Below are 72,089 nucleotides of genomic sequence, written 5' to 3'. Positions count from 1 at the left end.
TTCATTGTCTTCAGTGTGTCTTCGGTGGTAAGAGCGGTCCAGCTGTCAAGTGTTGGCTGTGTGGTGTAGGGAGTGGGAGGTGTGGGTTCCGCGTGATGGTTTCGTCATCGAAGTTGCCGTGGATGGTCTTGATTTTGTGGTGGAAGTAGGAGCTGAATTTGTTGCAGAGGTCCTGGGAGGGGGGATGTCAATAGTCTCACTGTTGAGTTGTGCGAATTCTTTGATGATGATGAAACATTCCTTGATGTTGTGTGCGTGGGTGGAGATTCTGTCTTGGAGTGCTTTCTTCCTTGTGTTTCTGATAAGCTGGTGATGGGCGGTGGTGGCTGCTTTGAAGTTGTCATGTGCTACTGTTGTTTTCGAGTTTCTCCAGATCTTTTTGAAGCGTCTGCAGGTTCGTCTGGATTTGCAGAGTTTAGTGGAGAACCAGCTAGCTCTCTTAGCGTGTGTGTTGGTGGTGTTCTAGAGGGGGGAAATGGTGTTGGTGCAGTGGGTGATCCATCTGTGCAGGGTTCGGGCTGCGGTATTGGGTCGCAGTCCGTGATGGTTGGAGTGGAGCTATTGAGGGAGGTGGAGAGCTGGTTGTCGGAGATCTTGTTCAGTTTCTGCATGGGAGCTGCTGTGGAGGTTTTTTGGCTGATGTTTTTTTTAAGGTGAAGTGGATGCAACAATGGTCTGTCCATGGGAGTTCGGAGGTGTGGCTGAAGTTGATGGAGTTTCCCGCTGTGAAGATGGGGTCGAGGATGTGTCATGCTTAGTGTGTGAGTTCTGGTACGATCAGTTTCAGTCCGATGTTGAGGCGGTTGTCCAGGAGGGAGTAGGAGTTGAGGTCTTGAAGGATATAGAGGTTGAAGTTGAGGTCTCCCAGCAAGGTGTAGTCGGTGGAGGTGATGGCTTGCGCGGTGATGATGTCAGTGATGGAGTCGGTTAAAGGTGCGCAGGGTCCGGGGGTCTGTAGATGAGGGTGCCCCGGAGGGAGGTAGTCGGGTTGTCTTAAAACAGCTGTGTTGAGAGGTTTAAAGTGCACATAGGTAACAGGCGGTCACAAGATGGCTGCTTAAAAAGAAATGCAATCTTTAAACAGTGCATTTAACAAATCACCCACCTCCCTGCTGCTGTCACTCAGCAGAGCCCCCGCCCCTGTCCTGACGCTTTGTTTGGGACGGGAAATGAAAAATAAAATGCTAATCAATTACCATTTTATTTTTCATCTCTCGGGCTTTGGGAGTGACTTAAGTGGGGCGATGCTCTTCTGCTCCAACAGAGGAGCCGCCCCTGCCAACCTATCCGACAGTTTAGCTCATGGTTGGACAGGGACAGATGTTGTTGCTTCTTTTGACTGATGCACAAACCTGTGCCTTACAATAGGGAATCATAAGAGAATCAACTAGTTTGTAAATGAGACCACCTGCAAGCATTTCAAGCAGTTTATTTCCTCCATGTTCACTACTTCAACATCATACTAACAGGTGTCTCCAGCATGTCATAGAAAGAGGTCTGCACAAAGCGCAACTTTCTGATCCTTTGGCTCCCTATGCTAAAAAAACTAAGTGCACTTTAACCGAGCTGTCTATAGACTCATAACTACTTAATATTTTAATTGGATTTTTGTAAAAAAAGAAATATATAGTAATTTTTAAATGTAGTTTCAAAACATTTTGTTTTTTAAAACATTTATGATAAGCAGTGATACCTCTTTGATTTGCATCGTACTTTGAGTTTCTTCAGAAGACAATGCGTCAGAAGTTCAGAAGTGATTGTTTACACATTTGTCTTTTCTATATAGTGCATGGAGATCCGGCTATGGCGCTGTTCTTCTGCAGGTCTCTGATATTCATCATTGTGTGAATCAGGTTGGTCGTGACTCTCTTTATGTTGCTGCAGGAGAGGCACCTGTCTACAAACTGAAGTGGTATATAGCACTGGTAGTATTTATTGCTACAGGTGTTTTGTGGAAGTGAGGCGTTTTGGCACAATTGTTGTGAATGCGCGCACAAATTGTTTCAGAAGATTGAAAAAAGTAGGGAATGGCATTCCATGAAGATGCTCTGTTGTATTTTGAACTCACCACAAAGTCACAGGAGTAATCACAACCAGAAGTGTACAAGTTGTGTTTGCTAGTGGTTTATATAAAAATGTTTTGTTTAGAAAAATGAAAAACTATATTTTTTAAAGAAATAGTCAAAAAATTTAAATGGGAAACGCTCTACTTTGTATCAAATCATTTTAATAATTTTATCTAAATTTGAGACATTTTCCACCTGCTCTGGGCAGAAGGTAAATTTCAGTAATAATTCATCATGAGGGAAAACTTTATTCACAACTCCTAACAGCATTTTTCCTCTTTCCGGGCAATTTTACCGCATGATAACATCATGCGAGAAAAAATTGTGTATGGAAGTCGTGTTATAAAAACAGAGCGAAATGAACGCATAAACCTATGCAGTAGTTTTGTTCCATCAGAGCCTTAGAAGGGACTTCTTAAGAATTTTAGGGGCCCAGGCCAAACGTATTTTGGGGACCCCTATTCGGAACACCTTTGAATTTATGATTTAATTACAGCTCTTTCATGCCCTCTTTGGCCAGGTCACTGGCACTGCACAGGCAGACTTATTCCAATTCTGAAGAGCTTTCCTTCTAATATTCAGAAATTGTATTGTATTGTAATTGCATTTATATATTGCTTATATATGAGGTGTCAAAGTGCTACTCCAGAGCCCATAAAGGATTAGTGGTGAGTTAGTATAGTGAAATATGAAATTACTTTGAGCTGTGGATATGTTACTCTGTTATTTGGATTGAGAAGGATAGGGGAGGGATAGAAGAGGGAAAAGGTTTGCATTTATATAGCGCTTGCTACCCCTGATGAGGTGTTCAAGCTCTTTTAGGCAAGTAGCATGTTACTCTAGAACCAAAACTGGATTAGTGATGAATTAGTCTGGAGAAATATGAAATTAATTAAAGCGGTGGACATGTTAGTCTGTTATTTGGATTGAAAAGGATAGTGGAAGGATGGAAGAGGGAACTGATTTAGGAGTACAAATACGTTTTAAATGAGGAAACTGAGTTAAAATGCTGGTGAGGAGGCTTGTCTTACCATGTAAATAAGTCAAATTAATGCACTCTTAAAAAACAAGAAATGTACTTTTTAAGAAAATGAATGTATGTCAGAAAATGAAAAGGCTAAAACGCCACAATATTCTTCTTACCATATCTAGCTCCATTGTAATTTTTTGATCCCATTACTAGTTACACAGTTGTGTCGAGTTTCAACACAGCTCAGAATTCATTCAAAAAGGGAGTGATGTGTGTTTTCAATATTGTACTGAAGTTGCAGCTCACTAATGTTATTGCAAATACCTTCTCCCATTTCATATGCGTGACGTCCTGTGTCGATCTAAAAGAAACTTTTTCATGGATGTTGCAGAGTGTTAAAAAACATAAAGACAACATTTATTTGAAAAATGACTGTGATTGACTCGCTTTGCCCATATTAGAAATAAATTAAAGAACAGTATTTAAAATCATCCACCTGTGTTTAAGTATCATTCAAGTTCATCAGGGAAGGTCTGTCTGCAGAACAGAGTCGGCTCTATCAGGGAGGCCATCTATCAGGGGCCCCCTGAAAGACAGGGTGTGAAATTTAAGAAGGTTCTCAAGTCAGATTGGGTAATCTTCAATGTAAGTTTATTGAAGTAAAGGACCTCATCCAACCATGTTTACAGCAACTGGCAACTGACAAATGCCCAAGCCCAAATATGACATAATGAAGCTCCAGAATTAACAAGATACAGTACCATAGAGTAATACCTAATAAAGTGCCATAGAGAACTATAATGAGAATATCACACATCTCCCTTCCTAATAATAAAAAACATGAATAATATAACAACAAAAACTAGATACATTTCTATATAGGAATACCACTGTAAAATAACATATATCAAACAAATTCCATCAAGTGACCTGGACGTCTCGTTGGTCTAGACAATCTTCTCGGTTCCTTTAAACCCCCATCCAACACATTAAACTTTTCATTTACCTCAATACGGATGTTATGATCTCTGAGTACTTTCATATCTTCTTTTTTTTTGACTAACACAACTCTATTAAGATGCCAAACTCGATGGTCTTGAGTTTTATTTGCATTCGAAAAAATCTTAATCACAGTCATGGGATCCAAGTATTTAGATGTTCCACCAGAGATGATACCAGAACGCCTGATAGCAACAAGATCACCTACTCTTACCAAAGTGGTTTTAACAGCATTTCTTTTATCAAAATATTTTTTTCTCTGTATTGCTTTTATTTTTTCCTTCCCCACAACTTCCTCGTAATCATATTTTTCTTCCTTCCCTTTAGCAAGAGAGTATTCATGTACCCAAAAAGGTTCCAGAAGAGTATTTGGTATTCTACCCCTAAACAACAGAAAAGGTGTTTTGCCAGTAGTCGAGTGCGGAGTTAACCTATATTCTTCAATCTTTTTGATCACTGCACTCTTCCAATCCAAAGCACGAGATTTAGCTATACTTATGGATTATTTAATTACTCTGTTGAATCTCTCTACCATTCCGTTTCCCTCAGGATGATAGAGGGAGCTTTTCTTATGAATAATACCACATGAACTAAAGAAATCATCCATCTCCTTTGAAATTAATTGTACGCCATTATCAGATAAAATTGTTTTTGGGACTCCTTCACTTGCAAATAATGTTCTAAGGCATTTAATAATACTTTTAGAATCTATAACAGATAAAAAGAAAACCTCAGGCCAACGAGAAAACATATCAATGACAACCAAGATAAATGTTTGAGAGTCTTTAAAATGTAAAGGACCTACAATATCGAGTGCAACATCCTCCCTGGGGTGATTCGGTCGATGTCTTATTAAAATTGGTTGTACTCTCCTAATTCTAGCTTTGTCAGACATATTACAGGCATCACATTCCCTTATAACTCTCTCAACCATTTTATCCATTCCTGGCCACCAATACGAAGAGCGTACTCTCTCTTTAGTTTTACAAATACCAGGATGACTCTGATGAGCTAAATGAATGTTATCCTTTCTGATATTAAGAGGAGACACAAGTTTAGTACCCCTAAATAAAATGTTTTCATCAACACTCAATTCGTCTCTCACACACCAAAAAGGTGTGGTATTTTCTGAACCTTTCTTAAAATGTTCCCTTTTTTATTATCAAATCCATCACTTCTTTGATAGTGTGGTCAGACTCAACTTCCTCAATCCACTTCTGCTTACATATATGATCAAAATCAATAGCACAGACCCATTCATACTCCTCCTCGCTCTCGTCTATAACCTCACAATCTGGAGAAATTAAGCGAGATAAAGTGTCAGCAATCTTATTGTTCACACCAGGAATGTATTTAAGTTTGAAGGAAAATTCCTGCAGACTAATAATCCATTTAGTGATTCGACTAGAGATTAAATCCAGACCCTTCTTTTCAAAAATCTCAACTAAAGGTTTATGATCTGTCCTGATTTCAAAATCAAAACCCCACAAAAATGTTTTACGTTTTTTAACAGCCCAATAAACAGCTAGAGACTCACGCTCCACCACTGAATAACGACTTTCCGTATCTTTCAAACTCCTTGACAAAAACATTACAGTTATTTCTCCATCTGGACCAACTTGTTGTAAAACAGCCCCCAAACCTTTTTCACTCGCATCAGTGGTTAAGATAGATTTCCATGTAGGATCAAAACTTTTTAAACATGGTGCACAACTAAGTTTCTCCTTAATCACTAAAAATTCCTCTTGACACTCCTTTGACCACACAAAGCTTTTCCCTTTTTTCAATAATGATCTCAAATTAGAAGACATACCTGCAAAACCTTTTACACATTTGGCATATTATTCAACCATGCCTAAAAAACTCATAAGTTCTTTACATGTAGGAGAAGACATATTGTTAATGGCCTCTATCAAATCTTCCTTTGGCCTAATACCATTGCCTGTAATATTATGACCCAAATAAATGAGTGAATCAGTTTCAAACTTGCATTTTTCCATCTTGATAGTCAAACTCTGTTGTTGCCATAGTGTGTGGATCGTGCATGCGTGCCCTGTGACCCCAACGGCCCTAACATGTTGTGGACGCCGAACGCTGGAGCTGAAAACCGGAGCGGGAGCAGAGCTTCGTGAAAAGTGAAAAGCGGAGAGCCAACGGGCTAAACTAAGTAAGGAAGCGCAACGCGCAACACTAAGGACAACTGAGGGTGTGTTGCTGGAAGCGAGTAAGTGAACAGCGGGGACGAGTGGGTGACGAGCCGAGAGGCTCACTCTGTGTGAGAAACGGCGCCGGGGTAAAAAGGAGCTTGGGGCCTGGGTACCCGCTGGAGTGCGCATAACAATAGAATCGTTCCAGACACCCTCCACCGGTCTGCTGTGGCTTGCTAGTGTCTTGGAAATTCACAGAAACGGACAGGTAGAACCTCGTCTAAAAATCAAAGAATCAAGCAAAAGCTCCCACGCCTCTGCCCGAGCCCATTTGGGTTACGGAAAGGTAGGGGGGGGGGTAAGGAAGTTGGAGCTTAGTCTTGGGTGAGTCTTTGGAGTGACTTTGCAGCCTCAAACATAACCCTAAATAAGTAAAGTGTTGAGTGGAGAGAGAAGCTATAACCCTACAAAGAGAGAAACGGAAAAGGGCACGGGCAAGAGTGCAAGCACAAGAAGAAGGCACAACAGAGGTAAGTGAAATATTAGTTTATTTTAATTTAACATTTTACGAAATTCGACTCTGTCTGAAGCGTTGAGTGAAACACAGAGGGAGTAAAATGGCGCCACGGAAAAATAAAAGCACATTAGGGAATACAAAGAAGGCAGAACTGAATGGGGGTAACCAACAGGTTGCCCAGGAGAGCCCTTCTCCCGGGAGGGTAAAGGTAAAATCAAAATGCCCCCCAAAATTAAAAGGAAAAACTCCCAAGGCTCCCAAGGAAGTGTAACATGGAGGAAGCAAGGGGAGCATAGCATCTAGTACAATTAAGGAGTTCGTGGGAAAGCACTTTAAACGGGTTTTTTCTCCTGCAAAGACTATAGAAACGGAAGAAGTGGAGGAAACATGGAAAGAGGGATCCTCCCTAATATTCGATGGACATTTGGTAGACTCCATAGATCTGATTAACCGATCAGTCCTGTCCTTGATAGGGCAGAAGGGGATAATGATGTCACCGAGACTTTCTTCCTCCCCAAGATTAATTCAACAGGCATCGGAAGAGGAAGACAGTCTGGCCTTTAACCACAGTGACGATTCTGCCCAGAACCCAGACGGTTGTCCAGTTGGAAGTGTAAAGAAGGTCTTGGGGGAAGTCATTGTCCAGGAAGGCCTGAACAAAAGCAGTGACATAAATGCTGAAAACCGGTCACTGGATATAAACTTGGAAGTATCAGAATTCCCGGCAGTTTCAATGTTAGATATGATGTTAATGCTGCAAAAATCACTACAAGGATTGTTAGAAATAACAATGCTAAACCACGATGTCCTGAAAAGTCAAAAAACGTACCTCTCAAAACTTGAGGGAGAATTACAGGGCATTAGAGGTCAAATGCCTTCAGGTTGATACCTGTCTTAGACCCGGTGGTTACGGGTCAAGGGAGGGAGGGGGATGATAGATTAGCTGATGTCCCAATTGTAAGCCAGGTTGATGAAGCTCACATTGATGGCCATAAAGTTTATGTGTCAAGATGGCCAATGTTGGTAAAAAGGAGAGGCAAATATATGCATTATGACCATTCTAAACGATTAAGAAGCACAGGTAGTGATGCACAAAGAAAGTTTAATCAAAGAGTGACGAAAAAAGAAAGGGGAGGAAGGTGTCATTAGAAGAGGTAACATATAAGCTTAAGTCTCAAACGAAGAAAACAACGAGGGATCAGAAAGGTATAGACTCTGAGAAATGGGTCAGCTACCCAGCGAAAAAAGAGAAGTACAATAGGAAGCAAACCCTACAGGATAATGAGAGTCACGTAGCCTCAAAACTAGCAACGATACAGGCTCGGAAGCCCCCCATCAAAAACAAAAGTAATGTAACCCGGGAAAGTAGCCCGAAAGTGATACCTAGATTAAACGTACAACACTACCAAGGGGTTACAAAGTCAGAAGAAGTGGTTGAAAGAGAGAATAAGTGGCTTTATTTTGAACACGTAAAATTGGGAAGGGGTGGCAAAAAATTCAAAAAGAGTGGGTATTTAAACAGAGCACACCTACTCAATGTTTTTGCCGATTGCCCAAATCTAAATGGAATAGGTACTCGAGATCTAAGACAGGTGGGATTCCAAAAAATTGGGGATGGCAAGGAGGTCACCAAGGTACAGCTTTATTCAGACTTGGTGATGTCCGCAATAGAAAACGCAGAGTAAGAAATCCGTAAAGAGGGGATTCGTCTAGTGCCCAAAGAAGAGTTAGCGCTAGTGCTTAAGGTGCCCCAGCAGAAACCTTTCCTAAGGTATCATGCGGGGCTAAGCAAGAGGCAGGTGAAGTTCCCAGAGAAGGAAATAGAGGAAGGGAGAGAAAATTTTAATATAGTAATAAACAATACAGATATGCTGGAGGCATGGAAGAATTGGAGTAACAACTCCAGGTTAGCAGGACCCTCATATAGTTACAGGGAGGATTCCGCAGTGAATGGGCCTTTAAGTGATGTAGAATAGGCAAGGGGGCAGCCACAGAGCACACAATTGGTCTCTTGGAACATAAATGGACTGGGAACACATTTAAAATATGAAGCAGTGAAAGAACTTGCAAAAAATAACGAAATAATTTGTATACAGGAGACCTGGCTCTGTGGTGTACCCCTAGTAGTTGAAGGGTTTCGACAAGTCCACCGTGCAGCTGTAAAATGGAACTCTGAGCGCCCTGCAGGTGGCTTGTTGACAATGATATCAACAACTTTTACAACTAAAACCATTTTGATACCTGTAACGTGTAAGTGGCTTTTAGCCTGCAGAATCCAAACCACATTCGCGGATAAGAAATATAAATTTATGCTGATCCTAAATGTGTATATGCAATGGAACTCAACGAAAGAATATGGGGTCGAATTGTTACATTTTAAGAATGATATGGATGCACTTTGTGATAAGTATGGAAATGACCTGATTGTGTTAATGGGAGATTTTAACCATAAACTAAATCCAAAATTGTCTGATCAATGGTACTCAGAAATTCTAGAGGCATATGATATAAAAAGTGCAGAGTTTATGGAAACAAAAACCTTTACAAATGCGGTGGAATTGGGTAACTACTTATCAAATAAAAGTTTCTTTTGTCTAAATGGAAGGATAGTCCAAGACCGTCCGGCAAAGAAAACTTTTAAATATGGGGCACATAATTGCCCAATAGACTATGTGTTTATGCCGGCATGGAATTTCGAGTTAGTGAAAGATTTTAGCCTTAATCCCATGGAATGTAGTGATCATAATTTAATAAAGTTAGAATTGGGAATAGCACAACATATGGTTTTTGACAGAGTTATCTGGCAAGAGACAGAGTATCCGAAGCGGATGACCACTAGGTTATCTGAAAAATCTATCGAGAAGTTAGCAAGCCTGCAACACAAGATTCAGTTAGGCAGTTTGAAGGGCCAAGACCTATTCTAGTTTGTGGAAAAAATAAAACAAGTAGTGGAAAGCATAAGTATAGAATTAAGGCCCCTGCAAATGACCAGAACAAGAAAGGAAATACCCAAAGTAAGAAAGGAACATGGTTCAATCAGGATTGTTTAATGAAAAAAAGAGAAATTAGGAGAGAAGAGCGTAGCCTACGTAAAAAATTTACATGAGCAAAGGCGGAAAACTTAGTAAAAATAAAAAGAGAATATAATATGTTAATCCGCAATGTAAAAAGGATCCATAAAGAATTATGCTGGGGCAAATTATTGGAAACCATCGAAACTAAGAACCTACGGCAATTCTGGAAGCTAATACAGTCAGCTAGGGAACCTCTGATTGCCCCAATGACCTGTGTAGTGGATGAAGATGCATGGGCTGAGTACATTCAGAAACTGTATGCCCCGGGGAGGTTGTCTGATAATTTGGTACCAAAGCGGTGGAGAAATCTAGTAGAGGATCTCAAACATGATTGCTCAGTAATAAATGTCCTTAGGATAATTAGGACTTTAAATTTAACAAGAGCGGCGGCCCGGATTATATGCCTGCCCTGATATTAAATTCAAACCAGCTCTGGTGGGCGCAATTCTTCTCAAAAATGTTTACGTTAATACTAGAGCAAGGAGTAGTACCTGCAAACTGGAAGGGTGCAATAATAAGGCCACTGCATAAGAAAGGGGATGTATATGCCGCTAAGAACTACAGGCTAATTAACCTACTAGATATAGGAGAAATGATACTCGGTAAGCTAAAAGCGTGGGCGGAACTTTGGTCAATCGTGCCAGTGGAACAGGGTGGGTTTAAAGAAGGCCACTCCACGATTGATCATTGTTTTGCCCTGTGGGCTTTAGCCAGGAAGTCGATGGAACAAAACGGCAAATTATGTTGCTGTTTCGTCGATTTCCGAGCGGCCTTTGATTCAGTAGATAGAAGTAGCCTTTGGGAAGTGCTAGAAAACTACGCATTGCCGGAGGGTATACTAAATATTCTAAAAGAATTACATAGCGACAATTGGGCCCAGGTCATTAGAGATTCAAAGGGCTCATTAACGCAGAAAATTCCTGTAAAGAATGGCTTGAGACAAGGGTGCGTCTTGGCACCCTTGCTCTTTTCAATCTTTCTAGCAGATCTTCCCATGGTTTTGGAAGTTGATAAGAGTGCGAGCCCGCGCATGAATAGTAATAAAGGTGCATGCCTTTTATATGCTGATGATCTAGTGATCGTGGACCAAACCGAAATGGGCCTCCAAAGGAAATTAAACGCTTTTAAAACATATTGTGATAAAAAGTTTCTAACGGTGAATATGGAGAAAACAAAGATCCTATGTTTTGGGAAGAGGGTAAAAAAATGTAAATGGTTTTTAGGTTCAGACAAATTAGAGGTAGTAAGTGAATATAAAAATCTAGGCCTTTGGTTTGACAGTGCATTAAAGTGGAATACCCACGTGGCGGCACAAACCTCAAAGGCGTCCTCATCGGTCTGTGGATTAAAAAAATGTAATAAGGACTATGGTGACATGTCACACAGACCGTTACTAAAAGCATATGAAGCTATGATACCCCCACAAGTTCTCTATGGCGCTGAAGTGCTCTATCTGAGTGGTAAAAGGGCGTGGGACCGGGAGGAAGGAAAGATAATTAAAATGTTGTTGTCCCTACCTAACGGTTCCATGTTGAAAGCCATTAGATTGGAGGTAGGCTTGATAGCATGGGAGGTAAAGGCACAAATGTCATTGCTAAGATTTTGGAACCGCCAGATGCCCGGTGATGAACAGAAGGTGTCAATTTGGTGCAGAAGGGAAATACAAGCAAGTAGCTTATATTGGGCACGGGAAGTGAGGAAAACCCTTCAGCTAGTAACTGCGCAATTAAAGTTGACCCTCGAACAACCATCATTGGATTTAGTTTTTACTAAGAAAATGCTTAGTGACCGAGGGCACGAACATTCCAGATCACAAGACCTGGAGTACCTGAAGCTAAAAAAATCAGTGAACTGGGTAAGGAATGAATGGGAAAAGGAGGTCCGGTTTCCATGTTTGGATGTGTTACCCAGTAAATGGTTAAGGTACGAAATCATGAAGGTTCGGGTAGGCTTAAACCCATGGAAGATCGATAGTAAATTAAAAGTAGCCCTGATCCAACCTGATGGTATTTGTAAATGTGGCCTAGGTGTAAAGAATGACATTTTACATATACTATTGGACTGTACATTGATTTTAACAGTGCGTAAAATGTTTTTACGTCCAATATTTTTAAAATACAAGGTGAACTCACGATCGGAGGCGGTTGCTCTCCTTACATAAATGTCGTTTTTAGATATCACAATTGCGTTGGGGAAATTTTTGAAAGCAACAAGTGAAGCTGTAACGGAGGCATCCAAGGAAGTTGGGAAATTTTAAGACATTAAGATTTTAAAATACAGAGAATGTCAATTTAGTGTTTTTATCGTTTTAAATGTGTATAGAATGTTAAAATGAATTATGATGTAAAATTTCTATTGCTAAGTGGATCCATGGTCTTGTGTATGGTTTATAGACTATTGTCTAAATAAAGTTTGTTTTTTACTACTACTAGTCAAATTGCTATCACTCAATCTCTCTAAAACAGATCTGAGGCGATCACTGTGTTGATTAACATAATTTCCATATATGAGCACATCGTCTTGATAAATGTATACACCTTCCAAGCCCTTCAAAACACCTTCCAAAACACGCTGGAAAACTGATGATGCGTATATTAAACCAAACGGCATTCTTTTAAATCTGTATGTTCCAAATGGAGTAATAAACGCTGTGAAATCCCTACATGATGCTTCTAATTAGACCTGATGGTAAGCCGAAGTTAAATCTATGGTGCTAAATACTCTTGCTCCACCCAGTAATGTCAGCAATTCATTAATGTTGGGTAAGGGATACCTATCCACAACCACACATTTATTTAACAGGCGCAAATCTATGCATAGACGAAGGTCACCGTTAGGTTTGCGTGCAGCGACCACCGGAGCAAGCCATTCCGTGCCTTCTACCTCCTCTATGATCCCAATGTCTTTCAACTTAATAATTTCCCTTTTCATGTCTTCCCTCACCGCAATTGGTGCACGTCTCACCTTGCAAGTTACCGGAATGGAATTATCCTTAAGCCTTATCTTGTGTTGATCTCCTTTAAGACACACACGATCTTCTCTAAAAACCTTAAGAAATTAATTCTTAAGAGAACTGACTAATTCAATATTCATGACCCTTTCCACTCTATGACTTACATCTCTTAACAAAATTTGGGGATCTGAATTCAGATCTAAGTATATCCCCATCTCTCCTTGATGGATCCAGCTTATAATGCTTTCACCCTTTTTAGAAACATAAACCTTTCCTGAAATCATCCTATCTTCATAATTTATCAAACCCTGAAAATAACCATGTAGTTTGATGGGCTCACCACCGCAATCCAAAGGAATGATATCAGGTTTAAACAATTTTACCTTATCTTTCAATTTGTTGACATAAAAATCATTTGAAATGATGGTTATCTTCACACCAGAATCAAATAAAACACGTGTGTTTTAACCATTAACTTTGATCTCATCCACAAGACAGGATTTTTTTGAAACTCCACTGCTTACTACAGATACTATTTGTTTGCATTCATATTCGTCATGACTAGAATTGCTATCATCATCATTAAAAACTTCAATCCTTTTGACCCTCGGGTTCAATTTGGTTCTACAAACAGATGAGAAGTGTCCTTTCTTTTTGCATTTACTACAGGTGTTGCCAAGAGCAGGGCATTTCTTATCATTAGCTAAATGCCCAACCTTGTCACATCTGAAACATTTCAAAACCACATACTCACTATTACGCTTATCCTTTTTTGCAGCATCACTAACATAAACCTTCCTTTTAACGTCATTGAACTTCCCCATACTGTTAGTTTGCTCTTTCACATTGCCTTTTTGGACAAAATTCTTATTTCCATTATTTTTCCTAATAATGGCAACACATTTCAAAGAATGTTCAATCCTTTTTGCAACAGATATCACCTCATCAAGATTTGGCTCATCACGTCACCAAAGTTCTTCCCTTACCTTATCCATATTACACCCCAACATGAATTGGTCATGAATATGTTGGTCAGTTGAACCTTGAAACTTGCATGAGGACGCTAGCTTTCTCAAATCAGTTAAATACGTTTCTATGGATTCATCTTCTTTCTGTACCCTTTTCCCAAAGTTGTATCTTTCTAGAATAGTACTAATCTTGGGAAGATAATGTAAGTCTAATTTGCGTATACTAATTTCATATTCATTTAGACCATTGGACTCAGACGTGGGAAAATCTGGGAGATGATCAAATACATCTTGCCCTTCGGAGCCAAGACAATGTAGTAACAAAGCAGTTTTCCTTTCTGCGCTCAAAGATGTACCATATACTTTGGCATAACGTTCAAATACACTTTTCCATTTTTTTTACTTAATAGGTGGATCCCCTGGATTTTCTAAGAAAAACGGTGCTGCAGTAACATTCTGCATGATTTCACACACGTACTCTCTAGAACTTTAAATCATAAAGATTTACCTACGCACTGATAAAGTTCAAAAGGGGAAAAGAAATCATGTGTTATGTGTACTAAAATATCCTTAAACTTTCTGCTATGCAAACAACTTAACACCTGTGAACTTATTTAAGCATGTATGAAATTACAAATTGCAATAAAGAAGTTATCATAAAAATCATTTGAAATGGAGAGATATAGTTCGAAAAAACACAGTGAGCAAATCCGAACAACTTGATGAAAATTGTTCAGCTCACATTTATAAAGAATCCCAGTCTTCTGACTTGCAGAGAACAGAATAATGGATTTAAAAGTTTAATAAATATCATGCAAGATGCTGTATTGATGTGTAAATTCGACTCGCAATTAATATGAAGTAGCGTGCGAATCGCTGTAAATAAATAAAGCTCCAACTCTTAAAATGATCATAAAATAGCGTGCGAGTCGCTGTTATTCAATAACGGTCCAACTTGCAATGAACTGCAAACTCAACTCGCAGTCAATATGAAAGAGCATGCGAATCGCTGTAAATAAACAAATCTCCAACTCGCTGATTAAACGTTACCTCAAAGTTCTCTGAGCGTGCAACTCGCTGTGCTGAAACAACAAATCCCGACATAAAACTCTCCGAACATCCGTAAACAGAAATCTTGAGGGCCAAGATGGCCGTTCCATAATGACGCTCTGATTTCACACGTATTTACGTCGTGAAGCTTGGACTCATGTGACACGTTGGGAAGAGACACGTCACATGTGTGCGTCACGAAGATGCAGCCACTTGTTCCTGGAAAGACGAGATTCTAACACAATGCGGTGAGAAGAATGTTTACTTTTAAGTAGTGAGCAGTGCTGATTCAACGGTTGAATAAAATTCAAATCGCGCAGAACTTATTTCATCCGACGACATGTAAAAATATATATACGGGCCAATATGCTTAAATTCAGTTCGAAAATAAAAGCACAAGGCGAGGGCGGATTTTCTTTCAAAGTGAGATATTACAAAGCATGCACATCGATAAGCTCCCAATCATGTAAATATAGTCTATAAATAAGCAAAATAAATATAGCGCTTTGAGAAAATTGCACTGATGAGCATGTGCCGAACTTGCTTTAACTCACATAAAATACAGTTTGGAAAACAAATGATGAATAATAAAAATAAGAAATCTTCCTCACCGCAAGTAGAAATAAAGTCACAAGGTGTTGAGGTCCTCTTGCAGAAACTGCCGACTACACCAGTGTGAAATTTAAGAAGGTTCTCAAGTCAGATTTGGTAATCTTCAATGTAAGTTTATCGAAGTAAACCTCATCCAACCATGTTCACAGCAACTGGCAACTGACAAATGCCCTAGCCCAAGTATGACATAATGAAGCTCTAGAATTAACAAGATACAGTACCATAGAGTAATACCTAGTAAAGTGCCATAGAGAACTATAAAGAGAATATCACACTGGGGCCTAGGGCCAGCGCCCACTTTGCTCATGTCTTAACACAGCCTCAGATGTGAGAGGAGCTGCTAGACTGCCAACTGACAGCTTAGGCGCCTCTATTTATATGGCCGCTGCGAAACCTGTGCTACCTATACATGAGCATATGACAATCACGTGTCTCCTTCCGTGTGGTCACGATAAACTTCCTAATGACGTGCCTTTTAACGTGAGCAGGATCATTATGCAGTCCTCCACATCTGTGTCTAGAAACAACACCCAGTTATATAGCATATGTGGGCAGAACATGAACATGAATCCAAGACAAAGATTCATAACATATTCACCAGAAGAGGTTTGCGCGGAAATAATAAAATTTTCATACAGTGGGTATTTTTGCAGAGCTGTTTTTTGACAAGGGAGAGGGGGCGTCAATCGAGACAGACTCGATTTGAGAGCTTGAATTTCTTATAATGCGAGAGATTTCTCCGTTGGTCCCTTGGAATAGGGAGCGACGAGAATATTTGAATCAGTAGCAAACGTTAACACTTAAACGCCAAGGCCATCTGCCCATGCCGAAAAACAGCCAGAACGTGAGGAAATAGTTATTTTTTATTTGGGGTCCATAATGCAAGAGTAGAAAGGATGTGTTTATGTTCCATGATACAACATTATAATAATGGATGTTTCTCTCCAGGCCTGTCCAGTGTATTATATTGTAATTTAAAAAACACATGAGTATGATATAGCGAGAACTGGCCCAAGGATATCAGAGTGCTTTACGTGAGCACCAGTCGCGTTATCGACAGACGCATTCATTTTTGATAGGCACAAGGAGATTAAGGGGCCGATTATGATGTGGTTCGATAGGCTTTGACCGTCGAGCTGCATCGTAATGTGCAGGTCGGATTCCTTTCCGAACGCCTCATTTTGATTGAGGTGGTAGGAAAGGATGGGCTCAGAGAGCCCGTCCACCAGTCAGAATGCGGCAAGTAATCTCAAGGCCGAGCCCTTCCGCCCTTGAGATTACGATGACAATTTCCAACTTGGTTTCCATGCCGGTCTGTCCGACATGGAAACCATGATGGAGAGCGTCTTTGGGGACCCCCAGCAGGGCCCACTTTGGTGCACGGCCTCTGGTTGGAGGTTGAGGGGGCCTTGTTGATCCCTGCACCTTGTGCCAGGCACCTTCAAGTGCCTGCCACAGGGTGCAGAGATGAGAGAATGCATTCTGGGTGGTTTACTGCCATGGACCGTGGGCACCTATAGGATGACCTATGGTGCCCGCTTACATATCCCTGCACCATGTGGCAGGCACTGCATAGTGCCTGCCACAGAGTACTGGGATATGCAGGATGTGTATTTTTTGTACTGCGGTGTGTGCCCTTAGCACACACCGTAATACAAAAAACACGCTTTTGCGGTCGCATTGTAATTTCCATGGCGGGCCGCCAACAGCAATTCTGGCAGTCCCATTCCCGATATGACGGCGGTCGGACTTTCGTCATCATAATGAGGCCTAGTATTCAGTCACATCCTAATGGGACGGTCTGGAACGCCAACCGGGTGTCAGTCGGTCCCATGACAGATGCAGTGTTTCGTAATGAGCCCCTATGTGATTTGCCCAGAATCACAGAATTACCCTGCCGAGACACAAACCATGTTTCCAGCTTTGAGGTCAACCGGCCTAGCCATTCGGCCACATCCAGTCCATTTGGACTTCTGTTTGTGTAAGTGCTTAATTTAAGTCAGTGGTTTCCGGTGCTCCGCTCAGGCACTTAATTGTCAACACAGTTTCTTGTGGCAGTCTGGCAAATTCTAGAGGAGATGACAACAACAGCAGTTAATTATCAATTCAATATACATTACAAATTACGGTTACCTGTTGCCTACGCCATTCTTATAGCTTTGGGGGCCTGGAATAGTCCGAATCATCACACTTATAGGAGTGTGATGATTAGTAATTGTGTTGTTACTATAATTGGCTGCATGGCAGGGGCAATGTGAGGTGCAAATTACACTGGCCTCCTGACCAGAGCCCTGGCACTTATTTCTTTACAAATTAAGCACTGTGTGCGTTTGTGTGGTGCTGGACTGTGCTTGGTTGGAAAGGTACATGCTCCTGGAGCATTATTAGCATGAAAGGGCAGGCAGAGACGTAGTTTGTGTAGGGGAAGGGAATGGTGCGCATAATATAATTCATGAAACATCTAACAGAGAGTCCAGAAACAACAGTAGAGCAATCCTGTACATATAATCCCATTAACTTCTACCTTTTCCCACCTAACTTCTTGTACCTTCAACACCACCCTCAGGAATATATCAGCACAGGTCCTTTTATCCTGTACACTGATGATACTCATATATACTTCGAGGTAAATCCCGACTTGTCTAGCCTAATAGAAAATTGGTGAAACCTGTCTCAATAACATCTAGACAAGCAGAGCATTAAGAAAAACCATGCAAAAAGGTATTTGGGTATACCTAAAAAGAAATCCAAAAGGAACAAATGATGGACGGAATGCTGAACAATGCAAACATTAACCCCAAGTTACAAAGGTCTTGGCTTAATCCATCATTGTTTTGCTCACCCCGCCACCCCAGTTTGGACTCAGCCGTATGCAAATCAGTCTTGACCCTGTGCCTCATGGGAACATTCCAGCCCGAACTGCCAAGCCAGGTCATCCCCGGACCAGAAACAAGCATCCAGACATGTCCCATTTACCAGAAAATAGGACAATTTGTATCCCTGAAGTAATTTGCAGTTGACAAGTTGCAAATGTTTTTTACTGGTTCCAGCTGTGCCATGGCTTTTTGGACAGTGGACTGTATACGTATAGCTAAATCAAGTAAAATTAAATTGGTTAAATATAACACCAGATACTGGCTACGCGTTTTAAGATGCAGTTAAAATCAACTGGAGTGTTTCCTTAGCTTTTCATTTAAGATCCAAAAATGCAATTGAATGCAACTTTTTTTAATAAACCATGAGTGTGGTCCACCTGTGCTGAATACCATCCACAAATTAATAATAGCATGAATTCAATTTCACTTCTGATCTCTAATGCAAGTGACTGAGTAACTGTAGTACACTATAATATTTAATGCACCAGTTTTAAGAAAAAATATACTAATTAATGTAAAACAGCAAATATTTAAAAAAACAGAAGCAGGAAGCCTTCTGTCTAGGATAGAAATCCCTGCATGAAAAATGCAAGCTTTGCAACTCCTGGGTTTCGCTTCTAAGGGCCTAGAGAGATTCGATTCCCTAATCGTAATCTTAAAAGAATGAGGAAGGACAACGTGTAAAATTCCTTCCATATCATAACATACGTGTTTAGAAGAGTATTAAAGTTATAGCTTTTCATCTTGGCTTATAAAGGATATTTCAGCAGTTGAGGATACAGTTGTCACAAGGGATAAGTAGGCCGGGGCATATGCATAGAACAGGACAACTTGTACACCTGTATATATGTTTATACAAGAACATGGATGAATGGTTTGGGGTTATGCACACTTAGGTGAAAGAAGTGGGCTAGTTGGGGAGGTCGGGTTTGATGCAGAAAAATACACAAGTTAAGAAATTGTACGGAAACTTCTTGTCAAAATGTGAATGTTCTCAATAAGTTGTTGAAAAAAACCTTCAGAAGCCACATTGCTTCCGAATATTCATGAGACTACACAAAAGGCCAGAGCACATTCTACTTTCCTACACAGCCATAGTGAGCTTGTTGTTCCATGAGGCTTGAGTAAATGATACTGGGGCCACACTTTATGCGCACTAGGGTGTATGCCTGCATAAATGAGCCCCCAAATGAGCTTAATCACACACAGACCTACCGGCTTCCATGAACACGTTGATAAGGTGGCTGCAGCTTATGTTTTTCTTGGTTTTATTTTGTAGTTGGGTTTAAGTAATCCTTTGTAGTTTCATTACACCATTATCTGTCCGTGGAAAACACATTCTTACCAATACTTTAACACATGCCTAGAGTCTTTGTGTCTGCCCCTTGCTCCTGATTCAATGGCTTTCTTCTCTATCTCTACTCCCTGCTCCTGAATCAATATTTTCCTACCTAATCTTGTGTTTGTCATACATCTGGAATAGTTTGATTTGACTCTTTTCATTGGATACGTTGTATCCTTCTAGTGCTGACTTCAGGTACCTATTTTTCCTTTTTCTATAGCAAATGACTCTAAGCTCTCGGCAGGAGTGCATGTCTTTTTATCTTTCCCTTCATGTTTCTGCATCTGGTTGCTCCCTCCTGTAGGAAAGTGGAGTACTATGTGGTGTGGTGGGTTAGACCTCACCATGTAATACTATCAAGATACCCCAAAGATGGTCCTTGGATTCATACTAATAAATCCTTAGCTCAGTCCTGGTAGTGTGGCAAAGAGCTGACATGCTTTACTAGAGGAACATGTGTTAAACATTTCAGAATCCCAAGATGGACAGTAAATAATTGACACAAATTGAGAGAAATCTAACATCAATTAAAAAAAATAGAGTGTATTTTTTAATTTAGGCACCAAAATAAACAGAATAGTAGCCATAAAACTGGAGTTATAGATTGTTGATGCAATATAAAATCAGTGCAAAATAATATAGTGAAACTTTATCACTAGTGACAATTGATCACTTGCAAGTGGAGTTGCATTGTACCCTTGCAGGCTAAAAGTGATGCGGGTCCCAGGACCCAGCCACGACAGTCAGTTCAATCCTGGTCCATGGAGCCTGGGTGCAGAGTTCTGGATGCCCATGGTGCTGAACGTGAACCACGGGAGAGCTCCTTTACAGCTGAAATGGTGCTGCGAGGGGAAAAGAAGCAAAAACACAACAACGGGGTGGTTGTTTACGTCGGTTGAAGGTCGCATGGAGTTCCCTCTAGGATAGCGTCAAGTAAATGGGTCGGTGGCTGTGACTGGCAACCAACTAGCCTTGGCAGCAGTAAGTTGAGCATAAAGTAACTTCGACGTCCGGTGGTCCCGGGGCACGCAGTAGCTGCCTGTACCGACGTGGAAGGCAGGACTACAGTTCCCAAAATGCACTATACCATTTGGAATTGGGCAATCCCTCTGAGGACCCAATGGCTAGCGATTCTTTGGATCTGGAGTATTGTTTCATCTGCAGTGTGCAGGGATACTAGTGCCACTAGGCCAGGGGTGTCTGAATCTGCTTCAGGCTTCCATATTAGTCCCTGTGTCTGCGGGAACTGAGAGATAGCCTAGGACGAGTCTCAATCAGGCAGTTCCAGGACTGTTGGCGCAGGTGGAGTGTATCCTTTTTTGATTTCTGCAAGTCATATTTTCACAGAAACGGGTTTCTTCTTCTGTTCTCTTTAATGCAGGTTGTTCAGAGCTGAGGAACTTGTGTTGGGGGTCCCTTAAATCCCAGATTTAGAGGACTAAGGGATGTGGGAGCAAGTCGTCAATGGGCTGCTAGTCCCTAGAACTAGTCCGTCCCTGAAGTGACTACATCCGGGGGTGTGGGTCTCCTTTTCTACCTAGTACCTTCTATTCTGCCACTCCTAAAGATGGCAGAAATCTAGTTTCAGAGTACAGATCAGGATACCCATCATTCTTGATGAACTAATTTACCACCTGTCTAGGTGCAAATGTGCCTGGGCAAGGAGGAGGGCTATTTCCTTATCTGGGAGTCAGCCCTGATGCATATCAGAGGTGCTGCACTTTTGAGATGGCCCATTATTGATGTTACACTTTCTTTGTCAGCGCTCTGTTGGACTCGCGCTTACCTGCCGCCTGTTGCCCTGAAGGGAGAAGCTCGCCGCACCCGCTCCGCGGGTGCCGCTTCGTTGCTGCACTAACTCAGCCTGTTGTTGTGGGGGCACTCTACACCGGACGGAGGGACCAGCAAGGCTACAGGGCTGCGAGCGTGCAGGGACTACCTAACCCAGGTGTCCCTGCGAGACCGAGTCCACCTTCCGGTCCGCTCTCCCTGTAGCCCCGCCCTCTGTTAACCGGTGTGCTGTTAAAACACCTGCAGCACCCTCTGACCCTTGGGACACTTTCTTTGTCAGCGCTCTGTTGGACTCGCGCTTACCTGCCGCCTGTTGCCCTGAAGGGAGAAGCTCGCCGCACCCGCTCCGCGGGTGCCGCTTCGTTGCTGCACTAACTCAGCCTGTTGTTGTGGGGGCACTCTACACCGGACGGAGGGACCAGCAAGGCTACAGGGCTGCGAGCGTGCAGGGACTACCTAACCCAGGTGTCCCTGCGAGACCGAGTCCACCTTCCAGTCCGCTCTCCCTGTAGCCCCGCCCTCTGTTAACCGGTGTGCTGTTAAAACACCTGCAGCAGCCTCTGACCCTTGGGACACTTTCTTTGTCAGCGCTCTGTTGGACTCGCGCTTACCTGCCGCCTGTTGCCCTGAAGGGAGAAGCTCGGCGCACCCGCTCCGCGGGTGCCGCTTCGTTGCTGCACTAACTCAGCCTGTTGTTGTGGGGGCACTCTACACCGGACGGAGGGACCAGCAAGGCTACAGGGCTGCGAGCGTGCAGGGACTACCTAACCCAGGTGTCCCTGCGAGACCGAGTCCACCTTCCGGTCCGCTCTCCCTGTAGCCCCGCCCTCTGTTAACCGGTGTGCTGTTAAAACACCTGCAGCAGCCTCTGACCCTTGGGACACTTTCTTTGTCAGCGCTCTGTTGGACTCGCGCTTACCTGCCGCCTGTTGCCCTGAAGGGAGAAGCTCGCCGCACCCGCTCCGCGGGTGCCGCTTCGTTGCTGCACTAACTCAGCCTGTTGTTGTGGGGGCACTCTACACCGGACGGAGGGACCAGCAAGGCTACAGGGCTGCGAGCGTGCAGGGACTACCTAACCCAGGTGTCCCTGCGAGACCGAGTCCACCTTCCGGTCCGCTCTCCCTGTAGCCCCGCCCTCTGTTAACCGGTGTGCTGTTAAAACACCTGCAGCAGCCTCTGACCCTTGGGACACTTTCTTTGTCAGCGCTCTGTTGGACTCGCGCTTACCTGCCGCCTGTTGCCCTGAAGGGAGAAGCTCGCCGCACCCGCTCCGCGGGTGCCGCTTCGTTGCTGCACTAACTCAGCCTGTTGTTGTGGGGGCACTCTACACCGGACGGAGGGACCAGCAAGGCTACAGGGCTGCGAGCGTGCAGGGACTACCTAACCCAGGTGTCCCTGCGAGACCGAGTCCACCTTCCGGTCCGCTCTCCCTGTAGCCCCGCCCTCTGTTAACCGGTGTGCTGTTAAAACACCTGCAGCAGCCTCTGACCCTTGGGACACTTTCTTTGTCAGCGCTCTGTTGGACTCACGCTTACCTGCCGCCTGTTGCCCTGAAGGGAGAAGCTCGCCGCACCCGCTCCGCGGGTGCCGCTTCGTTGCTGCACTAACTCAGCCTGTTGTTGTGGGGGCACTCTACACCGGACGGAGGGACCAGCAAGGCTACAGGGCTGCGAGCATGCAGGGACTTCCTAACCCAGGTGTCCCTGCGAGACCGAGTCCACCTTCCGGTCCGCTCTCCCTGTAGCCCCGCCCTCTGTTAACCGGTGTGCTGTTAAAACACCTGCAGCAGCCTCTGACCCTTGGGACACTTTCTTTGTCAGCGCTCTGTTGGACTCGCGCTTACCTGCCGCCTGTTGCCCTGAAGGGAGAAGCTCGCCGCACCTGCTCCGCGGGTGCCGCCTCGTTGCTGCACTAACTCAGCCTGTTGTTGTGGGGGCACTCTACACCGGACGGAGGGACCAGCAAGGCTACAGGGCTGCGAGCGTGCAGGGATTACCTAACCCAGGTGTCCCTGCGAGACCGAGTCCACCTTCCGGTCCGCTCTCCCTGTAGCCCCGCCCTCTGTTAACCGGTGTGCTGTTAAAACACCTGCAGCAGCCTCTGACCCTTGGGACACTTTCTTTGTCAGCGCTCTGTTGGACTCGCGCTTACCTGCCGCCTGTTGCCCTGAAGGGAGAAGCTCGCCGCACCCGCTCCGCGGGTGCCGCTTCGTTGCTGCACTAACTCAGCCTGTTGTTGTGGGGGCACTCTACACCGGATGGAGGGACCAGCAAGGCTACAGGGCTGCGAGCGTGCAGGGACTACCTAACCCAGGTGTCCCTGCGAGACCGAGTCCACCTTCCGGTCCGCTCTCCCTGTAGCCCCGCCCTCTGTTAACCGGTGTGCTGTTAAAACACCTGCAGCAGCCTCTGACCCTTGGGACACTTTCTTTGTCAGCGCTCTGTTGGACTCGCGCTTACCTGCCGCCTGTTACCCTGAAGGGAGATGCTCGCCGCACCCGCTCCGCGGGTGCCGCTTCGTTGCTGCACTAACTCAGCCTGTTGTTGTGGGGGCACTCTACACCGGACGGAGGGACCAGCAAGGCTACAGGGCTGCGAGCGTGCAGGGACTACCTAACCCAGGTGTCCCTGCGAGACCGAGTCCACCTTCCGGTCCGCTCTCCCTGTAGCCCCGCCCTCCTCCCTTCCTTAAATCCTTAATTACTATAAACAGTGTTTGTCTCCCGCAGCGCGGGACGCAGCGCCGGGGCGAAGACCGGGCTAAGAGCGGGCCGTTTGAGGCCGTTCGAGGTCTTTGAGGTCAGGGCAGGGCCATCCCCCTTAGGCTCACTACACCACTCTAACTGTTAATTGTGTTAACTTCATTTTGTACTCCTGTTTACTGTTGTGTCAACGATGTGTTCATGGGGTAGTCGGAGTAAAACTGCCATGGGTCTTAAAAAACCTAGTGGGACTTTGGATGATTTTCTTACGAAGACTAATCTGTCCATTGACGCTGAAATAAATAAAATGCAGCATAGGGTCTCCCTTGAATTAGATGCTGCGCGTAAATTGTCTATGGACATTGCTTCCTCTAAGAAATCGTCCCTAGGTAAGCTGGCCTTAGCACTAACTCCCGAGCGCACATCTGGTCCTCGCCCTTTGATTACAATAGCTGATATGCATCACCCGCCACCCACATCTCCTCTTAAGCAAGTTAAGGTTTTCACTCCAACTGTTTTAGATGTCCCTGTACCGTCTATTTTTGTGGCAGGGAAAAGATCACCAGGTAAAATTGTTATGCCCAAGACCGCTGCTATCGTTAGAAAGGCTGCCCTTCAGAGGAAAAAAATTCTGGCAAGGTCTATCTTTGCTCGCAAGAAGGCAAGGATTGCCCGTTCCCAATTTTTTAATAACCGACGACCATTGGGTATACCAGGGACCGGGGATGTAAAAGATAAAGTTGTCTCAACACCACCGAGCAGTGATATAAGTCTTGCCACAAGTGAAGTTGTGTTTGAATCCTTAGTAGAAAATTCCCAGGACAACCATAAATCAGTACCAAATAAGTGTAGATTGAGTGAGGTTGAGGGGGACAGAAAGAGGGACGAGGAATTTTTACAAACAGTTTGGGATACACTCAAAAAGTTACTTAATCCCCTAGAACTGAGACTCTCCCGTATGGAAAACCATTTGCTAGAAATGGATAAAACTATAGTTACATTGGCCAGCCTTAGTCTTAAGCAAATGGAAGCTAGGGTTACACAGGATGAGAGCTTGACATTACAGCCATCAGTGTTAGACCCCCCGGCCCCCCCTACCACAAACTCCAAACCTGTACCAAAACCTCGTACAATAGTTGGAGATAGTGCTATCAACTCTTCCAATCTTAGCCTTTGTTCCCTGCCCCAGGACCGAATACCACCCAAACCCATGCAACAAGCTCGCCCTGCCAAAACTATAATACCAACAAAGGCGAGGGCTCATACTAGCTCACTACAGAACACAACATGTCCTAAACCTAGGCTACAGCCAGTTGCACAACGCTCTAATCACTTGATCAATAAGAATCGGCCCCCATTAGAATCCAGTCGACCAAATTTTCGTGGTGGCTATATTGATTTACCTCCAGAGGCCAGTTCATATGTCATCATATTAACTGGTGTACCTACTCTTGACCAACAAACAAAAGAGGACCCTTGGTCTCTTAAAAATAAGGTCATTCACTGGCTAAACAAGAATAGACAGCTACCTAGTCACCTAAGAAGCCAGGTCTTAATGGTGCGAAGAGTACCATGGGTTGGACGTACTCATAAAAACATTACTGGTGACTGCATAGTGGTGTCATTTGCTGATTCCAACACAGCACAGCACCTTTGTTCATGGGCCTCTTGCGAAGGTGATCAGTCAATTGTTGCTAGACCCCTCACCTTTTTTTATCCCCCTCAACGGCAATTTGACATGGGAGGGTCTTGGACGACAATCCAAAAGTCCAGGCATAGGGGGTATGGATATGGTGAGCCCACACAGAATACTGGGTGGCAAGGTGTGCCTACTTTCAACATGTTTGGCTGTTTGGATGAGGTCGACTGACATGGGGGGGGGGGTTGCTCTAAAACAGCCAGCTGATCTCACCTTGCCCTCCCGGGTACCACCTAGTATAGATTGTTCCATGGTGCAATCGGGTTTACCAGCTTCAGTGGATATTGTTGGTGATCGAATTCTGATTGAGTCAGGAGTTCCGGGACATACTGAGACCTTTAGCGTTAGTAATTCAGCTAATGTAATTAAAATGGCCTCCTGGAACATAGCGGGTTTAAGGGGACGCCTGGATAACGATGATTGGGTCGATTTCATCACCACTCACGATATCATCGTTTTCCAGGAAACCTGGTCAGTCGATCCCCTGTTTAGAGTAGGTTATTTAAACTTTTATACACCTGCTTTGCAGGGTCTCAGGGGTAGGCCATCAGGTGGGTTAACCATATGGATAAAAAAATCACTTGGCTTCAGTGTGAGGGAACTCCAGGTGAAGAACCCCGATCTCCTTTGTTTAGTATTAAGTAAGGAGAATTGCAAGGATATTCTTTTAATTAATATCTATGCCCGGGGTTGTCAGGGTGGTAAAAAACAACCCATCCTTAATGACCTGGAAGCACTCCTAAATGAGCAGAAAAGTGACTAGCTCGTTTTAGTGGCTGGCGACTTGAACTGCACATTCGAACCCATCATGAATCTTGTTGAGGATATAGGGTTGGAGGATGATATTGTCTGGAACATTCCCCCGCTGGCTATAACTAAGGGAGCTAGGGGTACGGAGGCTGCCTTCCACTGGCTTGGACTCTGTCTGGAATGGGGGTTCCGGGCGGTGAATGGGCGTTGCTTATCTGATAAGGTGGGCAACCCAACTTTTAACAATGGGCTTGGTGTGAGTCGTATCGACTATATATTGGTCAATATTGATTCCTGGGACACAGTAGTGGACATGTCAATCGAAACAAGGCCAGAGAGTGACCATGATCCGCTCTTATTTGTATTCAAGGTGCCGGGCTTAGTGCCCCTTCAGGTAGAAACAGCTTGCATTACATCAGACCTAGTTTTGAGAGACAGTAGAAGACGGGTCCAATGGCCGAGGGTCATTGTCGATCAGGAGCTTGTCAGTCAAATAGAAAATCTTGTCCTCAAAACCAGAGATAAGATGGTTGCACTTTCACCTGATGACAGGGTTAAGCCCACTATTGTTGACCTTCACGAGGCATGTTTTGTGGCCATTAAAGAACTGCTTACTAGGCCTTATAGAAAACAGAAAGTGAAGCAATCTAAAGGTTGGTACAACAAAAATTGTAGAGAAGCCCACAGTATCCTAATCGCTGCTGTTAAATCCAGAAACACCTTAGAAATTAGGACAGCGCGACAGGCTTATAAACATATTATTTGGGAAGCCAAAAGGGAATGGGACGATTCATATTGGCTGGAACTTCTCAAAGCCTGTGAATCGTCTAACCAGATTAAGTTTTGGGAGTTGGTTAGGTGGGGTCGGGGTTCTGACTCACTTATTCCGGAAAATTATGTTTCTTCTGCTGATTGGGTGGAATTTTTTTCCTCTCAATTTAAAGACCCTAACATTGTTCATTTAGCTGGCGAGTCCGTAGTGGGGACTTCACCAGTAGTTTATGGGGATGGCCTTAACTTCTGTACCTCAGATACTGAACATGCTTTGCGCTTAGTCCAGTCCGGGAAAGCCCCAGGCATTGATGCTGTTCCTGCAGATCTTTTTAAATTAAACTTAGAACTATGGGTCCCCTATATAACAATTTTAGCAAATTCCATTGCAGCGGGAGCTAGGGTGCCACAATCCTGGAAAGGGGCCGAAATACTTCCTGTACACAAGAAAGGGGATCGATCTTCTCCGAAAAATTACCGCCCCATCAGCTTGATTGATACTATTCAGAAGGTGGTTTCAAGAATGACCCTAGCTAGAATTCAGGGGTGGATTGAGCAGAATAATATACTCTCCCCCATGCAAGCAGGGTTTAGATCAGGCACTAGCACCCTAGATCAGGTGTTTCGCCTTACCATGTTATATTGGAAGGTGGTCCTCTTGGGCGGAGGTGTTATGTACGCCGCCTTTGTTGATCTCAGGTCGGCTTTCGACCTGGTTCCGAGGGCCAAGCTATGGGATGCCCTTAGACTCATGGGTTTTCCACCTGAACTTTTAGAGCTGGTTAGGCGTCTACACGAGGATAATTTTGCCCGTGTAAGATGGGGGAAGCAGGGCCAGGTAACCGCTAACTTCCCTGTCGAACGTGGGGTTCGGCAGGGTTGTGTGTTGGCACCCACGTTGTTCCTCCTGTTCATTAATCGGGTGGTTGCTTTCTTTAACGAAACACAAACTGATGCACCCACCCTGGGGGGGGCCAAGTACCCCATGCTAATATTTGCCGATGATACCTTGCTCCTTTCTAGGACTCGGAGTGGCCTTCAGGCAGCTTTAAATAGATTTGCAGAATTTTGCACCGAAAATGACCTTCAGATTAACGCTGATAAAACCAAATTTATGGTTTTTAATAAAAATAAACAAATTTCAAGTTCATTTTTATTAGGAGGTGTCCCTATTGAACAGGTCAAAGTCATGACCTATTTAGGCGTGACTCTTGACCATCAACTAAATTGGAATCCACAGCTGGAGGTTTTAATCTTAAAATTTGTCCGCCTTACTGGCTGCTTGTTAAAGGAACAAAAAAAAACCTTGACAAAACGCATTACACCAGCGTTAAAAATCTATGAGGCCAAGGTTAACGCAGCCACTTTGTATGGTGCGGACATTTGGGGCTACAAAAGCTTGACAGCATTGACCACAGCACAGAATAGGTTCCTTCGGAGTCTAGTTGGGCTTCCGCAATCTACACCAATAAAACCACTGCTTTTGGATTTAGGCTGTAGACCCCTGGATGAGATGGCACAGTATCGGCTTGTCGCTTTTTGGCGACGACTCTGGACGACTCAAGAGCTTAGCCTCTTTGCCCACGAATTGTGCGAAATTAGATCATTGTGGGGTGCCATGAAAATCCCTTGGTTGCGGGAGGTCAAACAGATTCTATATTCCATGGGCCTTTCTGAATTATGGTTACATCCGGAAAATGCTAGGTTCCCCTCCAAAGTGGAATTTAAAGAGCTATTTTGGGCTGTAAAGAAATCTGCACTGGTTTTACTCTCATCAGAAAATAGCCTAACGGGATTGTTCCTAACACATAAGACTACACCATCCCTTGAGCCTTTTTGGGATTTGATATGCAAAGCCATTGATCGTAAGCTATACTTTCAGTTTCGGGTGGGAACGTTGCCGATCAATTCTTTTACTGCAAAATGGACAAAGTCTTCTACCTCCAAGTGTCCTTTTTGCATTGATCAGGTGGAAAGTATTGGCCACATATTTTTTGCTTGCCCAGCATATCGATTGCCCCGATTAAAATGGCTACAACCAATTTGTAAAACTTTAAATTGTGTGGAGAATCGCACTGCCCTGTTGAAATTACGCGACATGCGCACTGAAAAATCTGTGATTTGTGTTGCTAAATTTCTGGGGTGGATGTGGCTGATACGCGCAAAGAACGTGTAACCCTGTCTTGATAAACTTGCTTTTTAACCTGTTTTAATTTTTGTATGTTGCCCACGGGCAATTTATCTTTTATATTGGGGTTCCTTGAAATATGTAAAAATGTTGATACTTTGTAATGTTTTTATTCTGTGGTCTTTTATGAATTTTATTCGAAATAAAGACTTATGAACTTGACTTGACTTGATGTTACACATATAGACAAGCTTTGTTCTAGCCATCTTTTCAAACCGGTGTGAAATCTTACACATGCGGTGGTATGGGAACTGTTGTTCCCCGAAATATTCAACTTGAGATGGTTGTGAATTGTCCTACCATATGATTGAACATTGTTTTATTAAATTCATTTGAACCTTTTATGCTACAAATCGTTTTTCTTTTGGTTGCTCTCAACGTGCTTTTATGTGTCCTGATGATGACCTAATAAATTATAATGGTTGAAATGCTGTCAACGCCCCCCTGTCAAATAGGGAAGAAGCATTTATTGCATTATGTTCCTGTTATAATACAGACAAACCTTATTGAATTGCCATCCCTCTGCCATTGTGTTATTTGTTTACACAGTATATTTTTTCCATAGGTCTGATTAGTGTAACATTGTGAGCACAAATTATTTGTTAGTTTATGGATTGGTTGCTGTACCTTATCGTTATTTATGTAAAAAATGTTTTCATTTACAAAACTTTTTGCTTTGATATTTTTTTCCTGTGGGTAGGAACCTTCTTCTCTTTTATTTCTTTTGTTTAAACAGTATATGTTGTCTATTAAATAATTTGTTCTCGAACCATTGTGGTTTCGACATTCTTTAATACTAAAGGGCACTATGGGGGCATAAGAGCTTGCACTTACATGTCCACACCTTTAATATAATCCACCCTGCCTCTCTGGCTTTAGGAGACCTTCCTTAGGGTTGAACGTGACAGCATATATTGGAGATAATGCATTGACTTTGCCAAACACATGGCAAGGGCAAATTTGATTTCAAGCAGTTTTCACAGCTCCTGAAGGCTATAGTAGCAGACCTGCATTCAGTAGTTATATGTGACACTCACAATGGCACAACCAGTGCTGCAAGCCCTGGGGACCTGGGTGTCCTGGGTACCATATACTAGGGACTTGTAAGGGGGTAAAGTGCTTGCCAATTGGGGTTAGCAATTCACACATATCAGTTTTGGGGAAAGAGCACTGGCACTGGGGCCTGCTTAGCAGGCTCCATTGCACTGTCAGAGTCGAAAACCTTGCATCTAGTAGTCTAATTTGGGGCAAAAAGCGGGGGACATCTGCAAAATTTCATGATTTCTTACACCTCCTACCTCCCTCTTCCACTGTGTGTCAGCTTTTTGCACTCTCTCTTTTTCATTTGGTCTCCACAGCTGGTCCTATCCTCTCTTTTCCCCCTGCCTCTCCAGCTCATGCCAAACTGCCTCCTTTCCCCTGTGTGATCACCGTTCAGCTTGCTTGTGTTAATCTCAGTACCTTGTGTAATGTTGTGCTTTAAGTAACTTACATCTTTTTCCCTCTAGGTTCTAGCTTCCCTGTTCAGAACACCTCTTAGAATAAGAATGCTTATTGGTTCTTAGAATAAGAATGTACTGTGTATTCTTGGTCAGTTACGACCATGGGCTGTTGGTGGATGAGGCAATTAAACTGCACTCGTAAACTTCTCTTTGTTTCCTGCTTAATTCATTTCGGAAACACCACATTATTATTGGCGACGATCCTACCTCGAAGCCTCAACACGCGGCCGTTCCTGAATCGATCTTCCTCCCCAGCGGCTGACCTGTTTGGAAAGGAAGCGTTGTCTTCCCAGCGGCAGTTAAAAGAAAAGAAAGTGACGTATGAAGACTAAATTGTGCGGTGAGGAGCACAGCAGGAGGAAATTTAAATTAGAAGGGGACTTTAGAAGTGAAAAAAAAATAACGTGGCACGCGATAGAAGACAGTTAAATTGCTCGCGCTGCTCGCATAATAGAACTCGCGTAGATTCAAAAAACGCTGTGCGTTCCAAGAGAAGTCTCTCTGCGTCTCAGTGACGTGTTGCACACGCATGCGCATCAGTAACGTAAGACGCTTCGCAGTGCGTTCCAAGAGAAGACTCTCTGCGGGTCAGTGACGTGTTACACACGCATGCGCATCAATAACGTAAGACGCTGGTATTCAACCTCGTCCTCTGCGTTTCAATGACGCACATAATAAAGCGTTCTCTTTTGAAATTCTAAAAAGAATGAAGCATTGTTCAAGGGAATAAGGAAAATAAAACAATCTCTCTACATTCTTTTGCCTGTATTTATATTATGACATTGTTGGAAATGGGATCCCTGGCTGGCCAGGGCTTTCGCCAAAGTCAGTCAGAGACCACCACACCCAAGTCAGGGCAAGGGAGTTACACGCCAAGATAACCCCTACTCACCCTCTAGGTAACGTGGCGCGAGCAGCAAGGCTAAACTTGGAGGCGATGTAGGTTAAGTATTTGCGCACGCACCCAGCAACAACAACTAAAGGCCCACCACAAAGGAAAACTCCACACAAGGTTATATAAAAATAGCCTTTGTATTATAATAAATAAACATCAGATAAAACACACATCTTGTTACACTGTGCCAACAGGCACGGGCGGAATTTACAAGGGATATTTGTACAGGACAGGGCCACTTGAACCACTGTCAAGGGTATCAACACTTTTAGCAGCAATACTTTCAGTAATAAAGCAATACCTTCAGTAATAAAGCAATACTTTCAGTAATAGCACTTTAGCAATACCTTCAGTAATAAAGCAATACTTTCAGTAATAAAGCAATACTTTCAGTAATAGCATACAACCAGTAATTACTGGTAACAGGGCCTCACTAGCACCACCTGTACTAGGGAGAAAACAACCACCTACACGTCACACTACCTGTAGGGGTGCAAAAGCAACACACATGATGTCGTAACATTCAGAGGTGTAAAAGGACAAAGAGAACACATGATGAATAATCTACCCATTCAGAGGTGTAGGGAAATAAAACACATGATGCATCAACAATACATTCAGAGGTGTAAGGCACATGACGCATAAAAACACATTCAGAGGTGCAGAACAATAACAATGGCGCCAACTCACAAGTCACCACCTGTGACTGTCTCTGTGTCCAAATGTCAGGGCCTAAACGTGGCAGCTGCCCACAAAGTGCTGGGCAGCTGAATCATCAATAATGGGCCAACGCTGGAGCCTCGCAGGCTCTGCCCAACTGACTGTCTCTCAAGAGCCTCACTGGGCTCTGAACATCAATTATGCCCCTGAGCCTCTCAGGGCTCGTGAAACAACATCTGGGCGGGGGAGCCTCTCAGGGCTCAAGAGCAACGGTGGGGCCAATGTGGGAGCCTCGCTGGGCTCTAGAGAAATTACTGTGGCACCCCAGAGCCTCTCTGGCTCTCAAAACGAATATGCCCCTTCGTTGGAGCCCCCCTCCTGGGGACTCGAAATACGCAGATTGCCCCAAGGAGCCTCTCTGGGCTCTTAACAAATGACTGGCCCCTTTGAGCCTCCTGGCTCGGAAAGAAGATGCCTCCTCTGAGCCTCTCAGGGCTCAACACAAAAATGCGCCGTCTCCAGAGCCTCTCCGGGCTCAACAACACCGGTGCCCCCGGGGCCCCCGTGGGCCTCGTACCACAACTAGGGCGCCTCGAGCCTCTCGTGGGCTCAGACAACAATGGGGGCGCTCTCGAGCCTCTCGTGGGCTCAGACAACAATCTTGGGCGGGGAGCCTCGCAAGGCTCAACAAATCTGCCCCCCAGGAGCCTCGGGCTCCAAAACACGCAATGCCCCTCTCGTCGGGGCGGCCCCCTAGCAACCGGGGCCGCTCTGGGGAGAAGGCACCACTGCTCCCGCACTCACCGGCTGTCTGGCGGCGGCTCTGGTGCCGCGGGCGGGCTCCTCTCCCTCTCCGGGGCTTCTTCCGATGCGGGGCTCTCTTCTTCTTCGGCGCGGGGCTCCCTTTCACTCTGGGAGCCTCGAGGACAGAGCCGGCTGCTTCCTTCCTCGCTGCTCGGCTCCGGGGGGCGGGACTTCCGGATCGCCTCTCCCGGGCCGCGCAGCGATTGGCTGACGGTTCCAGCACTTCCGGGTCGTCGCGGGCAGCGCGGCGGCCCGTTCCAGGTAGGCAGGCGGGCTCCCAGTACCCGAGGAGTGGGCTCCCTCGAGGTATTTACAAAATCCAATAACGGGGCAATGCCGGGTGGGCACCGGCGCTCAAAATAAAAAGTAAAGCGAGGTGGCACTCGCTAATGCCAAAAAGCGGCAAAAGCGCTCCACAGCGCTATAATAGAAATAAAGCGCACCCAGCGCTTAGGGGCTAAAGAAAAGCGCTCCTAGCGCTCGAGATATCAGCAAAGCGCTATTGAGCGCTGGGGCACCAGGAAAGCGCTATAAATCAAATAAGAGCGCCTCCAGGCACTCTAAGCAAAAGCAAAAGCTCCAGCAGGGACTGGAGGCAGGCAGAGGGGCAGGGCAGGGCCAGAGCCAGCACACTGGGTCTCCAGGCAGGGAGACAAGCCAAGTGGCGGTCCTCTTGGCCCCAGCAGCAGCAACAGCCCCCTCTGGCATGGATCCAAAAGTAGAACAACTTCAGTGGGGACACAGCCCCATTTTTATACAGTATTTCCCTTTGTCTGAGATGCAGGGTGGGGGGAAAACCAGTTTCAGCTGGCTTTGGAGCACTCTTGATGGCCCAACCACCCATTTCTTTCACTGGGGAGGCTAGGGTCGTTAGACACACCACAGGGGGGCGGAGCCAGCATTGTGTGGGGAAAACCCAGCCCATCCAGGACACAGGTACACTCCTCCCACACATCACTCATGCTAATCTCCCCCTCACCACCGGGCAAACCCATCCAGACTTCCTGGAGCCTGGCATGCCAGCCAGCTCCAGCCAATCACGCTCCATCACCCTCACAGCACATGCACACATATCTCAATGTCCAGAAGTAACACTTCCCTTCTAGACACATACATGCCGCAGACACCATCTCGCAGCATTCACTCTCACGAGTTTACACATACTAAACTCGAGCCTGCACTCCCCACGCATCAGGAACTACCAGGGACACACACATTCCCCATGCATTCCTATGGGAGGGCAGGCCAGCCATACTACACGCACGCACTTTCACTCTGGGACCCAGGGGAAAGTGCGCAGAGACCCAAAAATCACTGACACAGGGTCACACATAAGGCAAAAAGTTTAGGGGCGAACCTGCCCTGCGGGCCAAGTCCAACACAACCCCCTTCCAGCCAAAACGCAGGGGAGAACAATCACCACCGTGATGGACTTCCCTGCTTGGGGCGATAGAACACGGACGCAGGCCCGCCACTGCCGGGACACCCTCCTGTTCTATGCCACGGTGAACCCCTAGGGTTCCTTCTAAAGCTACCGTAAGGACCAGCTGGGCTACCCCACTGGTACTCCTCAGCTGTTTGCGGCCAGGACCAGGCCCTAGGCCACCCAGGTGCCACTGGTTCCTGCCTACTCACGAAGTGGGGGGTAGTAACCCCAGGCCCATAGTAGCCATTCTCCACTCCTCCTGTCTGCAAGACAGGGCTAGACTGCCACTGGTTCTCCAGCCTAGGGTCTACAACCTCAGGTGGACCAGGAGTCTCAGGGAAGGCGCTCCTCCCCTTTCCTCTTCTTTTAGGGCTCCTCCTCCCCGTGCGAGGGGGATACCTAGAACGCCATTCCAACCCAGGGTTTAACCCCTCAGGTTGCATCGGGGTCAGAGGTGGGCTCTCCCACCCTCTGCACCCCCTTCCAGAGGTCTGCCCTCTCCCACCTGGAGAAGTTCCTCTGGAAGAAGAACCGGTCAGGACACTGGTTACAGTCGTCCTACCCTTCAGGTCAGGCTGATCCTGAACCTGGCCATCCAACCTCCGGTCTAAAACCTTTGGTGGAACAATTGCCTGGCACTCCAGGACTTCTGGGGATTCACACGCAATCCCCCTGAGGTTAACAACTGACACATCTGTTGTGTGACTGTCTGTCTGGCGCAGATCTCCCGCCCTCTGTCCACCTGACAGTGCGGGACGATCCCCCAGACCAGAAGTGGTGCCACCCGGGTCCCTCCAAGAAGATCTAGCCCAACTGGCTAGTCTCTGGTCCACTGGTGCATCCACTGGGAAACTCATCCCCCAATCACTCCTCACGCTGGACTCCTGTACCCTCCCTACCGGAGCGGTACTGCCAGCCTCTAGAACCACAGGAGCTCTGGTTACAGACGCTCCAGGTCCTCTACTCACTAGGAGATCCTCCTCAAATGGGCTAACAGGACAGCCTAGGTCCCCAACCTGGTGTTCCCTCAAGAAACCACCCAGGCTCTGAGACAGGGCTTCGGGCCTCTGGGGGCTCTCAGCCACCCACTGACTCCTGCTCCACTGAGCCAGGCAGTCAGCCCCTACACCCTTCTCACTATACTGGGACCTAGCTGGGCTACACTGAGCCTCTTCCACCACGCTGGGCTGGAAGATCCCTGACCCACTACTTTCGGAGTCACTCACCAATGACTCTACAGAACCTCTGGCCCTTTCCCAGCGCTCTGCTTCCTCAGCAAGCGTGTCTGGATCAGTCAACCCATAGTCCAACAGGTGTTGTCGCAACCCTGGCAAACAACTACTGAGCACCTGCTCTCTGAGAACCAGATCAAACAGTTTTACAAAATCACCTTCTGTGTGAACCGATGACCAATCAGACAGTGCATCTTGACATTCATCCACAAACTCTCCCCAAGACTGGTGAGACAGTTTCATACTGCCCCTGAATCTCAACCTATACTCCTCCTCTGGGGAAACAGGTACCAGACTGGGGGAACTGGGACTGGGATTTCCTATACTGGAATCTAAATAGCTGCCACCACTGGACTCAACCCTCCCTGGGGGATCCAGAACATTATGACTGCGGTCAGGGGATAATCTACCCTCCCGAGCTACTCTCTCTCTGGCAAAGGCCCTCTCAGCCTCTGCAATCCGCTCATTCACACCCAACTGCGCCATCTCTCTGGCATGCTCTAACCTGAGCTTTTCCATGGCCAGCTGGTGCTCCCTCTCTTCTCTCCTATCCAACCACACCTCTGGGGACAGGGAAAGGGATGGGGTGCTACATCTGACACTGGACCCAGCAAGGGACTCCCTATCTAGGGGATACTCGCTCTCTGCTGGCGCCCATCCACTGTCAAACTCACTCTCCACATCAGACTCTTCAGGGCTCCCCTCAGACCCACCACCCTCCTGGTGTGCGGCCCGGGCCCTCTCTCTCTCTCTGTGCTCACGCTCCCAGTCACTCTTCTGCCACAGGATCATGTTATCCCTAAGCTTGGACTGGGTGTCTGACTCACTCACTGGGATGTCTCTCTCCTTACATAACCGTACCAACTCATGCACACTGTACTTAAACAGGCCACAAAGGTTAAAAGGCGATTCCATCTTGACAGGATGCTCACAGACACGTGCAACACAAGGGACCTTGCAATCTGAAGTAGGAGTACACAATTCCAAAACTTCCACACTCTCCTTAAAAAAGAACTCACTCATGCGTCCAGGAAAACACACCATTCATCCACACACACCCTCCCCTCGGATCGGTAAGGCAGTTTCTACCACCCCTGACTTCTCAACCTGACCAAAAGCGACACAGGTACCAAACTCTGGAAGCAGGGCGGGGGACAAATGTACAGGACACAATTATCAAATGACACTCTTCAGGAGAAGAAACAATGGAATTTTACCAACAACAATAATCCCCAAAATGTGGTTATCTAAAATGCAGAGTTTTGTGGTGCAGCCAGCCGCTACTAAGGTACAAGGCAAACACAAATCCTTATCCCACCGCTTGCCACCAATGTTGGAAATGGGATCCCTGGCTGGCCAGGGCTTTCGCCAAAGTCAGTCAGAGACCACCACACCCAAGTCAGGGCAAGGGAGTTACACGCCAAGATAACCCCTACTCACCCTCTAGGTAACGTGGCGCGAGCAGCAAGGCTAAACTTGGAGGCGATGTAGGTTAAGTATTTGCGCACGCACCCAGCAACAACAACTAAAGGCCCACCACAAAGGAAAACTCCACACAAGGTTATATAAAAATAGCCTTTGTATTATAATAAATAAACATCAGATAAAACACACATCTTGTTACACTGTGCCAACAGGCACGGGCGGAATTTACAAGGGATATTTGTACAGGACAGGGCCACTTGAACCACTGTCAAGGGTATCAACACTTTTAGCAGCAATACTTTCAGTAATAAAGCAATACCTTCAGTAATAAAGCAATACTTTCAGTAATAGCACTTTAGCAATACCTTCAGTAATAAAGCAATACTTTCAGTAATAAAGCAATACTTTCAGTAATAGCATACAACCAGTAATTACTGGTAACAGGGCCTCACTAGCACCACCTGTACTAGGGAGAAAACAACCACCTACACGTCACACTACCTGTAGGGGTGCAAAAGCAACACACATGATGTCGTAACATTCAGAGGTGTAAAAGGACAAAGAGAACACATGATGAATAATCTACCCATTCAGAGGTGTAGGGAAATAAAACACATGATGCATCAACAATACATTCAGAGGTGTAAGGCACATGACGCATAAAAACACATTCAGAGGTGCAGAACAATAACAATGGCGCCAACTCACAAGTCACCACCTGTGACTGTCTCTGTGTCCAAATGTCAGGGCCTAAACGTGGCAGCTGCCCACAAAGTGCTGGGCAGCTGAATCATCAATAATGGGCCAACGCTGGAGCCTCGCAGGCTCTGCCCAACTGACTGTCTCTCAAGAGCCTCACTGGGCTCTGAACATCAATTATGCCCCTGAGCCTCTCAGGGCTCGTGAAACAACATCTGGGCGGGGGAGCCTCTCAGGGCTCAAGAGCAACGGTGGGGCCAATGTGGGAGCCTCGCTGGGCTCTAGAGAAATTACTGTGGCACCCCAGAGCCTCTCTGGCTCTCAAAACGAATATGCCCCTTCGTTGGAGCCCCCCTCCTGGGGACTCGAAATACGCAGATTGCCCCAAGGAGCCTCTCTGGGCTCTTAACAAATGACTGGCCCCTTTGAGCCTCCTGGCTCGGAAAGAAGATGCCTCCTCTGAGCCTCTCAGGGCTCAACACAAAAATGCGCCGTCTCCAGAGCCTCTCCGGGCTCAACAACACCGGTGCCCCCGGGGCCCCCGTGGGCCTCGTACCACAACTAGGGCGCCTCGAGCCTCTCGTGGGCTCAGACAACAATGGGGGCGCTCTCGAGCCTCTCGTGGGCTCAGACAACAATCTTGGGCGGGGAGCCTCGCAAGGCTCAACAAATCTGCCCCCCAGGAGCCTCGGGCTCCAAAACACGCAATGCCCCTCTCGTCGGGGCGGCCCCCTAGCAACCGGGGCCGCTCTGGGGAGAAGGCACCACTGCTCCCGCACTCACCGGCTGTCTGGCGGCGGCTCTGGTGCCGCGGGCGGGCTCCTCTCCCTCTCCGGGGCTTCTTCCGATGCGGGGCTCTCTTCTTCTTCGGCGCGGGGCTCCCTTTCACTCTGGGAGCCTCGAGGACAGAGCCGGCTGCTTCCTTCCTCGCTGCTCGGCTCCGGGGGGCGGGACTTCCGGATCGCCTCTCCCGGGCCGCGCAGCGATTGGCTGACGGTTCCAGCACTTCCGGGTCGTCGCGGGCAGCGCGGCGGCCCGTTCCAGGTAGGCAGGCGGGCTCCCAGTACCCGAGGAGTGGGCTCCCTCGAGGTATTTACAAAATCCAATAACGGGGCAATGCCGGGTGGGCACCGGCGCTCAAAATAAAAAGTAAAGCGAGGTGGCACTCGCTAATGCCAAAAAGCGGCAAAAGCGCTCCACAGCGCTATAATAGAAATAAAGCGCACCCAGCGCTTAGGGGCTAAAGAAAAGCGCTCCTAGCGCTAGAGATATCAGCAAAGCGCTATTGAGCGCTGGGGCACCAGGAAAGCGCTATAAATCAAATAAGAGCGCCTCCAGGCACTCTAAGCAAAAGCAAAAGCTCCAGCAGGGACTGGAGGCAGGCAGAGGGGCAGGGCAGGGCCAGAGCCAGCACACTGGGTCTCCAGGCAGGGAGACAAGCCAAGTGGCGGTCCTCTTGGCCCCAGCAGCAGCAACAGCCCCCTCTGGCAAGGATCCAAAAGTAGAACAACTTCAGTGGGGACACAGCCCCATTTTTATACAGTATTTCCCTTTGTCTGAGATGCAGGGTGGGGGGAAAACCAGTTTCAGCTGGCTTTGGAGCACTCTTGATGGCCCAACCACCCATTTCTTTCACTGGGGAGGCTAGGGTCGTTAGACACACCACAGGGGGGCGGAGCCAGCATTGTGTGGGGAAAACCCAGCCCATCCAGGACACAGGTACACTCCTCCCACACATCACTCATGCTAATCTCCCCCTCACCACCGGGCAAACCCATCCAGACTTCCTGGAGCCTGGCATGCCAGCCAGCTCCAGCCAATCACGCTCCATCACCCTCACAGCACATGCACACATATCTCAATGTCCAGAAGTAACACTTCCCTTCTAGACACATACATGCCGCAGACACCATCTCGCAGCATTCACTCTCACGAGTTTACACATACTAAACTCGAGCCTGCACTCCCCACGCATCAGGAACTACCAGGGACACACACATTCCCCATGCATTCCTATGGGAGGGCAGGCCAGCCATACTACACGCACGCACTTTCACTCTGGGACCCAGGGGAAAGTGCGCAGAGACCCAAAAATCACTGACACAGGGTCACACATAAGGCAAAAAGTTTAGGGGCGAACCTGCCCTGCGGGCCAAGTCCAACAGACATCAACAACAAAAAAAAAGAAAAGGAAATAAAGCAGACTAAAAGTGAAGAGGTCATTGTTACACAATAAAGACATTATTTTTAACAGAATTTAATAAATAAGGAGAATCTTAGAAGGAGAACAATTTAAAATATATACAAAAGGAGCACAGTTTACATCACAATACAAGGAAAGCATTACTACAAAAAAAAAAAAAATGCAAAATGTAACTCAGCCTGCCTTTTTCTTGATAAGTCCAGGTGAACCAAATGTGAAATGGCAGAAATGAAAAAAAATATTTGCGAATTACGCAAGAGTATGTGGCACAAACCTGAGTGCAGAGAGGAAGCATTCATTATTGTTACACTGCTTAGGAGGTGAAGGCCAGGATGTTCTGGAACATTTACCAGAACTCACAACGGCAGAGCAGAGGAACTTGAACGAGTACGAAATTGCCATTGAACAGCTAGATCGTCACTACCTCCCTAGATTGAGCACAATAATGGAAAGATACCATTTTGGATTAAGAGGCCAAAAAAGGGATGAGTCTGTTGAAGACTATGTATCTGCTCTAAGAAAATTAGCTTCTTCTTGTAAGTTTGGTCAAACATTAGAAGAAAGAATAAGAGATCAGTTCGTATTGAAATGTGCACATGACAGTATTAGGAAGGAATTTTGGCTAAAGGATGAACCACCGTTGGAAGAAGTGCTGGTGATAGCAAAGCAAGTAGAACACATGACGAAATGTGTGGATGAACTTAAAGGAGAAAAAGAAAAGATGGTTGAACCAGAGAAGAAAGTTGAATCCAAAATTGAAGAAGTTGTTTGTCAAGTCAAAAACGAAGATAAGGTGGACAGCGAAAAAAATGACAGTGGGATTAATAGATTTAATCCGAGTTTTAATATGTCTAACAAATTTTCTTGTTTCAGATGTGGTAATACTGGTCACTTAGCTAACTCCCCAAATTGTCCGGCTTTGAAATCTATTTGCAATGACTGTGGGAGAAGGGGTCATTTTTCAGAATGTTGTAGAACAAGGGGCAACAAAAGAGATAACACTAATAAGAGGTGGTCTCAACCACAAGTGAAGACTGTAACTTTTCAGATCAGTAGTGGTCCCTTAGAACATCCTACACATTTAGTTAAAGTAGATGATGCCATGATTGAGTTTAAATTTGATTCATGTTCTCAGATCACTATGATTGACGAAAATTTGCTGCATAGAACTTTTGGAAAAAATGTAAAGTTATTCAAGAGTGATATTTTACCCTTAGGTTATGGCAGCAAACCGATTAAGATCTTAGGATATTTTATGGCCACAATGGAATTGGGTTGCAGAATAATTCCAGGCAAGATTTATGTTACCAATTTTGGGGATGCCTTAATTAGCTGGAGAGACCAACGTGATTTAGGTGTTACACTTAATCCGAATGCCTCACCTCAGGTGCAAATACTAGAGGTAGAAAACCTGTCTGATATGTTTGCAAAAAAGTTTCCTTCTGTATTCAAAGATGAGTTAGGATGTTTAAAAGGATACAAACATTGTATAAAGCTTAAGAAAAATGCAATTCCAATAGTAGCAAAGGTAAGAAGGATTCCGCTTGCTGAACAAAGTAAAGTTCAAGAAGAAATTGAAAAATTGATTACTAATAACATAATTGAACCAGTAGAAGCAACGGAATGGTTGGCTCCAATTGTAGTAGCAAAGAAGCCAACTGGCGGAATTCGTTTATGTATTGACTTAAGAGCTTTAAATAAGGAGGTGGTGGTAGACAGATTTCCCTTACCCAATATAGATGAGATCGTAGGTACATTAGAGGGTGCAAGGTACTTTACTACCCTAGATTTGGCATCTGCCTACCACCAAGTTGAATTGGAAACCTCTTGTCAAGATTTAACCGCATTTATAACTCCCATGGGTACTTTTAAATTTAAAAGGATGCCGTTTGGGTTAATATCAGCGGCCTCTGTATTTCAGAGGATCATGACACATATACTTAAAGGACTAAAAGGGGTAAAATGTTACCAAGATGATCTTTTAATATTTGGTTCCAACATGAACGAACACAATGAACGTGTGTGTGATGTGTTAAAAAGATTGTCTGACTCTGGTTTGTCTCTCAAAAAGGACAAATGTAAATTTGGTTTGGAGGAGGTGAATTATCTTGGTCACTGCATTAAGAGTGAAGGTGTTTTTCCAAAATCAGACCTAGTTACTTCAATTGATAACATGGCTGAACCAGTTAGTAGAGATGAGTTGTTATCCTTCCTTGGGATGGTAGAATTTTATGGAAAGTTCATTGAACATTTTGCAGACAAGACAAAGAATATGAGGAGACTCACTGCTAAAAGTATTACATTTGACTGGTCTGATGACTGCAAAAAAAGAGTTTGAGGGGATAAAAGAGGAGTTGAAGAAAGCTCCATGTTTGCAAGCATTTGTCCCTGGTTTACCTACGTACGTTTTCACTGATGCAAGTGATAAGGGATTAGGAGCAGTGTTGGTACAAAATAAACGTGGTCAGGATTCCCTTATTGCCTGTGCCTCCAGGTGTCTTCGTGGTCCGGAACTAAATTATTCCGTAATTGAAAAAGAATCATTGGCTATATTCTGGGCACTTAAAAAATTCAAAAATTTGGTTTGGGGGACAACATTTATTGTAAAATCTGATCACAAGCCACTAAAAGAAGTTTTTTGTAAAAAGGGTTTAGATTCTATCTCTTCTAGGATTAGAAGATGGATAATATCTTTACAAGAATTTGACTTTGAAGTACAATATTTGCCGGGTGTATCAAACAAGGCGGCTGATTGTTTTTCGAGGTTAGTGAAAGGTGATAACATATGTTGTGATGAGGAGTTCATTGATGAAGATGACTATCTCAATGTTTGTGAGGTCACGGAAGGGGTAGTAGGAAAAGATGAGTGGAAAGAGGAATTATTAAAGGATGAAGAGTTAGTTAGAGTTTTATCCTTATTAAGGGATAATAAACGACTAGACAAACCTTGGTCCCTGGTCTCCCAAGAATTATCTATTTCTGATGACATGTTAACTCGTGGTTTAAGACTTGTGCCTCCCTCTTCTTTAAGGAAAAGGTTATTGTCACATGCACACTCTGGACATTTGGGAATAGTAAAAACCAAGGAGATATTACGTACTCAATTTTGGTGGCCTGGTATGGATTTAGAAATAGAACGCATGGTCAGAGATTGTGTTGAGTGTTGTGCAAGTGACAAGATTCTAAAAGTCAGACAAATGCCAATGGTGTGTAGAGAATTACCCAACCATCCCTGGGATGAATTAGCTATCGACATCTTGGGTCCCCTCACAGGAGTATCTGATACGCCTTACCTTATTGTTTTAATTGACCTCTATTCACGTTGGATAGAGGTATGTGCAGTTAGTGACATAACGTCAAGTTCTATTATCAAATTCTTATCTGATATATTTTTGAGAGAAAGTTTTCCCAATAGCATTTTATCAGATAATGGTCCTCAGTTTTGCTCCACTACATTTGATGCTTATCTTAACAAATGTGGTATAGTACATAAACGTTCATCATTATACCATCCTGAAACAAATGGTGCTGTTGAGAGGGTCAACCGTACATTGAAGGAATGCATTCAGCTTGCAAGAGCTAGTGGATTAAATTGGAAAGAAGCACTAAGGGAAAGAATTGATGCATATCGTTGTTCCCCTCACTCAACTACTGGGAAATCTCCTTTTGAACTATTCAAGGGTAGAGTTCCTAATACAATGTGGTGTCCAGGATGGATGAATTTGAAAAAGGGGTTTGTTGATAATCGTGTTGGTGCTTGGAGGGAGAGAGAAATAGAAAAACAAACTTGTAGGAAAACATAGTTTGACAAAGTTAAATGTGTTAAGTTTCATGAGGTAAAGGTAGGTGATCTTGTTAAAATAAAGGCACCCGTAGGGAGAAGGTCTTGGTCAAAATACACCAACGTTAGACCTGTCATTAAAGTTTTTGGTAATGCAATCAAAACACAAGACGGTAGAATCTGGAACAAGAGTCGTGTTGTGGTTGTCAAATCAAAGAACATTCCTCATGCTGACTGTGACTCTGACTCTAATCTTCTAGGTTCTATCTCTTCTCCGTCTTGTTCCAACTCTTCTCCCAATAATTGTGTAAGGAGTCAGAGGTTACGCAGTGCTCCAATGTATATGAAAGATTACGTGTAGAGTTTGTTCATTTTCTCCTTGATTTGTTGGTTCTTTATTTTCATCATTTTCTTTTGATTCTTTACACTTTGTGTTGTTGTAAAGAAGGGAGATGTGTAATGTTGTGCTTTAAGTAACTTACATCTTTTTCCCTCTAGGTTCTAGCTTCCCTGTTCAGAACACCTCTTAGAATAAGAATGCTTATTGGTTCTTAGAATAAGAATGTACTGTGTATTCTTGGTCAGTTACGACCTTGGGCTGTTGGTGGATGAGGCAATTAAACTGCACTCGTAAACTTCTCTTTGTTTCCTGCTTAATTCATTTCGGAAACACCACACCTTGCTTCCCTGACAGTTCACTCCCCTGCTATTCCTTACTGCTTCCAACTCTCCCACTCACCTAATATTCTTCCCTCGCACCCTGTTTCTCTGCGTGTTTATTCAACCCGCCATTACTTCATTCCCTTCCACTAGGCTTCTGTTCAAACACGCATCCTGCCTCCCCACTCAGTGTCTCCCCTTACTTTGTTTTCCCTCCCTCACCTTGCGTGGTCTCTCTCTCTATCTGTCTTTCTCTGTTGTGTGTCTCTCCCTTCATGCCCCGCTTCCTATTCCTTGCCTGCCAAAACTCAATTAAGAACAAGCACTGGTTTATAAGGTGAGACCGATTGAGTTTATCAATGCTTGTTATGGCATGCCATTCATTCATAATGATGCATGTGAAGCAGGTATCCTGCTAATCAGGTTTGTGACCGGAAGCCTGAGCCATGTCCTGTTTCTGCTGATGCAAAATCCAAACCTATTTCTTGACTTGGATACAAAGCATGTCCTCGTAGTAGGAAAAGGATCACTGCCTTTGCCCTGGGTAAGTCACAAAAAGAGTTGGTAGCTGCATACTGAGTTGATATGAATTTTTAAGGTAACCAGACAATTTTTCTCTGTGTCAGGATAGAGGGCGGTCTACTGTCCCCTTTCGTTTGAAACCAGACCGTGTGCTATTATTTCATGGGTGTATGGGCAGTGAATATGTAGCACATGTATAATGTTAAGACTCTTTGTATGGTGGGAGCCTGAGTAGTGGGACTGGTGGGCACCATTTTGGATGCTCCCTGGTTCAACAATCACAAGATGGGCAATGGATAGAATTTCACAGGCAGGAAGTTTAAAGTCTGCATTTCTGTTGTTGTAGGGTGAAGACTAAGACAGAGAAGCAAAGAAGGATGGAGAGAGTGTACTCCTTAGAAATTGAAGAAGAATCGTTTTAACAAAGGACTGCTAATTAGTTCTTTCTGAGTCCTGACATTTAGCAGACTGCAGTTTCTGTTTTTCAAGATGAAGAAGCTTGTAGGCAGGGCCTTATCAGGTCTGGAGGCACAGTGAGACACAAAAGAATCCATACATCAAAGAGAAGACACAAAGGACTATGAAAGTTACACCATTTAATATGTACAGCTCCATTTCACAAAGTCAGATAGTGACAGACAGAGTCCTTAGGCCTGATTAATATTGAGTTCCCTTGTCTGGCAACCGAGACTGTTGTGACTCCTTACTATTCACAATAGTACACACACAACTTGACTTGTTTCTTAACTTTGCTGTTTCTCCGTTATTCAGCTCCCTCAGACCTTCTTATTCCTCAGATCCCTTATTATATGTCTCCTTACTCTTTCATTTAGTATGTACTTCCTGTCTAGTCTTGCTCCATCCTGGTGCTGCAGTGGTCTTCATCTTCGGTTCCTGGGATGGTTTCATGGTACACCAGCTAGTTACAGCGTACTAACTGCTTCCACTGGGTAAGATCCAATCAGTGGTATTTGAATGTCTTCCTTCCTTCCTTTGGTCTGACCCCTTAGGAATTTGTTCTCTCACACGTAGGTGGCGACCTAACCTTGGCACGTTCGGACCTCAGACTTTGCTCCTAAAGTATCCAACCTGGATCTTTCAACTGCCAACCTGCAGGAGTGTCTCTGTCTCTCTGTCTCTTTCTCTCCTTCTCTGTTTCCTCACCCCTTTTATCTTTAGCCTTCATTACCATCTTTGACTATTTTGAGGAGGAAAGTCGACCTCTAGAGGGAAAGGGAAGGACTGGCCTTCACATTCTCATGTTCGCAGCCTGACGTCAGTTACAGACCTGCACTTTTGTCTGTCCCGGATTACTGGTCCAGAAAAGCTGATGACTGCAAGGTGCACTTCATTGTACTTTGTTTTGTATACTCCTGATTGGAGGCAGTGTCATTGCTACTTGCTATGAGCACCATCGGCTTTCAACAAGACTGGGTCTGAAGAGCTGTCAGAAAATTACATGTGAAAGAGAACCAACCCTAAACTGGTTCTGAAACCGTAGAAAGTGGCTCCACATCCCCTATCTGAAAAAATTAGTATAGAGGTGAGATCCAAAACACCCTAATATGTTCCACTTCCAAGTAGAAGGAAGTGATGTGTAGAGTACTTGAAGGACTAATGTGTGACCATTCTGGTGTTTGCATGGCAGCCAGTCTCCCATAGGTGAGAGGACATCAACTGAAGTCTGCAACATACTGGAGAAGCATGGGGTCCACCAAGAGCATTGGAGATTGCCTGTCTGTCTTCCAGCTCAGAGTGGGATGCCTGGCCCTGAAGAAAGAGAGACTGTATGGGAGGAGAAAGCCAGCATGTTCAGTGTGAAGGGAGCAACCAGAAGCAACCGAATGCCTCCCGTCTCTCAGTGCACTTCAGTTGTGAGCTGCATGAAGAAGTTATCCTTAGGACATCATTGTGCTGTCTGGCAATTTCATCTAAGGCCTATAAATTTCTGTTGTTGCTACCGGAGGTGTTCACTTGCAAGCAGCTGCTGTCTTGGCTTCGAGACTGCAACTGCTGAAGAAAAGCACATGCCTGCATCAGACTGAGGCCACAACTGTCAAAGATGAGAGCCCGCCTGGATCAACTTGGAGGCTGCAACCACTAAAGACAAGCACCCTTGACAATTGACCTCGGGCCGCAACTGATGAAGACATGCACCTGCCTATACTGGCCTGGAGGTTGTGACTGCTGAAGATGAGTGTTCACCTGCATCAGCCCAGAGTCCACAACTGCTGAAGCTTAGTGCTCAATGTCAGTGTCATTGTTCCTGCCAAGTTCCTCAGCACCTTTGACTTGAAGTCAGGGTATTGGCAGATTACCCTAATTGAGGAAGCCAAGAAGAGCTCAGCATTCTTCACACCAGAAGGGCATTTCCAGTTCTGGATAATGCCCATTGGGTCAAAGGATGCCCCTGCCACCAGTAGCGGCTCGCGGAGGGAGTGCCACGGGGCAGGGAAGGGACAGGGAAGGCGGTAGTAAACTTCGGCTCACGGACCACCAGAGTAATGTAAATAAATAAAAAAATAAAACGAATTTCATTGCCCGAGCTGAAACGCCAAATGCGTTTCAGCGCGCACAATTAAATTCGTTTTATTTATTTATATTACTCTGGACGGCCGTGAGCCAGAGTTTACTACCCTCCATCCTGCCGCTCCCCCACCCGCCTCACCACCCCGCAGCACTCCCTCCACGAGCCGCTACTGCCTGTCACCTTCCAAAAGGTGATCAACCGGGTCCAGGCTGGTTTGGAGGACTTCAGTGCCACCTATGTAGATGACATTACAGTCTTCAGCTCTAGCTGGGAAGACCGACCTGGCCCACAGGAAGAAAGTGTTTCAGGCCCTTCAGCAGGCAGGCCTGACTTTCTAGGCCAGTAAGTACCAGATAGAGCGAGGTACTGTTGTGAACTTGTGCCATCAAGTTGAAGGTGGACAGTACAGCCTCTCCAACTCAAGATTCAAACAATCCTGGTCTGGAAGTCTCCCTAGTCACAGACCCAATTGAGAGCATTTCTGACCCTCACTGGATAGTTCTGGAGGTTTGTAAAGGGGCATAGAACTGAGGTACCTTGCAAAAAGCAGCCTAGGAATGTGATCCGTACAGAGGTGTGCCAAAAGACGTTTGGCACTTTGAAGGAGGCCATATGTACAGTACTAGTCCTCAAGGCACCTGACTTCAACAAATAATTTGTTGTGCAGATAGATGCTCGGGAGCATGGCATTAGGGCTGTTCTGTTGCAGCTCAATGAGGAGGGCCTAGGTCAATCTGTAGCATTCATCGGCAGACAGATAGTACCCAGGGAGCAAAGGCGGAATGCAATTAAGATAAAAGCATTTGCAGAGGTCTAGACATTGAAAAAACTGAGACCATACCTGTTTGGGGCTCACAGGCCTCTCTGTTGGCTTATGCAAATGTGGGGTGAGAATCCTAAACTGTTGAGGTGGTCCATCTCCGTACATATAATGGACTTCACAGTGGAACACCACCCTGGGACTACTGATGGTCTTGCCAGATTTTTTCCACCTTAGTGTGGAACATATTTTTATCATTATATACTTATATTTTTGTGCATTATTGATAACACGCAGCCTGTATTTTTACACTCAGTTATACACATACACAGTAATATAGAGTACTGATGTATTTGAAACAAATCCTTTGTGAAGTGTAGGAATGTGGTTTCTTTACACGTGTTAACTAGGCTTAAATTTAGTTAAATCGCCATATTTTCCATGATTACCCCTGCCCACGTCTCTCTTCACAAACTGTGCAGCACATAGTCAACCATCTTTGATCCAGTAAAGGTAGGCATTCTAATTAAGGTGAATTCAGAGGTGTCTAAAATGTTGGGGTACCCCAAGCTCATATTAGCAATGCGGACTCCCATGGGGGTATTTTTTTCTGCCTTCTTCTGGGGGGGGGGGAGGAGGTGTAATCTCAGATTTATGCCCTTTTTGTGATGGCTGTAAAACTCTTTACTATACCCCTACTAACAAGCAGTAAAGTGCCTGTGTGGGCCAACACTAACATGATTGTGTTAGTATACTCCTGATTGGCATATTTAACTTGCCTATACGTCCCTATTATATGGTACAAAGTATACCCAGGGCCTGGACGTTAATTTCTACTAGTGGACAATAGCACCTAGTGTGTAATCCCCTACGGTGGTGGGGCAAACATGGCTCCATTCCTACCACTGGAATCTGACTGGAGCGAATGTATGACATTATCCCGCTGTATTTCTTCCCGCCGGGAATCACAACGCGGTCGTTACAACGACCGCGTTGTGATTCCGCATACCATTACTCCGCAAGTCGTAACAACGACTTGCGGAGGGGGACGCTGGATGGTGGAATAGTATAATTTACTATTCCAACTCCAGTCTGTGCGGACAATAGGGAAGGTGTTGGATTTTAAATCCAACACCTTCCCCTGTTCTGACTTGCGGAGTAATGGTATGCGGAATCACAACGCAGTCGTTGTGATTCCCTGCAGGGAGAAAGATTCGTGGTAAATGTTGTTTACCGACTGGAGCTGTTTAAAAATTGCAATTCAACCTGACAAAATAAACCCCTGGAAGGCCTAAACCTTCATTTTAAAATATCAGTAAGTCACCCTTAAGTAAGGGTGGAGTCCGATTTGTGATAAATATTAAAGTAAAGTAACTTTTAGAAAGTTGCATTTTCCCTTCCTAAAGCGTCTGTAAGCTAATTTGCATTAGGCCCCATCTGAATCTCAATGAGTGCTCAAGTCCTGAATGAGATGTGAAAATTGCTCTCAGAGCAGAGAAAAAGGCTTAGGTGTGGACCTCCACTGTCATAGACAGATATACCCTAGACAGGCCTCTTCTTTTGTTATTCCAGTCAGGGAGGCACCAGCCCCAGTGGGCTGCTCATTGCCCAGCTGGCCACAGCTCTGGGAAGGCATACAGGCTCTGCACATGGGAAGAAGGACCTCACCATCTTGGACTTCAGCAAAGAGAGGCACTGTGAGATTGTCTGCAGTAGGGGAGTCAGGAACTGCCTCAAAAGGGGAATATTTATCCTATTGATTAGGGAAGAGCCGGGATCCCACACACCCACAGGCTAGGGCCAAACATATTGCATCCCATGGCACCCTCTTTGGAACCCTTTCTGGACCTGAAGGAAAACAAGAAGACTGGATTACTGCCTGATATCTAATAGGAGTCTTGAAGGACTAGCCATACTTTCCCTGGTACCCAGGACAATGAAGTGGACCCCAAGGGTCATGAGTTTGAACTCCCTTTCAAGCTTCAGGGATACAACAACCTACAAGAGGCCTTTCTTGCAACTGCCTTGAGCTGACAGTGTACTTCTCTTTAGTAAACTATATAAAAAGCTAACTTCCTACAGCTGGACTTCAAGGAATTGTTTGTTATTTGGCTTTGGCCAGGCTATCACCCCCGAGAGATCACATCCAATTAAATGGTATGTGATCAAATTGGGTCTGCATATCCAGGAGAATCCGAGAAGGTGCCCCTCTCTTCTCTTCTATTTGCGCTCACACTGGAGCTCTTAGTCTGCCGCATTAGAATGAATCCTCACATCAGGGGGATCAGGTTTGGCACACAAGACAAAAAGTTCACTATGTTTGCTCCCGATATACTAGTCTCACTAACTGAACTGGGCTTGTCTCTACCTCTGTTAATGTCGCAGCTGGAGGCTTAACAGAAAGTCTCAGGCTTCAAGATCAACTTAGCAAAATGGGAGATTCTTAATCTTTCTACACCAGCCACTCCAACAGGTGCTTTCCCTTCATTGGGTGGAGTCCCACATTGATTACTTAGGACTGGCACTTGCCCCCACGCTGCCCAGACACGCACCAGAACCTGCAGCATTTGAGAAGGGTGGTGTAAGCCTACTTAGATAGTTGGAAACATAAAACACTGTCCCTTTTAGGGCAGGTGGAGGCCATAAAAATGGCTATTCTACATAAGATCGTTTACGTCTTCCAGATCTTTACTCTCGATCCCGAAAGACTTCATTGCGGAACTCCAGTCCTTCTGCTACACACACCTCTGGTGTGGAAAAGCTGAACAACTTTACCGACAGCAATGAACTCTTAAACCGCAGATAGTAGGCCTAGGCTTGCCCAACCTAGCATATTCTTATGCTGCAGCGCTTCTTCACTTTCTCATTCATTGGACCAGGCGGGAAACCAACAAAGAGTGGTGTATAGTGGATTATACTATGGCAGCGGGACCTCTGTGGGAAATCCCACAGAAATGCAGAACTCAGAGAGCAGGCACTCTCTAAGATCTCCCGTCACCAGGGTCCAATCTGTAAGTATGGAACAGAGTGGTGACTGAAAAAGTGCTCACATCCTTTTCCTCGCCCTGTACTCCCCTTGGGGGAACAGCGACTTTTCTCTAGGCCTGGATGAGGGACACTATAGTGCTTGGCGGCAGAGGGGGTTGCAAGACGCTACGAGATATCTTTGAGGGGTTCCATCAAAGCCCTTTGACCAGCTCAAGCTGAACTATGGCCTGTAGGAGGCAGAGCGATTTCGTTTTTTTTTTCTTTTCGTTACCTACAATTAAAACATTTGGTCCTCTTACCGGGGATTCAGAAGGGTGCTACCCGAGCTCTTACACCCTTTGCAAAATATCTACTCCATTGTACAGATGACACCCCATCTAAGATTTACGCTATGCTAAACAACAAGGGGCACACAAACAAATTTCCCTCTTAACAAGCCTGGGAAAGGGATATAGGTATTGCCTTAGGCGAAGCCCAATGGGACAAAAAACTCATTTACATGCACCACGTCACATAACATACTGTGGAAAGGAAACATTAGCCAAGATTCTACACTGGTGGCGTTATACTCCTAGCTGCTTAGCCAAAATGAAGGCCGGAAGGGACCCACTCTGTTGGCAAAGATGCGGGGCAGAGGGTACATTACTGCACCTGCTATGGTCTTGCCTGCCCATTGGCCCCTTAAGGCACTCTGTCCTCACTAACATCAAGCAGATCATAGAGGCTGAAGTCACTAGCTGCCTAGGGTTATTATTTTAGGTCAGCCTGATGATTAAATATATCACTTATGGGGACAGAAGAGCCAGTCAATCTCCCATTTGCTTCTTGTTACCAAGCAATCCATGTTGTCGCTTTGGGGCCCGCCTGTACCTCCGCTGAATCCAGTGAATAGAGAGACTATGGTGGGTGCTGGGCATGAAAAAGATGTCCAGTGAAATTTCGGGCAATATCAAAGAGTTTACAAAGCAATGGTGGTTACTGTTAGACTTCTTTGCCTCAGACTATAAGGAGTTGATGTGTTTGAAGCGACTCAGGGTCCTGAAAATCCTGGAGGCCTCCAACATAGTCCATCTACTTCTGGCACCACTTAGGTGCAGACTACCTAATGCATCATCCAGGGCTTGTGTTGTTCTTTTTATTTTTTCTCATTGTTGTAGTGATATCAGTGTTTCTTCATTATCGACTATTCATTCTAAAGAATGTGGAAGAGAAGGCTGGCTTGGGGCAGGAGGTTTTTTCTAGGTGGGGGGAATGTTGTTGTTATTATTTGTTCTCCTGTTTCATTGACATAAAAGTCAATAAAAAATGTATTTGACCATAAGATTATCTACCCTTGTGAAGCCCTCTTTTTTTGCAGAGTTTTATATAGCGCGAACTTGACCCGAACCAGGTATCAGAGCGCTTTACATAGAACCAGTTACATTACATGAGGACACACATTCATTTTTATTAGGCACGGGGAGATTAAGTGATTTGCCCAGAATCACAGGATGTTCAGCGTCATTGCCGAGACTCGGACCCAGTTCCCCAGATTCGAGGTCAACCGCCCTTGCCGTTTGGCCAACTCCTCTCCCACTTTGGCTATTTCCTGTGGCTTTAGACCACTAAAGGATTCCGAGCTATGAAAAAGTGATGAAGTGCAGGCGTAAAAATCTTGACCCGTCAAAGTAGCCAAAAGTGTCTGGCCAGGGAGGGGCCTTTCCTGGGTGCAAAATGTCACCGGTTCAGAGCTTTTCCACCAAATACCACCGGCTTTACCGTGATCACGTCCAACAGCTTTCTGACGTCATGAAGCCCTCATCGGCTACAACCTGCTGCCTTACTCTGGTGAAGATTTTGAACTTCAATTTTCGAGTCCCGGCTTCCAACCAGGTCAAACCTGGTTGCCCCATCCAACCTGTGCTCCATTATGTCGGCCTCAAATTGCACATAGGTTCCGGTCTACTGTGACCAGTTGACCAATGATGGCACTTTAAAATTTTTGACTCTGGTTCTATTTTAAAATGTAATAATTCATATTTCTGATTTCCCCTTATTGGATTTTTTCCGTTCTGGTGTCATTTTATTTATTAAAATGTACTCTATTTTCTAATTTGGTTTGGGATTTTTATTTTGTTGCGTTTTGACCTCCTTACTGTTTTCGTACTGCATAAATGCTTTAAATATTGCCCTAAGCCAGTCTTCTCTGTGCCATAGCTACCAATGTGTTAATCTCAGGTTAATTTAGTGACTTTGAGGGTTCACCTTGTAGGAGCAATATTGACACCAGTCCCAGGGATAATAGTGACTGCGCTGATAATAATATTTGCAAAAGACATTTAAATACCGTTCGTCAACAGCCGGCAGGGAGGTGAGGGGTTAGAAGATAGTGATTTGGTATCAGATGGAACAATGTAGAAGCCATCTTTCTTGTATGATACCAAATGCTGTAAGCTTTTAGGCCCTGCTAAGTTGACATAAAAAGCAAAAAAGCACTGCACAAAATGCTTGTATTTTTCCATTTATAAGTTTGCGCATGAGAAATTTGCTAAAGGTCTGTTCATCATGGGACAGCTCGGTCTGTTGTGCCCCTGTGGTAGAGAATGCCAGTGTAAACATATATGTTTGCCAAGGGCAGATGTATCTTTTCCCAAAAACACATTTACTTTGCACTGTAATGGTAAACACACTTCAGCGCGCCAGAGGAGAAGCGTGCTCACTCATGTACATTTAATCTAACTGAAGGGATGTGTCTATTTTAAGATAACGGGGCTGTTCACACGGCCTGGGAGCACAGCAAATGGACGTGTCACCCAGTCTAGCCTGAAAACCAGGTGCCAAGCAGCCGTAAATGTCCCAGGCGAACACACAGGAACCATCCCCTGAAACTAATTCTATCAACCCCTTACCGATGACAGTCGGAGTGGGCCTGCCCGAAATTCGTTGTGCAAGCACAGGGTCCAAGAGCTCTGTTGCTAGAGTATTACAAAACAAACCCATGGTTAGTGGCTGTTAGGCCAGCCAGACCTTTTTCTGCCCACGTTCACACACACAGACCACATTGCTTCGTTGCTACTGGGGAGCCTGAACTTCCCCATTCCAACAGTTCAGTTATACTGGCCACGGGAAAACAAAAGGTGGACTGGTAATTAGTCATTTGACATATAATTAGCATATGAAAGGTCAATCGCAAAATACCAAGAATCTCAATGAATCACAATACATTGTGACAATCAAAGACAGCATATCAAAAATTAAAAGCACTTCAAATAAATGCATGCAATATAATAACAGCACTTCAAATGAATGCATATAATGCAATACCAACACCAACACCAACACCCTCCTTGTTGTGAGTAGGTGGACACCTATTCACATCTGGAGATCACCCTTGGTATGCAGCAGGAGGCAGTGCACCAGAGCCAACTGCTCTCTGGCTATAACTTCCCAAAAACTAGACCCACACCGTAATCTTCCATTCCCTTCCTTCCAGGAGAATAATTGCAGTCACAAGAAAGATATTGCAATTTAAATGAAACACAATATTCAGTCCTATGTCATAATTGTATTCCCCATTTTCAATAGATGGAAACAGCAATGCAGTTATGTTACTTGAAAGGAACTCTTACCCCAATTATTGCTCTTTGGAAGTGTATGTGGGAAGGAGTCATCTGTCCCTCTTGCAGTAGACAAACTTACAGACACACTTCGGTACAGTGACACAGAAGGTAGTCACCAGACTATTTCTGGCTGTTCATTCCTGAGGTGTGGGGGTATGGATAAAAGATAATACAGATTGATAACAGATACTAATCATGCAACAAACAAACAGCCAGCTGCGCATTGTTAAAATGAAGCAGAGCAAGCGCCCATCATCAGACAACTTGACATGAAATGGCATTTGCTAAAAATTCACCGAAAATATTCATAGATAGGAAGAAAAGAGACAGAGGTAGAGTAAGATATTTCGTCTCCTTCCTTTCTCTCTGGGTCACGCAGACCCACAGAGGTGCTGCTAAACAACATTTTTAGAACCACATAAAAGGTGAGACAAAAACAGGAGAACTCCGCACTTACACAGGCACACACATATAACACAAATAGCCAGGGTCTATCCCTAGTTGGTGTGGATCTACACAAGCACCTGTTATCTAATCCCAAAATAGTGTGAGTGTAATCATAAGGAGAGCTGGAATCTGTCATATCATAACTAGCACTGCACAGACATAGGGTAGTGTGCCATATAAAAACAATGTGAAAGTGTCTATTTGAGCAGTCTAGAAATATTATTGTATGAAAATGGCAGCAGAAATCGGTGTACTTGTGTCAAAGTCAGATCAGTCAAAAATGTAGATGTACAGTCAAATTTGATAACTGATGAACAGAGGTATTAACAACAAAAATCATAAAACTCAAGAAACGTATTAATGCAAATCAAGGAAAACAATAAATTACGTATCCCTTCCCTGTGTGAAACAAGGCATTCACCCCCCTCCTTTTCTCAGCATCCGACACCTTCCACCCCTGGAGCCAGTGAGTGTCGCAGGCAAGACAGGAAACTGCAGAATTTCACTCTCCCTGAAACATCAGTAGTCTTGTGCTGCCTATTTTTATGGAGCTACTGCGTGGTCAAGGACAAAAGGTGAATATTTGCCCTCACCGAACCCCAGTGGTGAAGGTGACGGTGCAGCACGTATAATCCAAGTACAAAGCACATCATCAAGGAGCGAGGTGAACCTTGAATCATAGACAGCGATATAATACTAGTGGAGTATCTGCAGTTACAACCCCTCACGAGACAGGGTGTGCTCAACGTGAGACAGCACCTATGGGCCCACTTCTGAGAATTCCCACTGAATCCTCCTGACCCTGCTCCCTCTGAGCAGGGTCCCCGGACCTATCAGTCTGGTTGGAGTGCCACTGGCTGCCTAGAAACAGAAATGTAACCCTAATCTAAATTCCGAATGAAGCACCAGCTGCAAACAGTTCACACCTATAACTAATATGTAAATCTGGAGGGGATGCTAATCACCAATCCTCCACCAGTCCCTCCAACCAACGTCCTAAAGAGACTCGTCAGCCCACTCTTGACTGAGTTCCCTCAGAACTCTGGCCAGCCAATAGGGGTGCCCCAGCTGCGATGGCACCAAATCTTCCCTTTTCTGTCCCCTCAGGAACATACAGATGCAGAAAAGAAAGCTTGGCAAAGAATGCCCACACACAAGGCAATAAAAAGAATACACAGAGCCACTGTGGAAAAATATTTACCCAGTGGCAACAACAGCAGATGGAAAAAGAGAGGGAATAAAACAGAGGACAGCACAATCAGAGGATACACATGAGAGGAAACTCAAAACCGAGACCAAAACAAACACTCCTCCCCCTTGTAACTGGTCCACCGCCAGGAACAACGGAAGAGAAATATGCAAGGAGATGGCAACTGTGTCTCTCAGATGCCAGAGGCAACAAGATGGTGCAACACTGGCCCAGGGCCAAAAGTGCACACCAGAGAGAGACACAGCCACCAACAAAGACGTCAGTGACATCGTGGCGAAAAACCCAAAAATACACAGAGGACACATGTGTCAATAAAAATACAAATAAAAACATTACCATGGTACCTTATCCTAACACCATATATACAATGTCATACGTGCACCTGAACTGCGTGCAGCTACAGCAGTGCTTTCACCACAACCACCTGCACATGGGGAGCAAAGCTGCCACAACTCTAAATGGAGGTGCCACCTGCTGCAACCCAACCTGGAGGATATAAGCCCTCAATATGTACTCACCGAGTGATTACTGTTCTGCCAAAGCGTACCGACCTCAGTTGCCACCAGGGGACTGGGGTGAAATGGTCCTCCACCCCCATAGACCGGAGACTCTCTGCAGGCAAGACAAAGGGGTTGCAGAAGTTCGCCCTCCTTGGCCCTTGTTACAGCCAAGCGCTGCATAGCACCAGGGAGTTACTACGTGCATGGAATCGAGCAGAAGGACACCATCGCCGGTCTGGAGGGGTGGAGATGAGGAACAGAAACTACAAGGGAGATCAAAATACACTTTAAAAGACATCTGAGAGTCGGCAGCAGTGTTAGAGGTCAAAACGCAGAAAGAGCTCCGAAGCAGAAACAGAGTGAGTGGCGCCGAGCAAACGTTAAGAGGAAGCGGAGGTAATGTCACCAGCAGAATGGCAACAAACTGACATGGAAATTACCAGAGCTAGAAAAAGGAGAACAAAGAAAGGAATGAGGATGGCCTGTATGACAGCCAAGAAGTACTTCGGTAAACAACCAATAGAGATATACCCTAGACAGAGGCACACCGGCCAAAGAAACACTGGCAGGGGCATGAGAAGAGGACCAAGAGAAAAGGAGATAGTAGGAGTGCCCTTAGAATCCGGTAAAAGCAGTGCTATACAAATGTGCTGAGAGAGAAAGAGCAGGGGCCAAAGAAATGACACAGGCAACTAATGGTTAAGCACTGGTGTCGTCCTCCAACAGCCAGAGAGCGAAGCGAGAGAAGACAAATTGAAATGTCATCACCTCAGGTCTCCGAGCTCTCAGGGGTTAGAGTAAAACAGCCGGTGGCGGCCGAAGCCGGTCAGATGTTTTGGGGCTGCATTCTCCACCAAATGTAGAAGCTGAAATAGGAATAATAAGGAAAAATACAAATAACACAAGTCTCTGTCAGGACAACTGTTAGCAAGATTTTTTGGGGAACAACAAATAATGCAAAAGTACATGCAGCACAGAGGCAGACAGTATAGATACTGAATCCCCAAAGATGTGACGTTGGTGACAGCTTTTATAGGCCAAAACCACAAAGGAGGCGGCATCATCACATACGTAGCACAAATTAAGCCCTATCCATTTGACCAATTAGTAAAGGCCTAGATTATGCTACACCTTTTAAGGTCTAAAATATACAGTTGCTAACCACGTGCCCCAAGTGGGCAGCTATGAGGACTTTCCACTGTAATATAATCTATCAACGTTGGTACCTTCCCAGACAATTATTGCAACATATTAGAAAGGACCAGACATATTGCAAAATGTGCTATGCTGAAATGTCTGTGTCTACGTGAGCATCTGCCCTGTCACGTATTATTTCAGAGCAAACCTTGTGTTACAAAAGCTGTGTCTCTGAAGCAAATGGAAAAGTACAATCATTTTGTGCACTGCTTTTTATGTCAACTTAGCAGGGCCTAATAGCTACAGCATTTGGTATCACACAAGAAAGATACCTTCTACAACCTTGATAAGAGTTGTGATTATTACTCATGGTGAGTAGTAAATCCCTTGACTACTAACCCAATTTCTTACAATGCCTAACGGTAGTCCAATTTTACTCTGGCAGATACTGATCTGTAGAATCTGAAGTACACACTACAAGCAGTGTAATTGGATGGTAATTTAGATTTATTACAACTTTTTTCTAGCACTTTGCCACAACTTTTCAATTGATTGAGATTTTGCATGTACCACATAGTTCTTCAAAAGATCCGGCTAATGGGTGGAATGAAAGTCAGACTCAAAATCTGAGGTTACTATAAACTATTGATGTGGTAGGATATTGTGTTGGTTTCTAGATGGGGATGATACATATCAAGAAGAAATTAAATTAACGCTTCAGGCTATATTTGATATTTTATTCATATTTCTCTGTGAGGTGGGGTGGCAATGCCTTGATGTTGCTTAAGTCTTTAATAGAGTTCAGTTAGTCAAGAAATCTTTATTCACCATTCACTGCCATAAAAAATACACAATGCATACCAGTACATAATAAAAGATTCTTGAAATATAAAAATATTATTAAAAACACAATATACTACTATCCATTCCCCATGGCATTATGCCAATGGAAAGGTTCTCCTTCGGGCAATCGTGAAATGTCATCTCTTATTACAATATACTGTTGGAGAAACCTAACCACAGAAGTACAAATAATAAGAGTAGAGAATTCCACTAAATATAAAAAAGAGGGTTTGTTCAATCTGAAATGTTGTGGATGGATAAATGGCAATGAAAACTGCTTACTCATTTCCATGTAAAAAATTACAAAATAAAATAAAGTGTATAGTACAGTGTTTCAAAACCTGTGGTCCGGGGACCCCTGGGGGTCAGCGAAGCCTACTCAGAGGATCTGTGACTGCTTAGAAAATTAAATAATATTAACTGATTAATAAAGTGTACATATATATAAAGAAACAAAATTGAAAATTGAAAATGTTAAGACATCTCTAAATGTGAAGTAATTGGAGGCAAAAAAGTGTTAGTATTGATTTGTGGAAGCAGTGCAAATGCATTAAAAATATTATAGTATGGATGGTGAGTGGACTCAATTGAATTTAGAAAAGCTCAATCTTTCCTAATAAAATTTAAATTTTGTTTTTTTTAAATGCTTGATTGTGAAAAAAATAAAATATGTCATAATTTGCATATTTATTTGAATGGTGGTGAGAGCAGCGCCAAGATTGGGTAAGGGAGTTGAATGGGTCCAGTGGCGTGCGTCCATTAGGGCTCTCGGGCGTTACCTCACAAGCCGCCCATGCCCACAGCTTCCTCGGCGTCTCTGAACTTAAGTAAACTGAGACAGTTTACATAAGTTCAGAGACGCCGAGGGAGAACTGTCTGACAATCATGTCAGTAAGCAGGACGTCGGGCCACCCACCCCCTTCAGGGGGTGGGCGGTCCGGCGTCATGTTGACTGACATGCATGATGCATTGTCAGACCAGGGGCAGGCAGCAGCGCAAGTGCGCATGACTGGTGAAGTTCAGCAAATTTTTCCGACCAGCCCAGTCATGCGCACTTGTGTTTGCACTGGCTGCGCATTAGGAGAGCGAGGGTTGAGCAATGCTGCAATCTCCCTCCTGTGTGACCCCCCTCGACACTCCCCCATGACCCCCCTGACTCCACGAGTATTGCGAGCTGCGACTGGTTCCAGAAAGTCCTTAATGCCCCGCAGGACCAAAACATATCAGTTAGTCACCTTTTGAACTACATTTAAGATATTCCTTGGCTATGGGGGACATTTTTTCAATTATGTGGCGTCTGATATAACATCCAAAACAATAATGTGGTGCAAATTTGCCCCCTTAAACTAGATTAGCTAAATCTAAAATATATTTCCCATTGCCAATTCGCTATCACACCCTAGTGTGTTGTTCCCATTTTGATCTCATTTCGCTAGCGTTGACGCTAGATTTTGGGCGGAGTTATTTATCCCAAAAACTGAAGGATAAATTAATTCTTTCTCCAGTTAACATTTTTTTACTACATTTTTCAAGGAACAAATATGTTGGCTCTGCAATTCACGTACACTTGAACATCTTTGAGCACATAAAAAAAGATGATAATGACTGTGAGCTAGGTTCCCAGGGGAAGACATTTTGATAATGCCGACGTCATCCCCAAAAGCTGTTGCTAGCTGCACATGAAACTCTGGTCACTTTTACACCTTTGCAAGTACGCATAACTCGGGTGAGGGCACATAGCGCGTTGAAGCGTTTGTTATAGCGAGGTGAAGTAGTCTTACCTCGGGCCCTTTGATGGACACCCGGTGGGCAGTGAGGAGAGGACAGGGTGTGACAGATCCAGACAGTCAGTCCCTCCGTGCGCCTATGTGGTCCTAAGTATGGTATCTTTTTCCAGGATGTTGTTTTAGTATTTTTTTTATTAACAGCATATAGCTTCAAAGTATGTGTGATTTCCAGTTGTGGATGGACCATTTTTTAGCTGAAGGTAGTACACATTTCTCACTGGGCAGTCAGTGGGTCATGAAAGTGTTCAGAAAACATGCTCATCCACACCACACCTTGTGTTATTCTACCTATTCTTGCTATGCCAATGATATCACTAAGGTTGCAACTCCAGGTTTATGTCTATACAGAAATCTGTTTTGAAAATACTTTTACACTAATTATATATGTTGTTAAATTATGCTTTGTCTTTTGAACTTTACTTTGTTTTGTCCTTCAACTCTGGATGTCCCATTTGTAGAACTTGCTGTTCCATAGCTTCATGGTGAAACTGACAGTGTAGTGTCACTGTTTGTCGTTTGCATCTAATGGCATGCTTATGTATAACACTTAAAACACATATAATTATTGCTTGCATATGTACACATGATATTTTATGTTTGGTGTAACTATAATGCATGGTTTCTGTACCTTTGAATAGCTGTAGTTAGTGTATGTTCACCATAACTTAGCAGAAGATGTACTAGGTCTCAAATGACCGACTCCATTTATTTTTGCTTGTTGTGCAGGGAACCAAGAGCTGCTGTGTTCTTGTTAGTCTGAAATTCTATAGCTAAAAGTTATATGTGAATGTTGTTTGCTGCAGTCAGAGTAGAAAAAGTCCTCCCTTTGTCTGATATCTCAGAAGGAGGTGGGATTGAAGCTTTTTGTTGCCTTAGTTATGTAAAAGGGACTGACACTAACACTGAGTTTGTTGTGAATGTTTACATTTGATTGGTTGATTGGACAGAGAAGGGTGAAAAGGATTATTTTATAAAATTCCGTTTACAGTGGTAGTGCTACAACCAGGACATTTTGAGCGGAGCTGGTTAGAGGAGGAGGCAGAAAACATGAATTGCACAGGGCAAGTATCTTAAGAGTTTTACGTTTCAAATTGGTACTTGTCTGGGGAGGGAGGAAGGGAATGATTTACAGCAGCTTTCAGGAGCTGCCTTTGGTCAGGAGTGACCTCTGACCTGCCTTTGGTCAGGAGCTCGCTCCCCCACGAGCGCAGCACCACCTAGCTGTGCCCGTGTCCCTGACCCCCGCCCACGTTACTGTTCGCGTGTTCGAGGACCTCCTCCACCCGCAGGCACGCGCATGCGCCTCATCCCTGGTGTCTAGTGGGCTGCTGGTAAGCGTTCCTAGACTCATGTATTTGTGCCTTGTTTTGATTGTGCCTTGTTTTATTGTGCCTTGCTTTTACTGTGCTGCTATTGCGAACGTTTTTCATTTTGAGCCTTTTTTGTGCCATTTTCGCCCCTTGTGCGCTCCCCTTGCCGGCTCTCCCTGAGGTGCGCTCAGCCTTCCTGCTGCTGTGTCCCTGCGGCCCCGCCCCCCTCGCGCCCCCAATCGCTTTCCCCTCCCCCCTCCCAGCTGCTCCTCCCTCCTCCCTTCTTACCGTGCAGCGGGCGCGCCAGAGCAAGCCCGTCTGCCCCTGTCCACGCCTGGACCGTGCCCAGCACCAGTCCCCCTGGCCCGTGGCCCCCCCACACTCCCAGACGCCACTACACCACCAACGACCTCCATGCCCTCAACCCATGACGCTCTTCCACCTGTTTCCAGTCCTCCCCCAGGAACACCAAAGGACCCTTCGCCTGCCAAGCCTGCCACTTCACCTGCACCTTAAAGCACAACGACAGACCTGCCAACAACCACCTGAGCTGAATTCTACTCAACACCCGCTCCATCCACAAACACGCCATCGAACTTTGGGACCTGCTGACCTCCACGTCACCGGACATCGCCTTCCTTACCGAAACCTGGACAAGCTCGGCCTCTGAACCCGACATTGCCATTGCCATCCCTGAAGGCTACACAATCACCAGGAGAGACCGCCCCAATAAACCAGGAGGAGGAATCGCCATAGTCCACAAACGCACCATCAAAGTCTCGACCAGCACCCACGACACCCTCAACTCCACCGAACACCTCCACTTCAACATCTACGTCAACGCCAACACCACCCTCAAAGGAACACTGATCTACAGACCCCCAGGCCCCCGAGCACAATTCTGTGACACCATCGCCGACAACGTCAGCGCCCAGGCCCTCGCCTCAGCGGATTACATCCTCCTCGGCGATCTGAACTTCCACCTAGAAAACAACAACAATGTCAACACCAACCACCTGCTGGACAACCTCGCTAACCTCGGCTACAAACAACTCACACCGCAGGCCACACACTCGACCCCATCTTCGCTGCCAACAGCTGCGTCTCCTTCAGCCACACCACCGAACTTGACTGGACGGACCATCACTGCATCCACTTCTCCCACCAGAAACCACCTACTCACCACCACCGCACACAACCCCCCCGACGCAACTGGAGCAAAGTCTCAACAGAACAACTGATCTCCACCCTCCCCCAGACCCCGCCGCCAGGAACCTCGGACCCTGACACAGCCGCCACCGACCTGCATTGCTGGTTAGCAGACTGCGCCAACACCCTCGCGCCGCACAAAAAGTCCTCAAACACCCTGCACAGTGCTAAGGCAAGCTGGTTCACCCCTGATCTACAGAACTCCAAACGAGAACGCCGCAAAAGAGAGAAGGCCTGGCGCATGGTTCCTACCGAATCCAACCACATCGCACTCTAAGAGTCCATCCGCAAGCATCACCAACTGATCCGCACCGCCAAAAGAACCCACTTCAAAAACCGCACGCATAGACAACGCCCACAACAGTAAAGAACTCTTCGGCATCGTCAGATAACTCTCAAACCCCAGGACCTGCTCCAACGAACCCCTCCGTCACAAGAGCTCTGCAACTCCCTCGCCACCCACTTCCGCCGCAAGATAGAAGAAATTCACAACAGCTTGAGCCCCAAACAGACCGCAGACACCCACGAACCCGACGCCCCGAGCAACACCAACCTCCTCCACACCTGGACCCTCGTCAACGAAGAAGACGTCACTCACACCATGGCCTCCATCCACTCCGGATCCCCATTGGACCCTGCCCTCACCACATTTTCAATAAAGCTAGCAGCATCATCGCTCCCACCTCTGCAACACCATCAACAGCTCCTTTGAGTCAGCCACCTTCCCGGAAATCTGGAAACACGCAGAAGTCAACGCACTACTGAAGAAGCCCAAGGCGGACCCAGATGACCCAAAGAACTACCGGCCGATCTCCCTCCTCCCCTTCCCCGCCAAGGTCATCGAAAAAGTCATCAACACCCAGCTCTCCCGCTTCCTAGAAGACAGCAAGGCGCTCGACACCTCCCAATCCGGATTCCGAAAAAATCACAGCACCGAGACCGCACTCATCGCTGCCACAGACGACATAAGGATCATGCTCGACAAAGGAGAAACCACAGCACTCATCCTGCTGGACCTCTCTGCCGCATTCGACACGGTATGCCATCACACCCTCCACACACGACTCCACAACGCCGGAATCCGCGACAAGGCTCTCAACTGGATCTCATCATTTCTCACCGGCAGAACCCAGAGAGTCCGCCTTCCGCCATTCCTGTCTGAGGCCTCCAAGATCATCTGTGGCGTCCCTCAAGGATCCTCCCTCAGCCCAACGCTCTTCAATGTCTACATGGCTCCTCTCGCCAACATCGCTCGGATACACCACATCAACTTAGTATCATACGCAGATGACACCCAGCTGATCCTCTCCCTTACGAAAGACCCCACTACTGCCAAAAACAACCTACACAACAGACTACACGCCATCTCCAACTGGATGGAAACAAGCTGCCTCAAGCTAAACACCGATAAAACAGAGATCGTCATCTTCGGCTCCAACCCCTCAGCATGGAATGACTCCTGGTGGCCCAACTCCCTAGGCACCGCACCCTCACCCACCACCCACGCTCGCAACCTGGGCTTCATCTTGGACTCCACTCTCAGCATGACTCAGCAGGTCAACGCAATCTCCTCCTCCTGCTACAACATTTTCCGCATGCTCCACAAGATCCTCAAGTGGATCCCGGTCGAGACCAGGAAAATCGTCACCCATGCCCTGGTCAGCAGCTGATTGGATTACGGCAACGCCCTATATGCAGGAACAACGACCAAGCTACAAACCAAGCTACAACGTATCCAGAACGCATCCGCCCGCCTCATCATTGATGTCCCACGCCGCAACCACATCTCCCCCACCTCAGAGACCTACACTGCCTACCCGTACCGAAAAGGATCATCTTCAAGCTCCTGACCCATGCACACAAGGCTCTCTACAACACCGGTCCAGCCTACCTCAACAACAGACTTTCCTTCCACGCTCCCACACGCCGTCTCCGCTCCACCAACCATGCTCTCGCCACCATCCCCCGCATCAGCCGCACCACCGCCGGAGGAAGATCCTTCTCACACCTCGCCGCCAAAACCTGGAACTCTCTACCACTCCAGCTACGCCAGACCCAGGACCTCCTAACTTTCAGGAAACGTCTCAAAATATGGCTTTTCAACCAGTAGCATCCCCTTTCCCCAGCGCCTTGAGACCCTAACGGGTGAATAGTGCGCTTTATAAGTATATTGATTGATTGATTGATTGATTGAGACACCCATGAGTCACTTGAAACCTAAAGCAAGCAGATAAAAGCACCAACGCGAGTTTTCATTTAACAGTACCGGTTATTAGTAAGCCCTTAGACATACAGCAATGCGGGGGACTTGAGAAGTGAGAACGGTTGGTAACAATATGTATTCTGACTTTCGATTCGAAATTCTAATTTCATGACAATCGGTCATTTAATTTATTTGGAGTGAACCTCAGGTCAGGAAAAGAAAATGTGCACATGATTTATTACAACACGGTTGATCAGCGGGCAAGCCAATTACGCTTTTGTGCATCTTTTTGTGTGAAAGTTCTGTTTTTCAGTTTATTTATGTGTGCACTGTACCAGAGTACTGACCTAGCCAGGATTGTATTGTTGTTTTGTGGTATTTATGTTCAGTGAGGCTCGAAACTGGATGGTAGAATGGATCTTGGAGCGGGTGAGGCACAGGGTAGCACTGCTGCTAGTCTCATGACCAACTACAGAGTGCTTACCCTCCCTCTCCAGTGCTTCGCGAACCTGTGCTTCACCAGTGACAATTTGCAAAGGAAAGCATGCACTGTGCTCTTGTGAACAGGCCAATGAGTTAGCATAGCAATTCTCTGAATATACTGAATAAGCAGCTACCAGTGACATTATTATATTATTATTTTTTTATTGATGTCATTACTACAGTTTCATAATTGCTTTATTACCCTTCTTGCTTACTCAAATTTGCTTGAAAATGCACCATTTGGCCATTTGTTTTTCAAAAAAGTTCTGAGGGAGAACCCCCAGAGGCCCTTGTTATGATAGTCTGGCTCCCTCACTACACTCGCTCACCACAGGGCACTCATCATGAACTTTTACGCCCTCACCACTTTCAAACGTCACCAGCCGCCACTGTCTGGGTCCCGAGTTGGAACCTTCCTGGAAGAGAGACGACTGGTGGAGGAGGGCGTTGCTTCTCAAGTTAAGTGTATTTTTTTTGTTTGCGTCCCTCCCACCCCACCACTATTGGCACATGGCAGCCACTACTGGTTAATCACTTCCACATTCATTCTTGTTTCTCTGCATTTCCCCCCAAAAATGTTTAATGTTTCTTTTGAACAAAGATTACAATTGCCTGGCGTGAGAAAAATGCCAGGTTTTCCTACGAAATGATATATTTGAATGAGGGTATTTGTAATGCTTGCTACAGGGCTAAACAATCTGCTATAATCAAGTGATTTGGTGCCTTTTTGGTCAAGATGAAAAGCCAGTTCACAAGTCGGTGCAACTTAATCTGATCTTCCAAATTGGGAATTCCTAGTTCAATATGGAAAATAACAATAAAAGTGCTTTTCGGGGCAGAGAGAAGTCTGTGTAGAAAGATGTTATCAAGCAATTGTAAACTATCACACTCCTTGTATGCACACAATTCTGCCCTTTAGCTTACAATAGAAATACATGTGCTTTGATAGACAACATTTCCTTGAGAGGTCTAGATCCCAGGTTGCTTGAGAACCTGGAAATCGTGTCAATAACTCGTTTGTATTGTAGCCCTCTAACTGAGCACAAATTATTTAATCTCAGTGAGGAGTCAAAAGGGCATGAAGGAAACTTCGCGAGAATCAGATGGGGCCCAAATGGCGAACTAACCCCCAAAATTCCAATTGAGCGTGGTGTCCGCCAAGGGTGCGTATTGGCCCCCACGTTGTTTTCTATTTTCGTGAATGATATTCCTTCACATTTAGAGGGATGTAAAAACGATTCCCCAAAACTGAACGGTGAAATGGTAACATCCCTATTATTTGCTGATGACACTATCCTGATTTCCCAAACCAAAAGAGGTCTCCAGGCACTATTGAACTCCTTCAGTGAATATTGTAGTAAGAAGGGACTGGAGATAAATGGGAAAAAGACCAAATGCATGGCCCTAAACTCAGCCAAATCTGACAAAGGCTGTCTAACTTTAAAAGGAGTAAAATTAGAATCGGTCCCCCATTTTTCCTATCTAGGGGTGACATTAGACTCCAATTTTTCTTGGAAAGCTCAGGTGGAAAAAAGTAAGTTGACATTTCTTCAGAATGTAAAACCTATCCTTAGGGAACAAAGCCTGAGCACTAGCAAAGCCGTGTCTCCGGCGATAGAACTCTTCAAATTCAAAGTACAACCAGCAGTACTATACGGTGCTGAAATCTGGGGCCCTGGGTCTAAGGACAACTTTAGTGTCCTGGACAATAATTTTATGAGAAGCTTGGTAAGGGTCCCGAGAGGTACTCCCTTAGTACCCCTTCAATTTGATCTAAATATCAAAAGAACTGATCACCAGGTCATAATACGCCCACTGTTGTTGTGGATTAGATTATGGCGGGTACCTGAATTAGAAGACTACAGGGACGGGCTAAAAGAAATTCTGGAGCTCGATAATTTAAAAGTCACCCCGTGGTTTAAACATGTTAAAACTTGGTTTATTAAAATAGGCCTGAAACATTTTTGGGAGAACCCGGACCAATTACCATCCAACTCTAAACTAATTTTAAAAAGGGCCTTTTGGAATTTTATTGTCAATATGACCATAAGTGCTGCAACTGGTGGGACCTTAGTAACAAAATTCCTCACTTTTAAGGAGGCACCATTATTTGAGACCTTTATGGATGAAATAGAACCCCCTCTTGCCAAAACTTTATTTTTAAAATTTAGATATGGAAATCTCCTAATAAAGACGACTTTGGCACGTTGGGCTAGGGGCTCAAATACTCCATCCATGGTAACAGATGAATTTTGTTCCCTGTGTGAATCCCACCAGATAGAAAATGAGCAACATATCCTCTTTTTTTGCCCTGTGTACGCACGGGCCAGGAAAAGATGGATTAAACCTATATGCCTATTGCTAGGTGTGAGATTATGCACACAGGCTTTGAGAATTCTTTTAACTAACACATCTCAACCAATAATATTCAGTGTTAGTAGATTTTTTTTTTTTTCAAAACCGTATTTATTAAAAGTTCAAGCAGATCAAGTGTACAGCACCCCAAGAGCAGGGGAACACGACAATATGCAAAGTACAGTAGAAAATACGTATGGCTCAAACTTTCGATTAACCCCTACCCGCCCCCGTATCCCCCCCACAATCCCAACAGTACCAACTACCCACCCCTTATCCCACCCTAACCCGATGCACGTGATCACAATGAGCTGCAGAAGACAAGAGAAAACACACTAAGTGTCTTGGAGCTATCCGGGCCCCGAGGCTTCAATCATCAGACAGACCATCATCCGTTACAATGGGAGGATCTAATGTCAGGTCTCTGTAGTCCGCCCACCGCTTCCAGATCTTGTAATGTTTCCTAGGGCAGCCCCTGGCCTCAAACACCGGCTTTTCCAGCCCCATGAGGAAGTCTAAGCCCGCCTTCCAGGCGCCAAGTGGGGGGGCACGGTCACTCTTCCAGGCCCTCGCCAGGTCTCTCTTGGCCACAACAAGGCCCAACAGCAGGAGATGGCGCTTATAGGCGTTACCACCCACTTGATCTAGGACATGAAGAAGACCCAACCTAGGTGTACGAGGTAGCTCCCACCCCAGCACCTCCGACAGGCAGTCCCACACCCCACCCCAGAACCGGACCAGGCCCACACATGACCACACAGTATGCACTAATGTGCCCCTCTCGGCCCCACAGCGCAGGCAATCTGGGGAAGCAATAAGGCCCGCCCTCCACAGTCTCTCCCTGGTGTAATAGGCCCGATGTAGGTATTTAAATTGTATGAATCTCAACCGTACTGCAATAGCCGCACCCCGGGGGGATTCCAGCGCCTCTCTCCAGTCATCCTCATCCAGCGGTCCAACATCCATCTCCCAAGCGGCCTTCAACGACACCAGGGAAGAGGAGCAGTGAGTGACCAACGATTGGTAGATTTTCGAGACTTTTTTATCCCCAAGGTCTCCCATGAACAGCTTAGCCTCAACGGGGCTGAAGTCTGGAAGCTGGTCCAGCTCCACTAGGCTCGGCGCCAGCGCATGACGAAGCTGTAGGTACTTAAAAAACTGGGTCTTGGGCATCGCAAACTCACCGCTGAGCACTTCAAAGGACTTAAGGGAAGTCCCGGTAAGTACGTGACCAAGCGACGAGATCCCTATGGAGTCCCAGCCACCAAACCCTTGCAAAGAAGCCAGCGCCGGGAGTCGCCCGTTGTGCCACAGCGGAGTTTCGGCCGTCAGCCGTCCCCACCAACCCATTCGACGTAGTGCCTGCCTCCAAATCAGGAAGACCACTTGTGTCGCATGTGGCAGCGACTTCCGCCGCCCCGCTGAATACAAGAGGGTATGGAGCGTGGCATCTCCCATCAGAAAATGTTCCAGGGCATACGCCGGGTCGTCGCGGCCCCCGTACCACCACTCATTCAAGACCAGCAAATGAGAGGCTTGATAGTAGGACAATATGTCTGACGTCGCGAGGCCTCCACAGTACGTGGACAAAAAGCAGGTCCGCAGTGCCACCCTAGAAGCACCCCCAGCCCACAAAAACCGGCCTAATAGGGAGTTCACACGCCGGAACCACTGCGGGTCTACTCTGTATGGATGGTTCTGTAGTTGGTAAAGTAGTCTAGGGAGGGCCACCATCTTAAAAATGGCAGATCTGCCATAGATGTTCAGAGGCATGCGTGACCATGTCTTAACGTCGGATTGAACCCTGTCCCACACCGGTTGTATGTTACGCTCCCAGGCAACAGCGGCAGACTCCGACAGGAAGACTCCGAGATACTTCAGGCCACCAACCGCCACCTGCAGATCCACTGCCCAAGGAGACACCTCGCGCCGGCCCCCCAACAACCAGAGGGTCGATTTGCGTGGGTTAAGGTATAGTCCCGAGACTTCCCCAAACACACGCATTATCTCCAAAATACGCGGTCCTGAACGATCCAGGTCTGTCAAAAAGAAAAGAACATCATCCGCATACAGTGCGATTCTGTCCGTGAGGCTCGCACTCCACACAAAGCCACGAAGCTGTGCATCAATGCGCACCCAGGCCGCCAGCGGCTCCATGGCTAGCGCAAAGAGATACGGGGACAGGGGGCACCCTTGCCGGGTCCCCCTAGCAATCGGGAATTTCTCCGAAATGGCGCCCGAGACACGCACCGAGGCTGTGATGTCGGTGTACAGCAGTCGGACGTACGAGACAAAAACTGGGCCTAAGTTGAGGCGCGGCAACAGAGCAAAGAGGTATGTCCAACTGACAGAATCAAACGCTCTGTCGATGTCCGCCAGTAAGAGCGCCGCCCGCTCCCCAGTCGCCCCCATCGCACTAACCGCCACCTGCGCCCGTCTGATGTTGTGCCTTGTCGCCCTGCCCGGCATAAATCCCGCCTGATCCGGGTGGACCAGATCCGTCACATACGGGAGAAGGCGATTTGCCAACGCCTTAGCCAATAATTTGGCCTCAAAATTAATAAGAGAAATCGGGCGATACGACTCGTGCCTGTCAGGGGGCCTACCCGGTTTCAGGAACACCACTATTTCAGCCTGACGCCAGTCGACCGGCAAGCAACCACCCTCTCGCGCCGCCTCCAAAGCCTTCCGATAGTGCGGTCCCAGCTGCAAATGAAATTTCTTGTAAAATTCGCTAGGGAAGCCACTCGGTCCCGGCGCCTTGCCTGTGTTAAGCTGTCCCAGCGCATCGCCCAGTTCCTCCGCCGACAGGGGAAGGTCAAGGGCTGTCCTGGCCTCATCCGATAACGCCCGGGGGGGTAGGTCAGCTATGAATTTGTCAATCGCCTCCGGTGGGAGACAATCACGCGAAGCGTATTGTACCCTATAATAGTCGGCAAAACTCGCCGCAAGCGCAGCAGGGTCCGTCATAGCAATCCCCTCCCTGTCCGTAAGGCCCGGCAGAGAGATCGGCTGTAGAGTTCGCTGACACAGGCGGTGGAGCATGGTGCACGATTTGTCACCCCACTGATACACCCTACTGCGCGTGGCCAGCCAGGCCTGACGAGCCTCGTCCAGCAGGATCGAAGCATAGGAACGCTGCGCCTGGAGAAGTAGCCTAAGCGCCACATCCCCTGCATTGTCACCACACTGCCCCTCCAAAGTTCTCACCGCGGCCGCAGCCGCCACAGTGGCCTCCCGACGCCCCCGACGGGCGGCAGCACACCAGGCGATGTCTACGCCCCGTAGCGTGGGTTTCATGGCCTCCCAGACCGTCACACTGTCCATGCCTTCGGTCAAATTCTCCCGCCAATATCGGGCTATCGCACCGCGCAAGTGGGTCGTATATTCCGCCCGTTGGAGATGCCACGAAGACATCCGCCAACGGAACGGCTGACGGGGTTTA

The sequence above is a fragment of the Lissotriton helveticus genome, chromosome 1_2, assembly GCF_964261635.1.
Source record: "Lissotriton helveticus chromosome 1_2, aLisHel1.1, whole genome shotgun sequence".
In the NCBI taxonomy this organism is placed as follows: Eukaryota; Metazoa; Chordata; class Amphibia; order Caudata; family Salamandridae; genus Lissotriton; species Lissotriton helveticus.
The sequence above is the reverse complement of the archived record's forward strand: the minus strand, read 5'-3'. Positions refer to the sequence as shown.